The 72,089-nt window shown below is 43.9% G+C and overlaps 2 protein-coding genes across 2 annotated transcripts; both read left to right on the top strand.

Moving 5' to 3' along the window:
* Nucleotides 1–5,950: 5,950 nt before the first annotated feature.
* LOC123404711 lies at nt 5,951–8,625 on the top strand. The gene is made up of 3 exons (XM_045098656.1): nt 5,951–6,411; nt 7,286–7,396; nt 8,153–8,625. Exons 1-3 carry the CDS (start codon nt 6,072–6,074, stop codon nt 8,308–8,310), a joined length of 609 nt encoding a protein of 202 aa, XP_044954591.1. The 5' UTR covers nt 5,951–6,071; the 3' UTR covers nt 8,311–8,625.
* A 5,402-nt stretch (nt 8,626–14,027) lies between these two features.
* Nucleotides 14,028–43,044, top strand: LOC123404710 (mitogen-activated protein kinase 13-like). The gene is made up of 10 exons (XM_045098655.1): nt 14,028–14,643; nt 14,787–14,914; nt 14,998–15,057; nt 40,928–41,077; nt 41,422–41,577; nt 41,672–41,809; nt 41,899–41,972; nt 42,152–42,253; nt 42,365–42,596; nt 42,751–43,044. The coding sequence occupies exons 1-10, from the start codon at nt 14,247–14,249 to the stop codon at nt 42,814–42,816; spliced, it is 1,503 nt and encodes a 500-aa protein (XP_044954590.1). The 5' UTR covers nt 14,028–14,246; the 3' UTR covers nt 42,817–43,044.
* The last annotated feature ends 29,045 nt before the right edge of the window (nt 43,045–72,089 follow it).

Here is a 72,089-nt window from a genome sequence, read left to right as displayed (position 1 = left end):
CTCCATCAGGCACGCTACGCTAGTTACCACTGGGCTACGAAACGGTGTCTGACCGAGAAGGAACATAAGGCAAGGTAAGCTAACGCGAGCACGCGGTACTCTGCACGGCACAGGGAAGCGCCGGCGACAGGGAGGCCGCCGTGGCTCCTTTGTTGCTGCTGCTGCGCTTCGACGGGGACACGAAACTCTAAACTCCAGCCTTATGAGCGCCTAAACCTGCCGCATAGCACCTCCCGAGCACCATAACGACACCACCAGGCACACAGCCATACCGCGCTCGTTCTCCTCTTGGAACCCAGCACGCAACATCCGCCGGCCGGACCTGAACCTGCTACTACCCGACGGCTATGCGGGGAGGGAGCCGTGCTACGTGCAAAGCCAAAACCACCACGACACACGAAAGCTCATGCATCTCCTACCACTAACGTCAACCTGCTACTGCTGGTGCTCGAGCAACGAGAATGCTCACGCCCTCGTCGGATCCGGGCTGGCCACGGAGGAGGAAGGAAGGGGGAGGACGACCTCACCTTGGGGAAGGAAGGAGGGGACCCCACGGCAATGAGATGATGGAGAGGAAGGAGACGAACTGTTGCTGTCGAACCGAAGAAGAGGAAGAAGAGCTCCTGGACCGAGGCGATGACGAGGTCCTGGCCGTCGTTGAGGTCGCTCCTCGACCTCAGCGATGGCGGGAATGGAGCGCGGGGTGACCTCCCGTGCCCCTGGACATGGCCACCGGTGCCGGAGACGACGGGAGGACGGCGTTCGACGACGAAGGGTTCTCTCTCTCTCTGCTCCTACTCTACAGAGAGCTTACCAGGGAGAGGGAAGAGAAAAGGAGGGAGGTGGCGGCGGCGCTGGAGGAAGGAGGGGGAACCCTAGGGAAGGAGGAAGGTTCCCTCCACCTTATATCACCTCGGGGGAGGCGCTAGGGCCACAGGATCGAAGGGGAGGCGATCGGGAGGTTGAGCTGCGGTCGTACAGAGATGACGTCGAGAGGAGGAAGAGAGGTTCGCTCTTGTGGGCTCTGTGCACGTGAGGGAGAGTAGATGGGCCGGCCAGGAGGGAGAGAGCCCACCTGTGGCGGCAGATAAGGGAAAACCATTCCTATTGATTTCCTATTTATAGAAATAATAATAGGGAAGAAAGAAATGCACATGGGTATATACAAGTGATAAAAATATAACAAGCACATCCCTGGACTTGGAAAATCAACTCCTAATTAATAAAATAAGACCAAGGATATAGGAGCAAGTAGATATTTTACAAAACAGCATTAGTTTGATCTGTTTTGTAATTTCATATGCACCTTTAACACCCAATCAAAACCAGCAATTCACATCTCTCATCCATCACAATTTTAGCTAAAACATGGGCATTATTTTAAAAGGGAAAGGAAGAGGTGGAATTTTACATAGGGGGAAAATAAAGAGGAGGAGAAGGTGGTTGGTTTTGAAAACTAAGCACTTGCTAACACATGCACCACTCCACTCAAGCCACACAAGCATGAAATCACAAGATCGCATAAATCACACCTAGCAATATCACATGCAATCATATCAAGACATAGCATCATAAGGTATGGCAAGGATGGTATGACATGGATGCATGCATGCAAAAGAAGAACACAAGGTGACACATGAAATCATACATGCATAGATAACTCTCATGACAAAGTCTAGGTGGTCCAACATGGAAGGTCCAAATAGGGTAGGTTTCACACTTGGGGCATTACACTAACCATAGCATTAAACTAGTGGATCCAAATCAGCCCCTCACGAAGCAACGCATAGACTGGGGTTTAAGCTTCTGTCACTCCAGCAACCCATCATCTACTTACTACTTCCCAATGCCTTCCTCTAGGCCCAAATATGGTGAAGTGTTATGTAGTCGACGTTCACATAACACCACCAGAGGAAAAGACAACATACAACATATCAAAATACCGAACGAATATCAAATTCACATGACTATTATTAGCATGACTTATCCTATGTCCTCAGGAACAAAAGTAACTGCTCACAACACAGAATCATAATCATGACCAGAGGTGTAATGAATAGCATCAAGGATCTGAACATAAACTCTTCCACCAAGTAATCCAACTAGCATCAACTACAAAGAGTAATCAACACTACTAGCAACCTTACAAGTACCAATCGGAGTTGCGAGACGAAGATTGGTTACAAGAGATGAACTAGGGATTGGAGAGGAGATGGTGCTAATGAAGATGCCTCCCCTCCGCCGAGAGGAGTGTTGGTGATGATGATGGCTACGATTCCCCACTCCGGAAGGGAAGTTTCCCCGGCACGATCGTCCTGCCGGAGCTCTAGATTGGATCTGCTCAAGTTCCGCCTCGTGGCGGCGGCAAAACCACGAAAAATCTCCCTCTTGATTTTTTTCCAGACCAGGACGCTTCATATAGCAAAAGAGGGGAGCTAGTGGGCCTTCAGGCAGCCCACAAGCCTGCCCTGCGCCACTAGGGGTGGTGGTGGCGGTGGGCGAGCTTGTGGGGCCCTGGTGGCCCCCCTCCGGTAGTTCTTTCACCCAGTATTTTTAATATATTCCAGAAAAAATCCACGTAAATTTTCAGGGCATTTGGAGATGTGTAGAATAGTGGACTAGGATTTGCTCCTTTTCCAGTCCAGAATTCCAGCTGCCTGAATTCTCCCTCTTCAAATAAACCTTGCAAAATAAGAGAGAAAAGGCATAAATATGGTACCACAAGTAATATAGCAGCCCAAAAAGCAATAAATATCAACATGAAAGCATGATGCAAAATGGACGTATCAATGCACATATTCATAATATTGTTGCCAAGGGATACAAAGTAGTAATGATAGTACCACTTACTTGTGGCACTGCTGCTTGAGTCATATTGGTATAAAATGCATGAAGAAGCTCCATGCTGATGGATCTTTGTACTCACTCATTTTTGAAACGTTTGAGACATGCAAACCATGCATGTTGGTATAAACGCATGAAGAAACTCCATGTTGATGGATCGTTTGGACTCACTTGATTTTTGAATCACTTGAGACATGCAAATCATACCACATGGGCAAGATGACTAAAAACCTCGTCTTCCAGTGAGATGGAACAGAAAGTAACTTGTTGGAAGTAATACATTTTGATGTGGGAAGTCCAATGAGTGCTGAGGCACGCAGTGGATATCATTATGTTTTTACTTCATAAATGATTTAAGTAGATACTGGTGTATTTACTTGATGAAACACAATTATGAATTATTGAAAGGTTTAAGTAATTTCAGAGTGAAGTTGAAGATCATCGTGACAAGAGGATAATATGTGTACGATGTAATCGTGGAGGTAAACATATATATCTGAGTTACGAGTTTGGTAAACATTTAAGACAATGTGAAAATTGTTTCACGTGAAAATTGTTTCACAACTCATGCCACCTCGAACACCATGGTCTGATGGTGTGTCTGTATGTCATAGTCGTTTCCTATTAGATATGGTGCATACTATGATGTCTCTTATCAAATTACCACTATCGTTTATGGGTTAGGCATTAGAGACAACCGCATTCACTTTACATAGGGCACCACATAATTTCGTTGAGATGACACCGTATGAACTATGGTTTGGAGAAACCTTAGCTGTTGTTTATTAAAAGTTTGGGGCTGCGATGCTTATATGAAAGAGTTTCAGACTGATAAGCTCAAACCCAAAGCTGATAAATACATCTTCATAGGACACCCAAAACAGTTGGGTATACCTCCTATCTCAGATCTTGGTGTCGTCAAAGAAACCTCTTTATGTGGGTGCAAAACTCTCTCAGTTGGATGCCATCTCGCAACTCGTGGCAGTCAAGGCTCAGTACGGCATTAGCCGAGCTTGCTTTGAAGCATTTCTGGGAGTACGGGCTAATAGCCTCCCTGAGGGTCATCAACTGCCGAAAAGCATGTACGCCACGAAGAAACTCATGAAGGCACTCTCTATGGATTATGAGGAAATACATGTTTGTTTGTAGAATTGCCTTTTATTTAGGCACGAATATGCGGATGACAAGTACTGTAGGGAGTGTGGGTCCTCTCGGTACCTTGAGGTGGTATGTAAGGATGGTGAGAAGAAGCAGCTAGGCATCCCCGTAGAGGTTCTTTGGTATCTTCGTTTCATAGAAAGACTGCAACGCTTTTTCATCATGAAGGAGTCTGCCAAAATGATGAAGTGGCACAAGAAAGGTAAAAGATACCATCCAAATAAAATTGTACATCCACGTGACAGCGAAGCATGGAAGTCGTTCGATAAAGAATACCCCGAGGAAGCAGACAAGGTTGGGAGTATCAGACTTGCCTTATTAGGTAATGGGTTGAATCCATATTGTTGATACTTGTGATCAGTGTTGGGTTTTTAGTGAAGAGGAACGGGTTATCACATCACAATGTGGGTAAGTATTCTCCTTAGTTATGAAACCAAGGTTTATCGAACAATAAGAATATCAACCAAACCGTCTTCAGCAACTGCAACAAAAGAACGAACAACTTGCACCCAACGCGGGAAAGAGGGTTGTCAATCCCCTTGACCTTGTTATTTGCAAGCGAGCGAGGTGTGTAGATAACTGTAAATTGCAAAATAAAATAAAAGCAAGTAAATGACAACAATATATGGAAGGTTTTACAAATATATGGTGAATAGACCCCGGGGCATAGTTTTCCCTAATGGCATCTCTCATGAAAAATAGCATACGTTGGATAAACAAATTACTATTGGGCAATTGATAGAAAAGGGGATAATTATGTGATATTCACGGCAATGATCATGTGTATATAGGCATCACGTCCATAAACAAATAGGCTAACTCCTGCCTTCACCTATTACTATACTCCACTCATCGACCACTATCCAGCATGCATCTATAGTATTAAGTAAAACAGAGTAATGCATGGAGAACGATGACATGATGTAGACAAAGTAAACTCAAGCAATATGAATAAACCCCATCGTGTTATCCTTAGCAGCAACAACACAAAGACACATCTTATCCCCTTCTGTCCACGTTGAACCTACTACAACACACCTCTCTCAACGAAGAAATATCAATCTAATTGGCCAAACTATTTCAATCGGAGAGAATTACGAAGCTAGCATAATCATGCACATAAGAATCATATTAGTATTCACAGAAGACTCAAATATTTATCATGAATAATCTGAATATAAATCCGTGATTCATCGGATCCCAACAAACGCACCTCACAAAACGAATTGCATCATATGGATCAAAGCAAAGATGCAATGATCATTGTATTGAAGATCAAGAGAGAGAGAGAGAGAGATTGACATCTAGGTACTAGCTATGGACCTGTAGGTCCGTGATGAACTACTCACACATCATCATAAGGGTAACAAGGTTGATGAAGAGGCTCTCCATGATCGATCCCCCCTCTGGGAGGGTGCCGGAACGGAGCTCCAGATGTCCTTCTGCCAGAACAGAGACTTGCGGCAGCGTAAAAAGTGTCGGGACTGCCTCAAAGGTTTTTAGGTTATTTGAGAATTTATAAGCCACATAACGGCGTCGAGAGGGCCTCGAGGGGCCGACAACACAACATGTCGCCCCCAAGGCGCACCGCGTTGGCTTTTGGGGCCCTCATGTGGCCCAGCCATCTTTCGATGCTCGTTGGTCTTTCTTTGGTCCCAAAAAAATCTCTAAAAAGTTTCAGACCAATTGAACTTCGTTTGGTATGGTAAACCTGAAAAGTAAAAAACATGCACAAAACAGCAAGTGACACTCGAAACTGAGTCAATAGGTTAGTGCTAAAAACAATATAAATTAATAAATAAATACCCAAAAAAGTATATTCTAGAATAATAATATATCAGCAAGGAATAATAAAAAATTATAGATACTGTCACGTGTGCCGACACGACACAACCCATTTTTTTATTTATATACAGCCGAAAAGACTGAATCTAAGCCCAAAACAACCAATAGGCTGAATCCTACTCTGGCCAGCGGGCTGAACGTGCCGCCTGACGGCTTGTTTAGGGCATGCCTGGGCTGGGGAGTTCAGCACGTGGGTCGGCACGGCGCGGTCCGTGTATCGACCCATGTCCCCTCCGCCCCTCCTTCTCGGCGGCAGTGACCGCAGCGACCTCGGGGCTCTGCGACTCGTCGGAGAGAAAGTCGAATCGGAATCCCCCGCGGAAGGAGAGCGCCGCCTCGGAGAGGAACGAGCGAGGGCGGCGGCGGCAGCCCAATGCCGCTCGGCGTCGCCGGAGGGGCACCACACAAGGCAGGGGAAGGTGGAAGCACCCGCGGCGGCGGCGGCTCCGCCCCGGCGACGTCGCGAGCTCGTCGCCCTCCTCCTCACTGGCTTCCTAGCCTCCACCCGCGTCCCCAACGCCAGGCCGCCGCAGCCGCTCGACGCGGTCCACCTCATGAACGCTGGTGAGTCCCTCCGAACATCTCTGTCGTCGCCGTCGATCTCAGTAAGCTCGCCTGTTTCCTGTGGAAACGTCTGGATTTGGCTTGTCGAGTCGTGCTCGTTGATTCTTCCGTGCGAGAACCCCGATGCCGCCTACTGGTTGAACACGGCGTGTAAGCTCGCCCGAATTTGACTTGTCCAAAGCCCCCGCCGGCTTTTCACCGGAAACTTCGGTAGAAATTTTCCATACGAAATTTCGTACAAGTAACGGCTGCATTGCTCGATTTACTCCTGCCCATTTTGACTTGCGTGAACCCGTGGAATAGATATGGCCGCGTTTGGATCAGCGTTTCTGCTCCGTTTCTCGCCGGTTTAGGATACGGACCTCGTCCCGGCGTTTTCATTTCAGGCAGGAAACAAGAGATGACCGGTAATTTACAAATGTAAAATAAATACAGGTGTAAAAATTTGCAACCATTCCAAGCAGGGAAAGCCTTTTCCTGTGCCGTCTTTCCTTTGGTTTGTCTAGGAGGCCTCGCACCCAGTAATTTATTCCGGGCTAAAGCATTACCTCTTGATTATATACTCGTTAGCACCTCCATGTCCATAGCCCATCACTGCAACGAGCAATAGAGGCTTTTCCTTCTGTAAAGCTCACGCAATTGATAGATGGATGAGGTAGTGGCGATGTGTGCTTCAAGGGGTTCAGGTTCATGTTCCAAGAACCTGCAACCTGTGCGCTTATAACCCAAACTAATCTTTTATTTCTGCATCCAGGATCATGGTTGGATGTCTTCTCTTATCCACAGTTTTCTGTTCCCTTTGTCATATCTGGAGTACAAGTTGATTTTCTGATGCTTTATTCTAATCTGGCCACGTGGTGGTGCTATTCCTTAGGTGGCTTCTGGTGTTGGCAATGCGAATCATACGGCTTAGGTTGCTGCTCTGCCCATGTGCTGGAATCTGTTTTCGCCGTAGTCACCTGTGGCATCACAATTATTATTCTATGTAAGCAACAATTGTTATAGCTGTTCACATCTGACTATGCAACATGAAACGAATTAGACTGTTTTGCAGTTTGCTTGCACCACCAAGGCACATTCTTTTTCTTCCATTTTCTGTCTATATTATATGTCTCAGGGGTCAAACACTTATTTGGTGCCGGGTGATTTCCCTCCGTACTGGTGAGATTTAGACTTATTTCTTGGATAGTCTTGTGGAAGCTCCCGTGCCCTTGTCCTTTTCATGTTGTCGGCAGGGCCTAATTCCACCATTATCATGTCTTGGTTGCATTATGGAACCGGATTCTTTTCAAATCTGACCTTCATAAGGGGATCACATTGTTATTAGTCTGGATAGGGATGCTAGTTCATTGGTCATGATATTTATAGGGAAATTACTTTAGCTGGCGGTCAGTGTTGGTATACCATAAGGCTTTATTTCCTGCTCTGCTCTGCTGGCCATGTGCATGAAACTATTCCTGCTGTAGTCATGTTTTCCATGAGGATTATTCTGTAGAGTGACAATTATTTTAGCTTTTCATATCTGACTATGCAAATTCAAGCGGATTAGTTCGTGGCAGCTGCTTGCTTCAGGAAGTTCCAGTTCTCCCATTTTTCCGGTAGAGCTTGTGGTCTTGTTTTCCCCTGCACGAGGTCAAATTTATTTGATAGTGCCTAACTTTCCCCAGTAGTCTGTACTAGTTATATTTATGATATTCTCGCAAAAACTCTGGTGTCCTTATCACTTTGATGTTGTCTGCAGGGACTAGTTCCACCGATAAGAACTCTCGGTTCCACCATGATCCATGGAGCCAGATCCTTTTAAAATTGATTAAGTTTGACATTCAGAAAGGGACAGCGCTTTTGTCTGGAAGTGGGTGTTGGTTCCTGGCCACGATGGTTGCAGGGACAAGAGCATAGGCGTGTAGCTATTAGCTTTCTGTTATCTTACTCGCTTCCTTGTTGATTTCTCTGGTGACTCCATGAGCATTTAGTAGGCTCTCTCTTAAACAAGGTACTATGCTTGAGCATCTTGCTGCAAACTTTTGTGTGGTTGTGTGGCTTTTCTGTTGCAACCTATCGAGTTCCCTTGTTTGATGGCAACATTTTGCTACGTGTCGGTACCCAATGGATGCAGTTCAAAACTCTAAATACTTATTTTATTTTTCTCTATTGGTCTTTTACATCGGACTCATTTGTTAGTGAACAAGTTTTATTATGAGTCATTCTTGATTATTCTTGCATCCATTCTATTTTGACATGCTTCGACAATTGGGTTTCCATTCTTTAATTTTTGTGTGTAGCTTTAGTGTCTCTGAATTGTTTTTTCAAATGTTTTTAGATGCTCAATTTTTTCTCTCTTTTGAGCTGTGGAGCTTTACATGATAGATACTGGGGACTCAAATCCTTTGCTTCCAGTGGAAGAGGAACGCTTCATCTTTCACTTTATCTTAGCTATCCATTTTAAACGAGTGGGTGCAATCGAATCTTGATAGATTGCAGCTCAGGTGACAGTTTAGGGAGGACAATGAACCTCATGGGAAATAGTCTACGAATTTGGGCAGCTACTGTACTCTTACTACATGAAGTGCAAACTACCATGACAAGAGCATCTTGTTGTGCAGGTGCTATTGCAGCAAATCACATGTTGCATGGCAGCAAAGACAAATAGTTGGTAACTCTATGCTGCAACTTTAATGTGTGACTGTTGCTCTGTTATTGCCAAGGATGTCATGATCTCTGGTCATCAACATTTGCAGCGCTGTCGCCGCATAATGTGAAGGTGTTAGGATGATGAAAGGGAGGGTTGCTAAGGTAGCTGACATATGTACAGATGATAATGGCATACATTTACATAGTTGGATGATAAATAGGAAAAATGGGATCTTGAGCGGAACACAGATTGTCTCTTGTTTGGAGAGACAGGAACACATTGCCTATGTTGCTTTGGACCAAGATCTAACATTCTTACTCAAGTTGTGGCAAACTTTGGTATAGGACCAAACACCCCTTGTATCTTGGCCCTTAGTTCGTTATGAATATCTTAGATAAATGGAAAGGCATAACATGCCTATTTTATCTAGAGATAGTTGCTACGCTTACTAGATAATAAAATGCCGCACTTAGCAAAATGAACCATGTGGATTTATTATGAATAAATCTATATCTATATCTACTAGTAAGTTGGCATGTGAGGAGAAATTTGTTCTCCCACTCGAGGGGAGCAATTTGTTGTATAGGAGTATCAATTTTTTATATATATTCACTTCAATTTTGCCGTACTTTTTTTTTAGTTTTTACCAGTCCAACAGTTAACCTGTACTAGCAAAAGAGCCCGTGCATTGCAACGGGAGAAGAAAATCTTACACGTCCTAATTTGTATTTTCACTTGAATGGCACATATTATGACTGAAATTTGTTTGCAGATCAAAAAGAGAGTAATTTACTTTAGTATCAACTTTCACGTTGCACATTTTTTTCAATACATTATAGCTTTTCATCTGTAACTGGAGCACCAGAGTACATTATAGCTTTCCATCTTTAACTGGAGCACCAGAATACATTATAGCTTTCCATCTTTAACTGGAGCACCAAAATATACACAATCAAGCTTTGGTTTTTATCCCACATAAGACCTTTTTTTAACCTACAAAAGAGAAATCTAGTCCGTATGGGCCTCATCCTTTTGCACATATTGTCTGAATGTCGTTCAAAGAAATAGCTAGCATGTACCTGAAAGAGATAGAAACATACATTTTTCTGAATATTACTACACTACATACTCCTGGGTACCATTTTCTTTCTCAATCATCATGATTACCGGGCAAGATCACTAATTAGTGTTGCTGAAATTTCATGACAACAGAGAGATGCATATAAACATATTTGAGAATATAGATTCATTTATTTTACTTCCTATGTAATTTATAGTAAAATCCCTAAAAGGTCTTATATTTAGTAACAGATGGAGTAGTTTGGAGTTTGGAGGTGATTGTAGGAAAATATCTCTTCTTACAGGCTCACTACACACATTGTATTCGATCACCGTTGATTCGGGAAATTGACACGAGCGCTGCCTTTTCATTTTCCATTAGAGAATAAAATGCAAGTGCGCGCTGTGATTTGAACGAAGATGAAAAATATTGATTGATTCTGCCATGTATGCACCATGAACAGTTTTGAACATAAACAAGGTAGCTAGCGATGCATTGTTCATCCTGGCCGCTGGAAAAACAAACTAAATAAATCAAGTTTAAGCTAGTTTCTTCTACTTGAGTAGCACAACCGAATAATTAATTAAGCCTGGGGGGTTGATGCCACGGGTGAAAAATTCTGACACCGATCTCAAAGGTAATAGATATATACTCCATGAAGATGGAGGCATGCCAGCTGCACACCTGCACCTGCACCTGCCATTGTACTCCATGGGTGCGCTACCACAGACAGCCGCAGCAAGCAACGGCGATGGCAGGCCAAGGCCACGCGTGCTCGTCGTGCCGTACCCAGCCCAGGGCCACCTGCTGCCGCTCCTCGACCTGGTGGTCCTTCTCGCCCGACGGGGCCTCGCCCTCACCGTCGCCGTCACGCCAGCCAACGTCCGGTTCCTTGCCGCATTGCCGTCGTCGGTCGCCACCGTCGTGCTGCCGTTCCCGTCCACACCCTTGCTGCCGGCCGGATGCGGCGAGAACACCAATCACCTCCCGGCGGACCTCTTCCGGCCGCTCATGGCGTCTCTGGTGGCCCTCTCCGCACCGCTCCTCTCCTGGTGCAGATCCTGGGAGGCAATAGGGAGAGAGATAATAGGAGGAATTAGTAGAGAAAGGGAGCGATGGAGGGAGAGAGAGAGAGTAATAAGGGCAAACACAGTGCACCGCAGCTCCTCTTGTCTCAAGGCCACGGCCGCCTCGATTGTCCTTGGACGTTACCCCAGCTCTCGTCCCCGGGCCGGTGCCCGGTGCACCCTCATCATGGAAGGCTCACACACCCACCAGTCACCACCACTTGCCTATATCGGCCGCCGTCGAGCGCAAGATGAAGGATGAGAGAATGGAAAATAATCTTCCTTTGTCGCTTCCTCCATTGCCCTAGATCCAGCAACCTGCATGTGTGAAAGATGAGAGATGGTGAGTAACGGCGAGTAAAACCAGAGAGGATCTTGAAGACGGTGAGGAAGCGGGTGGAAGGCGTTTCTCGAGAAAAAGGAGTTGAAGAAGGAGGTGGATGCGCATCTCACACGGGCACGAACCAGCGGCGAGTGAGATGATATGGGGAGAGCACTCGTCGCCATGGCCAAATCTAGCGACAAAAGAGGATGGGACAGGGAACGAGGAGTTGGGGTTTGGCCGTTTGGTGGAGATTGGCGTGGGTGTGGGACGTGTGTACGTGGGTCGCTGGGATTTCCCTTTTCTCCAGGTTCGTGATTTTCCACTTTTTCACCATACCTGAGAGAGGGGTACAGGAGAGGGCCACGACGTGAAAAAGGGGGCGAACGAGGCGGGATGAGGATGCATCTATCGATAATAGGAGGTCGACCGGTTCAGGTTAAGCATGAGACGTTTTTTTCATTTAATCCATCGGTTTATGGAGGGATGGAAAAAAATCGGTGGAACTGGCAGTGCTAGCGAGGGGATCTGTCGTGGTTGAACCATCGCTCTGGTCGAATCATCACGACGGCAGATCCCTTTTAATAGTAAAGAATATTCACTTCAATTTTGCCGTACTTTTTTTTGTTTTTACCAGTCCTACAGTTAACCTGTATTAGCTTGGTCTTTCTAGACATTTCCAGTGTCTTCTTTGTTCCCAGAACTTCTTCCTTGCTACTCCCTCTGTTCCTAAATATAAGACCTCTTATAAATTACATACGGATGTACATAGACATATTTTAGAGTATAGATTCACTCATTTTGCTCCGTATGTAGTCTTCTAGTGAAATCTCTAAAAGGTTTTATATTTTGGAACGGAGGGAGTATATTACAAGTGAGCCTTGTCAGCTCACTGCCACTTTGTTCCTCAATGCTGGGTGTTGTCATCTATTTTCCTTGTGCCACACACTCGTTTTCTGTCCGGCTCCAGCGTGCAAGCCACCTCACCACAGCAGAGTGGAGGTGCACACACGAAGACATCAGAGTGCAGCTGGACACCAGCGTGAGATTTCACCAGCGCGACGTGGAGCAAAGTCCACGTCTGGCAGCAGGGAATCGACCAAACCATCAAGGAGCGAAGAAGCACGAGCAGCTTCCCTATACTCTAATTTTAGGACTCAGGAAATAACGTATTTCTCTTAGGATTTGAATCTCACCTGCAAGTAGATAGCGTTCCTCTCCCCAGTAAATGTCCGGCAAACCTTGCTATTGAAATTCTTGCCACAAAAGATATGTTTCCATCTGTGGTGTAAAAATGGCGTTTTCCGCCAAAAAGTTAAAAAACATCAGTTATTGGTGTTGTACCAGATGTAGCATCCGCGTGGAGAAGATGAACTCTCCACTAGAGCCACACTTGGCGTTGCAAACGTGAGCCCATGAATTTTACTACGTTAGTCCTCCTTTCCCTTTCCCCTACCTCTATCCCACCCTCCCAGTCCCTAGCACATCTTCTTTGTTCTTCTTCACTCCTCCCGTCCTCCATTGCTCTCCATCTTGCCTCCGTCTTGTACCGAATCAGCACAAACGCCTGATTGCTTCCTATCTGTTTAATTTATATCTTGTGACTGCAGAGACCACTTTTTGGCCTTGGCCCGCAAACTTCGGACCTAATCCCGATTAGCTTTTCACACCCTCGCTAATTGGTAACTTGGTGTGAACTCATTAATTTCCAAGCAATCATGTGCTGTGGAGTATTCTTTTTATGTAGTTCAGCAAATATTTATTGAATAATTCTCGAATCTAGCATGCCTCATACATGTATGTCTAGTTTGAACTTAATAGTGCTTCATTCAGATCTACTCCCTCCGTTCCTAAATATTAGTCTTTTTAGAGTTTTCACTAGGAGACTACATACGGAACAAAATAGATAAATCTACATTCTAAAGTATGTCTATATACATCCGTATGTAGTCTTCTAGTGGAACCTCTTAAAAGACTTATATTTAGGAACGGAGTGATAGTTATTTGGATCGATATTTTCTAGGTGGCTTTGAAAGTTGAGACGGAGCTCATTTCCTCCCATTCCGAACAATGATTATGATGGTCATTTGCTTCAAGCTATGTTGCCATATTGTTGTGTCTTGTGTGTGATGGTAGTAATAGAAACTAATTCATTCAATTATTCCATTTCTATTACTTGAACTTTATTAGTTTCGCTGTGCTGCTTGCTCAAAGTTTGTTTGCCGATCTAATGTTTTTTTCTCAATCTTCTGTTAGACTTGTCCATTATCAGAAGAAAAAAAATAATCTTCCCCTTTACTGTGGTTTAGCTCTTGGGAATTGCTTAAGTTCTGCTGTGACAATTCTTCTTGACCTTTTCTGCTCCAGTAGTTTGCGGAGGCCATTCCGTTGTAAATTTGCTTCTTCAGGGTAACATATACTGGCTTAATTATTTATGTATTTGCTTTTTGATTTATTTGTTTTTACTAGATTATCATTTGGTATTCCCTCTTAGGTACATCTGCCCTCCAACTTTTACATTGCTTTTATAATGCGCCTGGTTTTAACAAATTTGGCGATACATGAATTAGTGTTATTTCTCTTTGCTTATCTTTTTTTTTTTGTGTAATTGACTACCCTTAGAGTGTTCCCTCACACATGCTCTACATTGTGTTTTTGCTTCAGATGTTTATAGAATTGAAGATTCTACCTACATTGTTGTTCGTCATTCTGTTTATGCGCTCTGAAATTGTGATCTCTTAGGTAACATTGGGCATGGAGTTCTTCACAGAATATGGGGAGGCAAGCCAGTATCAGATCAAAGAGATCATTGGCAAGGGAAGCTTCGGAGTAGTTGCTGCTGCAGTAGATACCCAAACTGGGGAGTGGGTTGCGATCAAGAAGATACATGATATGTTTGAGCATGCCTCAGATGGCACCCGCATTCTGCGGGAAATCAAGCTTCTTCGGCTTCTCCGCCACCCAAACATAGTTGAGATCAAACACATCCTGCTTCCCCCTGCCCGAAGGGAATTTAGAGATATTTATGTTGTTTTTGAGCTCATGGAGTCAGACCTACAAAAAGTGATCCAAGTAAATGACAACCTCACTAAAGGGCATCACCGGTTTTTCTTGTATCAACTTCTTCATGCCCTCAAGTACATCCACACAGGTTAGTTCAGAAACCGTCGGCATATCATTCACCTTATCATCAACATTCACGTCTTATCAAGTGTGAATCCTCCGTACAAGTCTTATTTTGAAACCTCATGAAACCCTGTCTTACTTTTCTACGTACAATTTATCTTCTCGCAGCTAATGTATTTCATCGTGACTTAAAACCGAGCAACATACTTGCCAATTCGAACTGCAAGCTAAAGATCTGTGACTTCGGGCTTGCACGCGCATCGCGTGATGATGTTCCCTCAGCTATATTTTGGACTGTAAGGCATTTGTCACTGTATTAAATAATTATTTTCTATTTCTCTCCTCAAGTTACTTACCTAGTGCACTTTGCAATTTGAAGGACTATGTGGCTACAAGATGGTACCGTGCTCCGGAATTATGTGGCTCATTTTTCTCCAAAGTAAGTTAGTGTCTGTTTGTTTGAGGCTAAGTTTGCCTATGGTTGACACACATCATGCACCTAAGGTTGGGAAAGTTTGATTGGCGTAGGTAGGTCTTTGGTTCAAGCCACGCCTTCGGCAGGATTCTTTGTCCACCAATAAGGTCCCACATGCCATACACTTACAAAGTGTGGCAAGATTCCTTTAGGTTTGCGACGTGTGGCTCCAAATTCGTTGAACAAATCTTACGCTAGTTTAGCAAAAAGAATGTGCAAAGCGTGGCATTGTTAGTCCTCGAACCAAACATCCCCTCAGTCTTCAATTCCGAGCTCACTATAGTCAATAGTACAGAAAGGAAGCCTCTTGCAAATAAATCTGTACACTGGTGTTGCTTGTTATTGCAAACTATTCTAGGGCACGGCGACCGTCGCTCAACATGACCTTACTCGCTGCATGAAGGAGACCGTCGACGTGCCTTCCATCTTAATAGGGAGCGAGCCCATGGCTTGGGTGGGTCAATGCTTGGAGCCAAGGCCACTTCCTCGTATCTGCAATACCCAAACTGCCGAGCTTGACTAGACGGCACACGTTTCGCCAAGCCATGGAGTAGTTGTGGTGTGGTATTTCCGCGACAGATGCCAGGGGGTGACTTAGATCGTGGTTTGGGGCCGACAGGCGCCAGCGGCGTCTGGGAACGGGTATAGCACTACAGGAATCATCTTCTTTGCCGTCTGCCATCACAGACGGCAAAGACAATATCCCTGACGGCAAAGACAATACCACAGACGGCAAAGATTGTCACGGCCAGCAAAATTTCTGCGTCAGCCTACGACGGCATAGGACCTTCTTTGCCGTCTGCCCGCGCAAGGCGGACGGCAAAGCTCTTTGCCGTCAGCTTTCCTTAGGAGCTGTCGGCAAAGCTCTTGAGACGGCAGCCGACACGCGTCGCCTCCGTTAGGGGTTAACGGAGCCTTTGCCATCTGCCTCCCCGTCAATCTTTGTCGTCTGCCTCCCCGTCCATCTTTGCCGTCTGCCTTCTCCTCCCCTCCCCTCCCCCTCCATCTTTGCCGTCTGCCTCCACGTCCATCTTTGCCGTCTGCCGGGTCCTCCCCTCCCCCCTCTCTCCACTCTTTGCCGTCTGCCTCCTCCTCTGTTCCCTCTTCTTTGTCGTCTGCCCCCTGGAGGCTGACGGCAAAGAGACTATATGGCCAGCTGCTACTGCCCAGGTTGCACAGCTGGGCGCCACGTGGCACCTTTGCCGTCAGCTGGCAGACGGCAAAGAGCCTATATTGTCACATTTTTGTTTATTTTTTCTATTTCACAACACATATACATATAATTCATAGCACATATATGATAAATAGGTCACAACACATATATGATATACATATAAAGCTCATCAATGCCATTTGTTCATCAACATACATCCCATATATCAAAAGAACCAACACATACAAAGTTTCATCCATATATACATACATATAGTTGCACATATATTGTTCATCCATATATACATATACATATAGTTCCACATTGTTCATCAACTCAAATAAAAACAGAAACTAAAGCACTCCAACGCCAGCTTCCATGCATGTAGTACATCCAATCTGCAAAATGGGAATAAGAAAGTCAGAAGAAGAAGAACAACAACATATATATGACAAATAAGCTAAATTGAAGAAGAAAGAGAAGAAGCAAGAAGAGAACAAGGAGAAGAAAAACAAGAAGGAGGAGGAGGACGAGGAGGAGGAGGGGAAGGGGAAGGAGAAGGAGAAGGAGGAGGAGAAGAAAAAAGAAGAGAAGAAGAAGGAGAAGAAGGAGGAGAAGAAGGAGAGAAGAAGGAGAAGAAGGAGGTCTCCTTCTTCTTCTCCTCCTTCTCCTTCTTATTATCTTCTTCTCCTCCTCCTTCTTCTTCTCCTTCTCCTTCTCTTCTTCTTCTTCTTCTTCTTCTTCTTCTTCTTCTTCCTTCTCCTTCTTTTTGAGCTAAATGGGCTAATTATGTCATTTTAGAGGAAAACAAGCTAAGTATATAATATTCATGAGCTAACCAAGGTTCTTATGCCATTTTGAGCTTATTATAGTATTTTGGAGGTAAATGGGCTAATTATGTCATTGTTGGGTTAATTAAAGCAAGGATAATATGAAAGAGGAGAAGAAAGAGGAGGAGGAGGAGAAGAAGAAGAAATCAAGAAGAAGGAGGAGGAGGAGAAGGTCCTTGGCCTTCTCCTCCTCCTCCTCCTCCTCCTTCTCCTTCTTCTCTTCTTCTTCTTCTCTTCTTCTTCTTCTATCTTTTCATTTTGCCTATTTCTTCTCCTCTTCTCCTCTTGTTGGAGCTAAATTACCTAATTATGTCTTTTTTGAGCTAAATGTTCCAATTATGTCATTTTAGAGGAAAACAAGCTAAGTATATAATATTCATGAGCTAACCAAGGTTCTTGTGCCATTTTGAGCTTATTATGGTATTTTGGAGCTAAATGGGCTAATTATGTCATTGTTGGGTTAATTAAATCAAGGATAATATGAAAGAGGAGAAGAAAGAGGAGGAGGAGGAGAAGGATAGAAGGTCCTTGGCCTTCTCCTCCTCCTCCTCCTCCTTCTCCTTCTTCTCTTCTTCTTCTTCTTCTTCTTTCTTTTCATTTTGCCTATTTCTTCTCCTCTTCTCCTCTTGTTGGAGCTAAATTACCTAATTATGTCTTTTTTGAGCTAAATGGGCTAATTATCCCATTTTAGAGGAAAACAAGCTAAGTATATAATATTAATGAGCTAACCAAGGTTCTTATGCCATTTTGAGCTTATTATGGTATTTTGGAGCTAAATGGACTAATTATGTCATTGTTGGGGAAATTAAAGCAAGGATAATATGAAAGAGGAGAAGAAATAGGAGGAGGAGGAGAAGAAGAAGAAATCAAGGAGGAGAAGGAGGAGGAGGATAAGGACTAGAAGGTCCTTGGCCTTCTCCTCCTTCTCCTCCTCTTCCTCCTCCTCCTCCTCCTTCTCCTCCTTCTCCTTCTCTTCTTCTTCTTCTTCTTTCTTTTCATTTTTCCTATTTCTTCTCCTCTTGTTGGAGCTAAATTACCTAATTATGTCTTCTTGGAGCTAAATGGGCTAATTATCTCATTTTAGAGGAAAACAAGCTAAGTTTGGAGGAGAAACTTACCGTAGTGGTCATCAAGGAGGAGAAACACCACGGTTGCTCGCGTCGGCTTCGTTTGGAGACGGTTGCTCTGGAGAAGGGTCGTGCGATGCCGCTCGGGAGTTATTCTGCAGAAAAGATATTTTGCAATGTCTCAGTTAGCATGATGACACTCAATTATTAATACTAGTTTATAATGAAACTCACCGTGCCAATCGAAGAGAAGACGAGCATCGTCGGAGGGACTTGACCGCTCTTCTCGCACAGACCCTGAAGAGTGGGTCGTATTAGTTAGTATTGAAACAGACATTACACACATGATTTGGCTAATGTGAAAAAAAACATACCACAAAAGCTCGTACAGGGCCCGTTGACCCGCCTCATTCCGGGCCCTCTCCTTAAGCAATCGTGTCGTGGTCTCGTCCCTCTCATCAAGAGCAGCCTCAAGAGCAGCCTGGCTTGCCAATCTCTCTTTCTCAAGAGCAGCCTGGTTTGCCGCTCTCTCTTTCTGAAGAGCAGCTTGAAAAACCATTCCTCGTTACCACAGTAATGATCTATGGTGACACACATAATGAAATGGATGAAAGTGTTCTTAGTCCGTACAACTAACCTCGATGGCAAGTTCGACTGGCCGTGGATGAGGCGTTATCTCAGGACATCTGCTCGACTGGCGCGCCTTGATCTCTGGAAGAGTGAGTGGACAACGTATTATCCCATCTCCAATGGCTATCGAGCCATGGGGCCTCCCGCCACCAGATATCATCACCAGCTCTGGATCCAAAGGTTCCTGGCTAGGGTTAAAGTCATCCCCTTTCGTAGCCTTCCCCGCGTCCCTGTATGCCACGAGCTTCTGGTGGGATGATATGTTGGTGAAGTTACTGGGATCATCCAGGTCAGACTCAGAGAATGCCTTCGCCTTCTTGTACGAGGCAGTATGGGCCATGCCATAAAGGTCGTACAAGTGTGGCATCTCAGTCTTATTGTGATGCGCCTAAAAGAGAGGAACAAAATATTAGCATCAAGAATGAATTGCATGAATCATGAAGCAAATCACATACCCAGTTTCGTCCAAACTGAAGTAAGTTGGCGCTGCCTTGATGGTGTGGCACACCAACCATTTGGCTACGCCGATCCTTCGCATTCTCGTGGACGGCTCGCCAGCTTCCTGTGCACCACTCATCAACCAACGCCTCCCAACAATCCATCTTATCCGCACACCATCTCGAGGGCACCTGTAAGTTATTAGAAAGAATTTTCAGCGCTACGCCTATGAATGAAATCAAGAAAACTACGTAGAAGGACTTAAGAATAGGTAATTACCTTCATGTATTGCTCCTTCTTCAAAAACTTTCCGCGGCAATCCTTCTTCTCCTTCTTAATACCACGCGTGGCGTAGTAATCTCGAATAGCCTGCGGCCGAGCCTCGTGGCGCAAGTTCTGTAGTAACCGCCTACACTCGACCTCGAGAACCCTGGCCGCCTCCTCCTCATATCCATCCTCACACCTATAGAAGGTCTGCAATCAAACGTGAAAACACCGATTAGTACAATAATTAGGTATATTGTTAATTTTAGATTCTGTGAAAGGATAATTTACCCAAAAGCTCTTGATCACCATCTCGGCCCTCGTGTGGCACAAGACACCATCTATAACCTCCTCCGACGGGGCCTGCGCAGCCTGGTAGTGCTCCCAGGTAAATCCTAGTGTAGGAACCTGACCCTCACCAGGCAACGTGACAAACCCCGGGAAATTTGTCCGGCAAAGCACACCAAGGACGGAGTTCGGCCTGCGGACTCCAAGAGGGTGTACCCATCCCCTGCAGTATGATAAGGTCAGGGCATTAGATATTTGAACAAACTTGAAGGCAAAAGCTAAAAAAAGGTAAATGTACTTACCTATCTCCTTCAGGTTTAATCACCGGCCTCTGCTCGCGGGTAGCCGGGGCGGCCGGGAGATGTGTACTACCACGCTTGTACACGGTGGCCCCGTCCACCTGCACATCGCCCTCACTATCCGTAAGCTCATCCCTGCCATCCCCGCCCCCTGAGCCACCCGGACCCTCGGTCCAATCCGGCAACTCGGTACGATCCGGCCAAGGCTCCCATCCGGGCCTCTCCACGTCAGGTGAAGCCTCCGGAACCTTAGTCTCCTCCGGCTGCTCCTGGGCCGAATGCACCTCGACCCGAGGCTGCTCCTGGACCGGAGTCTCATGGGACGAATGCCCGTGAACACCAGGCTCCTGGACCGGAGTCCCCGTAGCCTCCTCCGCAAACGGGTCGACCATACTAGTCCTATGCTCGGGTGAATGAGCTGGTGGTGGTGGCGAGGACGGCTCAACAGTCCTCCTGGATCTTCTGCGGCCACCACCTCTCCCTGTACCCTTCCCCTTCCTCCCTACCCGACCAGCACCTCTCCCAGTGGGCAATGCCGCCGACGAAGAAGAACCCCCGGCTGGTGTCGAAAGACTGTCTGCCAAGGCTCTACGGAGAGATAGGGTGGAAGGGAAGTACCACCCCTCGTGCGGGGCGCCTGGGAAGAACCCGTCGAGCGCTCTGGACCCGCGCCCACCATCTTTCAACACCTGCCATGATAAAGATTAAAAGAAATTAGTACAACATAAAAAAATTGAATGACTGACATGAATAATAATATGTACATGAATAATAAAGATTAAAATATATATAATTTAAGTTGTGAATCTTACAAACTAATAATCATCATCAATAAATGCATCATCATCATCACTATCACGCATGTCTTCATGAATGACGTGCTCATCGGGTTTAACGACGTGAAGTTGTGAAAGGCCTTCCTTTAATCGTTGAAGCATTGACAGGTCATCCGCATCAGTAACCTCTACGAGTTCTAGGTCTTCTGGTTCCGGCTAAGGGCTGGAGTCGGATTCATTGTCGCTGTCTACTTCCATGTTCTTGGATGAAGCACGGCGGTTCTTGAAACGTTTCTTGGAAAGACGCGCTTCTTGGAAGAATTCTCCATCATATGTGTCTGGGTTAATGTGAGGTTCATAATCCTGTTCATTTGGGAGAGGTGGTCTGACATGTGGCGGCACTTCATAAACAACATACCAACCTTCCAGATTCTTATCCGTTTGGCATGCCCACGATAGATAGAAAACTTGGGTCGCCTGTTGAGCCGTAATATAGACATCGGGAACATCTAAATGGGTGTTTGGATTGATTTCGACTAGTCCTATATGTTCATGAGTCCTTCTAGTCTTTTTCGGCTGGAACCAATAACATTTGAAGACTACGACGTTCGGTGGGTTTTCACCATAGAATTGAAGTTCATAAAATGCTTCAACTCTTTCATAATACTCGATAACACCTTCACCGATAGCAGAGACACCACAATTTGTAGATTTCCGGTCGGGCATAGATAGCTCTTTGCCAAAGGTACGAAAGAGATACCCGTTGATGTTGTATTTCTCAAATTAACGGACCTTATAGTCAAAACCATTAGCGACTTGTCTCAATTCGGCGTCCATAGACTCTGAATTAGCCTACAAGTTTAATACGAAACGGTTGTTGCATTAGCCGCAAGTTAGACCAAGAATGAAATGGTCCATTATTGATAATTACCGTTTGTTTGAACCAAGAGATGAAACCGGGATAGCCGCCTCCTGTCTTTGACAGAAGCTCATACTCTTCGACGGAATCATTTTCGATCACCGCTCCATCCGAGAATTTGACGACGTAACGGCTGTTTGAAATATCCGGGAATAAGAGCAGTTCAAATGAATTGGAAGTTACGGGAAAATGTGCCGAGAACTCACTCGATGTACGGCCGCACTTCTGTTAGGTTGTTGAAGATATACAACGAAATGTTCCGCCATTCTTCGATATCCAACGTTATTGGTTTCGAAGCACCGGCTGGTGCGAGCTTCCCTTTGAATAGGCTGAGGTTGGACCCACCTTTTTTAGGGTCTCCATCATTGTGCCGAGGCTTCGGATTATGCAAATGATGATTTTTGGCTTCGTAGTGTGCTGTCACAAAGTTTGCCACCTCCTCAGTAATGAATGCCTCAGCCATCGATGCTTTAATTCTACGCTTATTTTTACATTTAGCTCGAAGGGTCTTCTGCATCCTCTCAGTTGCATAGCACCAACGATCTTGCACGGGCCCACCCAATCTTGCCTCGGTCGGTAGATGTAAAATCAAATGCTGCATTGGATTAAAGAAGCCCGGTGGAAAGATCTTCTCTAACTTGCACAACAACTCCGGTGCAAACTCCTCCATGTCTTCTACCACGCCAGGCGACAATTCTTTCGCACAAAGAACACGGAAGAAATAGCTCAGCTCCGCCAGTACTAGCCATTCATCCTCAGGAATAAAGCCGCGTAACATCACCGGCATTACCCGCTCTAGCCATATGTGCCAATCATGACTCTTGAGACCAAAGATTTTTAATTTTTCAAGACTCGCTCCCCTCTTTAGATTCGCTGCATACCCATCGGGGAACATCAAGTGCATTTTGACCCACAAGATAATTTCCCTCATAGCTGGCCTTCCAAGATTGAACCAGGCCTTTGGCTTCGACCACTTCTGCTTTCCTTTGCCTTCTCGCATGTTTTGTAACGGTCTATGACATAGTGTCTCTTGATCGACTCTAGCCTTAATATTATCCTTTGTCTTCCCATCTATGTCGAACAATGTACCAAAAATAGCCTCTCCGATATTCTTTTCAGTGTGCATCATGTCGATATTGTGTGGAAGAAGGAGGTCTTTGAAGTAAGGCAGATCCCAGAAGCATGGCTTGTGAGTCCAGGCATGTTTTCAATTATACCCCTTGAAATACCCTGGACGCTCCGGATCAGGCTCGAGGGCGTTTAACTGATCCAGGATCTGTTGGCCTGTGAACGCAGGTGGTGCCAAGTTTTTGACAACTTTACCTTTGGTAAAGTTCTTCTTGTCTTTTCTGAACTGATGGTCAGGATCCAAGAACTGTCTATGCAAGTCAAAGCAAGAATACTTCCGACCCTCCTGCAACCAATGAAACTGAAGAGCTGCCTTGCATTGGGGGCACGGGAACCTTCCATGCACACACCATCCAGAGAATAGCGCATACGCTGGCAAGTCATGCATAGAGTACATGTACCACACATGCATTTTGAAGTTTTCTTTTCTAGCGGCATCGTATGTCTTGACCCCATTTTCCCAAGCTTCTTCCAATTCATCCTTAAGCGGTTGCAGGTACACATTCATATTCTTCCCCGGATAATTGGGCCCTAGAATTATCAACGTCAGAAATATGTTCTTTCTTTGCATAATCTGTCCGGGGGGGAGATTGAGTGGAATGACAAATACAGGCCAACAACTGTATTGGGTTGTCGTCATGCCGAAAGGATTAAAACCATCCGTGGCGGCGCAGACTCGAGGATTCCTTGGATCTGCCGCTTTATCCTGATGCAATCCATCGAAATGTTTCCACGCTTCCCCATCCGATGTGTGTACCATCATCTTATTCCCATCCGCATCTAGTTCGGTTCTTTTGCCCAATTTGTGCCATGTCATCTGTCTGGCTGTCTCTTCGACCATGAAAAGACGTTGAAGTCTTGGTACGATTGGCATATACCGAAGAACACTAACTGCGATTTTGGTCTGCCTCTTCTCACCCATACCGTTGTCTACCACAAGATACCTGCAAGACTCGCAATTGGGACAATAATCCAAGTGTGCATACTCCTTCCTAAATAAGACACATCCTTTCTCACATGCATCTATCTTCTCATAGGCATCTTAAGTACACGAAGTATTTTGTCCGACTGGTACAGGTTTGCAGGCATGACATGGCCTTTGGGTAGGAAATGTCCAAATAGTGTCATCATCGCGTCGTAGCATTCTCTTCCCAAGTTGAACTGAGCCTTCAGAGCCATTACTTGTGCAATTGCATCCAGCTGACAGAGCTCAGTGTGCTCATGGAGAGGACGTTTTGAAGACTCCAACATTTCATAAAAGGCCTTTACAGATTCCTCCATCTCATCTTCCGAATCCCGAGCATCATCAAAGTCTTGCACCATGTCTTCGATCCCAGTACCATGCTCGTCCGTGCGACGACGGACCACCTCAGCTCTTGTGCGTTGTATAGACTCACCATGAAATGTCCACACCGTATAATTAGGCTTCAAACCCCTCCTCTGCAGGTGTTTAATCATTACAGCCTCTGTCGTCTTTTTATAGTTGTCGCATCCAGGACAGGGGCAATAGTTTCTTTCCTGGCCATTTGCGAATGCGGCTTTCACAAATTCCTTTGTTTTTAAAAACCATTATTTCGTCATCTCTTTCTGACTAGGGTGACCGGTATACATCCACGCACGATCACTCATCTTGCGTAGCTACTAAAGACAGAATAAATATATTTATATATAATTTAGCATTTATATTCATCAATTAATCAGGTTCACCATTTTTATTACGTCCAGGCAACCTACACGCTAATAGGTAAAGATAGGTCCTAATCCCACCTGAGTATGTGTAGATTGGGTTCGTTTTCCCATGCTCTGCTCCGGATCCAACGCAAAATTTCGGCAGCACCTCCCCGCTGTTCTCCTGATACACGTCTCCGCAATAAACAGAGGGGATGTGCATCCGGAGAACAACAGGGAGGCACTGACGAAATTCCGCATCGGATCCAGAGCACAGCATACGGGAAAACGAACCCAATCTACACATACTCGGGCTGTCCATGGATAATGTTGGACAATTCGAAAGGATGGCGGTTATAAATATGCAAAGACATGCATATTTATAGATGTCGCCCTTTCGAACGGGAGACGCATACTGGTCACGCATACTGATAAATTAATTGAATTACCTAAATCTAGAAAGTTTCATCCGGAAACAGAGCCACAGTAAATGAAGGGGCGGGGAGGAGATGAAATTTGTACTGACCCACGAATGCAGGGGCGGAGCTCGTACAACGCACTGGCAGGTCTTCACACAACAGACCTCACAGCGACGAGACAACTATCACATGTAAATCCACCCGATCAACACAAATATTCCAATTCTGTCATTTTAGAGGAAAACAAGCTAAGTACATAATATTCGTGAGCTAACCAAGGTTCTTATGCCATTTTGAGGTTATTATGGCATTTTGGAGCTAAATGGGCTAATTATGTCATTGTTGCGGAAATTAAAGCAAGGATAATATGAAAGAGGAGAAGAAAGAGGAGGAGGAGGAGAAGAAGAAGAAATCAAGAAGGAGGAGAAGGAGGAGAAGGAGGAGGAGGAGAAGGACTAGAAGGTCCTTGGCCTTCTCCTCCTCCTCCTCCTCCTCCTTCTCCTTCTTCTCTTCTTCTTCTTCTCTTCTTCTTCTTCTTCTTTCTTTTCATTTTGCCTATTTCTTCTCCTCTTCTCCTCTTGTTGGAGCTAAATTACCTAAGTATGTCTTTTTTGAGCTAAATGGGCTAATTATCCCATTTTAGAGGAAAACTAGCTAAGTATATAATATTACTGAGCTAACCAAGGTTCTTATGCCATTTTGAGCTTATTATGGTATTTTGGAGCTAAATGGGCTAATTATGTCATTGTTGGGTTAATTAAAGCAAGGATAATATGAAAGAGGAGAAGAAAGAGGAGGAGGAGAAGAAGAAGAAATCAAGACGGAGGAGGAGAAGGAGGAGGAGGAGGAGGATAGAAGGTCGTTGGCCTTCTCCTCCTCGTCCTCGTCCTCGTCCTCCTTCTCCTTCTTCTCTTCTTCTTCTCTTCTTCTTCTTCTTCTTCTTTCTTTTCATTTTTCCTATTTCTTCTCCTCTTCTCCTCTTGTTGGAGCTAAATTACCTAATTATTCCTTCTCCTTCTTCTCTTCTTCTCTTCTTCTCTTCTTCATCTCTTCTTCTTTTCTTCTTCTCCTTCTTATTTTTGTCTTCTCCTCCTCCTCCTCCTCTTCTTCTTATTCTTTTTCTCCTCCTCCTCCTCTTCTCCTCTTCTCCTCCTCCTCCTCCTCTTCTTCTTCTTCCTATTCTTTCTATTAAGCTAACTAACTAACTAACCTAACTAAACCTATCGCTAAACCTAGATAGCACTAAACAGCAAAAAAATAACAAAAACAGAATCTACCACTAAGTAACTAAAAAATAATCTAGCTACCACTAAATAACAAAACAAAATCTACCACTAAACTACCTACTAAATCTACTAATTAACTAACTAAATCTACCAACTAACTAAACTACCACTAAAACTACTAATTAACTAACCTACCAACTAAACTATATATGCCACAACAACTAAAATAACAACAACAACTACAATAACAACAACAACTACTACAACAACAATAAAAAATCATGCCGGTAGTTATAATCTAATTCCAGAAAACTAAATACCAAAGAATAAAAAATCAAGGGGGCGGGGGTGGATGGGCTTACCGGCAGTGGGGCTGCGGGGGCGGCGCCGAGGCCAGCGGGGCAGTGGCTGGGCTGGCGGCGCCGGCGGTGGGGCTGCGGGGGCGGCACCAGGGGCGCCGGGGGTGGGGCAGTGGGGGCGCACCAGGGGCACCACGGGGCGCCGGCGGTGGGGCTTCAGGGGCGGCACCAGGGGGCGCCGGGGGGGTTGTGGGGCTTCGGGGCGGCACCAGGGGCACCGGGGCGGCGCCCGGGGGTGGCCGGGCGACAGTGGTAGCGGCGTTGGGCGTCGGGGGAGGAGAGAGAGAGGGAGGGGCCGTTTGAGAGAGAGAGAGGGCCGCGGTGGGGGCGGGACAGCCGTTACTAGATTCAAGACCTTTGTCGTCTGCTGGCACACGACAAAGGGGTCTATACTCTTTGCCGTCTGCCTCTGGCATCTTTGCCGTCAGCCAGCAGACGGCAAAGAAGGGAGTAGTTTGACCTAAGGTTCCCCCGGCCAGATGAGCTTCTTTGCCGTCTGCTGGCCCCTTCTTTGCCGTCTGCGGCAGACGGCAAAGAGTTGACTGCTGGCAAAGACCTTCTTTCCCATCAGCCAGTTCTTTGCCGTCAGTTTTGCTGAAGCTGATGGCAAAGAGTGTCTTTGCCGTCAGCTAGCAGACGGCAAAGACTAGGCAGACGGCAAAATCTCTAATTCCAGTAGTGTAGGTGCAAGACACATGACACCGATCTACCCAGGGTCAGGGACCTCCGATGAGGTAAAACCCCTAGTCCTGCCGGTGTGACTATAGGTGATCACACTACAATGGTGCTCCTCGAGCTGTTCGTGAGGGAGGAGACGGAGCTCTCGCTGTCGGCCTTGCTACCTTTCTGGTGTGCTACGTGAGGGGTGTTGTGGATCGAGTGTTCACCAACCCCTCTCTCGGGGGGTTGGGGTTTGGCTTTATAGTCCAGCCAGAAGTGTACAGTAGTGGGGGAAAGAGGGGGCGAGGCCTGGTTGTCAGCCTCTCCGGCTGGCCAGGGGCCGGCTCTATCTTATCCTCCGCGGGGCTCACCGGCCGAGTACGATAATGGTTGGCACGCCGGCTGTTAGTGAGTAGGTAGGGGTAAGCATGACTACAGGGCTGCTTCGCCCGGTCAGCCTCGGGAGCGACGGGTGGCCCTGTAGCCTCGCTGACCCTTGCATCATCACGCCCGTGGCCACGTCGGGCCTGTCAGCGCGCACTGTTGCCACGAGCGCCTCTGCGTCAGGCGTCTGGTCTTGTCATCGGACGCCACTACGGATGGGTGGGACGGGCGCTGACCCGCCGATTGCCGTTGGGGCCAGCCGGACGGGCTGACTGTTGCCAGTCGGCTGGCAGCAAGCATGATGACCAGACGGGCTGGCTGCCGCCAGCTGGGGGCCAGCCGCCCTCCAAAATGTCTTGGAGAAGGGTTTCCTCCGTTTTGGTAAGGTCCATTACCCCATCAAGTTTCCAGCTTTCGCCTCGCAATGAACTCACCAAAGGAAATTGCATGTTTCTTGCCGAATTGCTCGCGCACACACTTTTGCAACCCCACAGCTGTAGTAGCGTGTGTATGATGTTATCTTACCATATTATTAAAACAAGTTAACATGAGCCACCACATATCGCTTTCAAGGGGGTTAGAAATTCCCACATTAATCAGAGAGGTAAGCGATATTTCAACGCCATTTATTTCGGTGGTCTCATATTATAACTTCGTTGGTCTCATATTATAACGGTGCAGATTAATGTGGTAAATATTAAAGCTATAAGAGTTGTATCACTAGTGGGGATAGGGCCTATAGCCCCAGCCCGTAAGGGGCTTTAGTCCCGGTTCACCAACCGGGACTAAAGGGGCGGGACTAAAGGCTTAACATTTTCGTCCCGGTCCTCTTACAAGCCGGGACTAAAGGTGCTCCACGTGGGCGCCTCGTAGCGCCCCAGGGGCAGGCCCTTTAGTCCCGGTTCGTTACACGGTCCGGGACTAAAGATTTTCATATTTTGCTGGCTTTTGGGTTTTTTTTTGAATGAAATTATTTTTGGGTTTTAGGGTTTTAGGGTTTAGGTGTTCAGGAGATTAACGTGATGCCTCGTTTTGTGTTCGGGAATTAGTTTTCATATAATTTAAAATAGAAATAATTATGCATATATGTATATAAGATTAACTTATCTTACAAGCGATCATATATATACAATTATATGGAGATCTGAATTATCGGGACTAGAGCCCGTCTATTCGATTACATGGACGAACATCACTAATGGCCCTTAGCTACACTAAATCGTCCTTTGTCTTCTATAGCTTCCGTCCTCAGAAATCCCGCAAGCTCCTCTGCAAAAGCAATCGCGCGTTGCTCTGGTAGGACCTTCGTCCTCATGGCCGTGTGCTATATAAGAAGAGGAGATGAATATGAATATCAATCATGATAACAAAGAATGACGGGTAAAAATAGAGGTGTGACTGTTCATTGCTTACGTCGAATCTGTGCTCCTTGAACTCAGAAGTAAACGTGCGAATGGTCTCGCAAACATAGTATCCGCATAGATGCGTTCCCCGTGGCTGCTGGTCGCACTTTACGAGAATGGAATATATATAATCAAAATAATAATCTAGCATCATAAATGTATTGAAAATTAATAGAAGTATATCATACTACTACTTACCTGAGCCGCTCTAAAGGTCAGCTTCTCAGGAAAGTTACCGGGAGTCACGCACTTGAACCGATTCCAAACCCTGCCCGACAAGGATAATGATTTGCTAAGTTTTTCATTAATTGATATATCAGAAAATCATCGAAAGAGACCGATAGAGAGCAAGAATGATTAAAATTACCCTTGGAGCATGTCCTGCAGGCTTTGGAACTGTTCCAAGGGTCTCGATAATGGGTCGAAGGCATCAACTATTCCCTTATCAATTTGAATGTCCAACAGAATCCAATGGAAGCTGCACATGTATATATATATATGTGTGTGTGTGTGTGTGTGTGTGAGTAACTTATCAATTACACTTATAAGTGAATGGACACAACAGAGTAAAGACCCTCACCTGAAGTTGTATGGAAACAGTATGTGGTCACAGAAATTTTGATCTCTTAGAAACCTTAGAAGGTTTTCCTCCGTCTCCTTGGGATAATTAGTTAGCGTCGCTATATGTATTTTATCTGGATCAATAAACCCAATATTTATGATGCTCTTACTTTTACACTCCAGAATCTTCATTCTGCATAATAGAGTACAAGTTATATATAGACAATGAATTGAAATAACTAAACAAGTTATATGTAGACAACGAATTGAAAAACTTACAGACAATAGCAACTCATAAGCGATTTGTCGAGGGCGTCGCCATTGTACATCTCGAAGAGTTCATCAAAGTCGATATGGATTTCTTCGGAGCGGCCGTAGTACTCCTGTGGGACACTCAGCACGATCATCGTTCTCCCATTCTTTGATTCACTTAAGTACCATTTATGCAAGTAACGCATATTTGTTGGGAGATCATCTTTGTTGACCAAAGGCTCTCCCATGACAAACTGTGGCTTAGGGGCTACCACAGCCTTGGGTATCCTGTCGTCTTGGGAAGTCAGCAAATTTTCAACCGAGATACCACATTCATCCGCCAACTCCTTTGCGTTTTCAAAAGCTTGCCCCTGCACCGGAGGGGGAACATTCTCGGTTAACACCTTGAGGGGTGGGATCGACTGTTTGGCCTGTTGTCCAAGCTGAGGAACGTCTGATTTTTTCTTGCTTGTAGTTGAACTTGATTTGCTCCCACTTGCACTTGCATGTGACTTGCTCTTTTTCACTTCCTTCTGCAATGTGCGTGTATAGTCATCAGGCTTATAGTGTAAGTCATACTGTGATGGAGTGGTTATGAAGTCTTTTGCCCATGCTATGTTCTTCTCGGTGTATTTCGGGGGGGGGGGGGGGCTCGGGTTCCTTCCTTTTCATCTACGCCTCATGTTGTTCCTTTGCTATCCTGGCATTTTCCTCGGGGGTATGATCATAAGGTCTGATAGGAAGATTAGCATGAGGTACCTTTGGGAGGGGCGACAGTTTGCGCTTTGGGGAGCTCCGTCCCTTAGAAATCATCGACGAAGCGTTCTTGCTGGCACGCTTCCGCTTAGTATCATGTGCGGGCGGCGGCGGAGACGGACGACCCAAGTCCGGCGGCGGTGATCGAGATGGACTCGTGTTGTGCTGGCCGACGTCATGTGGAGGGCTTGGAGGTAATGGAGGTGTAGGTGACCTGCGGCGACTCGGAGGCGGTGTTGTCCTTGGGGCCGAGCCTGGAAGCTTGATGTAGTTCTTGTCCCATAGGATGACTCCACCCAGTACTTCTCCGAGTGTCCTCTCATCTTCGGGTCCAGCTATGTCGAGCTCCATATCATTAAACCCCGTCATGATTTCATCCACCCCGACTTTAGCAAAGCCAGCTGGAATCTCACGGCCATGCCAGCGTGCATTAGGGCCAGAAGGTAAAGCTTGTCCGACGGCCACCTTCATGGATATGTTCTTGAATTTCTGATGGAGTTCACATGATGTTGACTCCTTGATTCCATCCACGGGGTAGTCGGGACCGCCCTCTATCATTATTCGTTCATCCTCGGGCGGGGCCTCAGATTCAGCCACGCTGCTTTTCCGCTTAGATGGGGCGCCGGTAATATCAACTGCAGGATCTTCCTGGCGCGGTACTCCTCTAAGCTCATCAATCTGCTTCTGTTGCTCGTTAATCCTGGCAAGCAACTAGTTGAACTTGTCATTCTCCTCATCCTGCTGCCGCTTCTTTGCTCTCTCTCGGCTTCTGTAAGTGTCTTGGTCTCTGGCAAACCCAAGCCACCACGGGTAAGAAGGACCAAAGCCTCGCGTTCGTCCTCCATGTTCGTCATTGCCGAGGACCAGTGTGAGAAAATCTTTCTCTCTATCTGCAGTGAACTTTCTTCTTCCCTCCTTAATTTCTTTCACTATCCTTTTCCAATTCTCCCTGGGTATCCTAAGATTGTCATTGCAGATGAGGTCCCCTGTTGTTTCGTCGTACGACCCATCATGCGCAAGGAACCAATTTCTTGCTCTCAATTCCCACTCATCACGGAGTGGTTCAGGTGCGACGCCTTTATCTATCAGATCTTGCTCTTTCTTATCCCACTTTGGGATGGCAGTCTCATAGCCCCCTGGCCCCAGCTTGTGGTGATATATCTTCTTGTCGGCATTTATCTTGTTCTTTTCTGATAATGCCTGGGCATCTTCTGACTCCTTGTACTCTTGAAATGCCTTCCAGTGATTCGCCTGCTTGGCTAGATACCCCTCGAATACAGGCACTTTCTGTGTCTTCAGATAGTTTTTCCATAGCTTCTTCTTCTAGCTACGGAACAGTTCGGCCATCTTCTTCAGAGTCCACTACTTGACTTTGGCCCTCAGTTTGTCTGCGGCGTCTTCATTCTCACATTCTGGCAGGTTGAAATGTGACATGAGATCATTCCAAAGATTATCTTTGTACCTTTCGGCGACATAGTCACTATCGGCTGCCCCTTTGCGCTTGTTCCACTCCCGAACGCTGATCGGGACGTGATCCCTAACGAGAACTCCGCATTGCTTCTTGAATGTGTCAGCAGCATTCTTAGGAAGCTTGGGTTCGCCCGTAGGAAATATCACCTCAAATGTGTAATGCGTCCGTGCATCCAACTTCCTAGTCGGGCCTCGTTTCGTAGTTTTGCTCGATGTGGAGGCCTAAGAGGGAGAAACATTTGTCAAATGAATGTATATGTATACAATATAGAGCTATCTCCAATATTTTTCACATATTACAAGTGATTGTCGAACTTCATATGTATACCTCGCCGGACTTCTCCTCTTCACCGGCTTCTCCATCACTGGAACTATCACCTTCTCCGTCATTAGACCTATCTCCTGCCCCATCGTCTTCATCTTCGTGTCGCTCGACCTCCATTCCAACGTCCTGGTTTAGATACAACGACGGAGATTCAGCTGGTTCAACGTCGGGGCCGTCTTTGATTATATCTTCCAGAAGTTCTTCCTCTTCGAGGTTCTTGATATGTGGATCCATAGTTCTGCAAAAAATGGATTCTCTTAACCTTTGTACCAAAAACCAAAGTAGGATTACTTTTCCAATTTGAGACTCCTAGATTTCTGCATAGTATTCAAAGTAGGAGTAATTTTCCAATTTGAGCATTCACTAAGCAAAACCAAATCATAAAATAAAGTAGTATTCAAATTAGCATGCATTCAATTATAAGCTAATACATCATCACTTTTGTCCGTACATCGTCGAATATTATCATTAATACTCCTCGAATACTATCATACATATAGCATCACTAATACATCTAGAACCGTAGCGCCCGACGGGTATCGGCGCGGGCGTTGGACACCCAAAGAGAAGGAACCATCACAGGATCATAGCTCCAGTGAGATCCCCGAAGAACCTGCCAGGTATGCTCGAACCTGCCCTCCAACGCAACCATGTAGCGACGGACGTGCTCATCCTCCTCGCTGACACGGTGACGTACCACCTCCGCGGTGTCCGGAAGCCTCGGCACCCTCACTGGCCCACGCGACCGCCACCAAACAAGGATCGGGTCAACGTCGGGCTCGCTCCTCACCAACCTACGCCCCCCGAAAGGTAGCACCTCCCAATACCAGCCGGGCGGAGCCCAGTCCCGGACAGGGCCCCTCTGATCAAGCAGGTGTCCTCCACCGAGTCGACGACGAGGATGCGGGATAGGCATCGTAAAATGAACTAAAAAAATAAACTAGTTCTATTAATTTTCTTGCTAAAAATAAACTATTAACACTTAAGCATATACAATAGCAAAATTAAACTATTAACACTTATTTTCATTTTTCTTCTCCTCCTCTTCTTTCTTCTCTTCTCCTCCTCTTCTTTTCTTCTCTTCTCCTCCTCTTCTTTTCTTCTTTTCTTATACACTATACACTATATACACTATAGCAAAATTCCTCCTCTCCTTATACACTATACACTATATACACTATACACTTAAGCATATACACTATACAATATACACTTTTTCTTGTTTTCTTCTCCTCTTCTTATTTTCATTTTTCCTAATCTTATTTTCTTATTTTTGTTCATATTTCTTCTTCTTGTAACCCTAACCTAATTCTAAATATTACTAACCCTAATAATCTAGCACAAACCTAATAACAATAGGAATTAAATGACAAAAAAATCTTTTCTTTTTCTTCTTTTCTTCTCCTTTTTCTTCTTTTCTTCTCCTTTTTCTTCCTTTCTTCTCCTTTTTCTTCTTTTCTTCTATACTGGCCGGAGTGTTGGGGAGGAGGGGGCGGGGGGCTTACTGGCCGGAGTGTTGGCGAGGAGGACGGCGCGGAGGACGACGCGACGGCGAGGAGCACGGCGCGACGGCTAGGAGGACGGTGCGACGGCGAGGAGGACGGCGAGGAGGACGACGCGGCGGCGAGGAGGACGACGCGGCGGCGAGGAGGACGGCGCGGCGGCGAGGAGGACGACCGACGGCGAGCAGGACGGCGGGCAGCCTGACGGCGTCGGTTACGTTCGTCGCTGTGCCGCGTCGGGCAGGAGAACGAGAGGAAGAAGAAGAGAAATGGACGAATTGGGTTGGAAATTTTTGAAGTCCCGCTTATATAGGTGGATCTATAGTCCCGGTGCGTGGCTCGGGTCGGGACTAAAGACCCCCTTTAGTCCCGGGTGGAGCCATGACCCGGGACTAAAGGCCTCTTTTCGGGCAGACCAAGAGGCGGTAAGCAGGGGGTCTTTAGTCCCGGTGCGTGGCTCCAGCCGGGACTAAAGGGGGTGTTTAGTCCCGGGGCGTGGCACCAACCGGGACTAAAGACCCTCCTCGGCTGTATGATAAGTTTAGTCCCACCTCGCCCAGCGAGGGGGACTAACATTTGTTTATAAGCCCCGTCGCAGCTTCTCCATCGAGCTCCTCTCTAAAGCAGGCTTACGGGCCTAAACTCACTGAAAATTGTAACTATATTAGAAATTATAGGTAAAATTCAATCTAAATATAAAATGAGAATTTAGGTTGAATTTTCTCTATGATCTCGAATATAGTTTCAATTTTTTTTATTTTCATAATTAATAATTTTGACTATCCAAACTATTATCTATTTTTTTTATTTTCAATTAAAAACTATGTTTATTAAAAAATCTTTTTGCATATTTGAGAATTTGACAAAATTATGATAATGAAAAGTGTTTCAAATTGAATAAATAATGCAAAACTATTTTTTATTTTCATAATTAATAATTTTGACTACCCAAACTATTATCTATTTTGTTATTTTCAATTAAAAACTATGTTTATTAAAAATTCTTTTTGCATATTTGAGAATTTGACAAAACTATGATAAGAAAAGTGCTTCAAATTGAATAAATAATGCAAAACTATTTTTATTTTCAAAATTAATAATTTTGACTATCCAAACTATTATCTATTTTGTTATTTTCAATTAAAAACTATGTTTATTAAAAATTCTTTTTGCATATTTGAGAATTTGACAAAACTATGATAATGAAAAGTGTTTCAAATTGAATAAATAATGCAAAACTACTTTTTATTTTCATAATTAATAATTTTGACTATCCAAACTATTATCTATTTTGTTATTTTGACTTAATTTGGTATATTTCGTGCATTTACTTATTTTTTTTGAGCTAGTTGATCCTGAAATTGAAAAGCACTACAAATGAACTCTGAAAATGTTGAAAGTTGGCATGCTATCATCATTTCACCCACATAGCATGTGTTAAAAAGTTGAGAGGGCTACGACAAAGACTGGATGCACTTCGTGTACAAAACTGAGAATCTCTCTCGAAGTAGCACGGTTTCGAACGAGAACTCATCTCTTACAAAGGGATTTCATTTTTTTAAACTTATTTGAACTCCATACTTTTTGTGTGTTCAAAATGCACCATTCAAAGGCACATCACAAAATTTCAACAATTTCTGACTTCATTTGGTATATTTCGTGCATTTACTTATTTTTTTGAGCTAGTTGACCCTGAAATTGAAAAGCACTACAAATGAACTCTGAAAATGTTGAAAGTTGGCATGCTATCATCATTTCTAAAAAGTTGAGAGGGCTACGACAAAGACTGGATGCAGTTCGTGTACAAAACTGACAATCTCTCTCGAAGTAGCAGGGTTTCGAACGAGAACTCATCTCTTATAAAGGGATTTCTTTTTTAAAAAAAACTTATTTGAACTCCATACTTTTTGTGTGTTCAAAATGCACCATTCAAAGGCACATCATAAAATTTCAACAATTTCTGACTTCATTTGTTATATTTCGTGCATTTACTTAATTGTTTTTTGAGCTAGTTGACCCTGAAATTGAAAAACACTACAAATAAACTCTGAAAATGTTGAAAGTTGGCATGCTATCATTATTTCACCCACATAGCATGTGTTAAAAAGTTGAGAGGGCTACGACAAAGATTGGATGCAGTTCGTGTACAAAACTGACAATCTCTCTCGAAGTAGCAGGGTTTCGAACGAGAACTCATCTCTTACAAAGGGATTTCATTTTTTTAAACTTATTTGAACTCCATACTTTTTGTGTGTTCAAAATGCACCATTCAAAGGCACATCACAAAATTTCAACAATTTCTGACTTCATTTGTTATATTTCGTGCATTTACTTTTTTTTTTGAGCTAGTTGACCCTGAAATTGAAAATCACTACAAATGAACTCTGAAAATGTTGAAAGTTGGCATGCTATCATCATTTCACCCACATAGCATGTGTTAAAAAGTTGAGAGGGCTACGACAAAGACTGGATGCAGTTCGTGTACAAAACTGACAATCTCTCTCGAAGTAGCAGGGTTTCGAACGAGAACTCATCTCTTACAAAGGGATTTCATTTTTTTATACTTATTTGACCTCCATACTTTTTGTGTGTTCAAAATGCACCATTCAAAGGCACATCACAAAATTTCAACAATTTCTGACTTCATTTGGTATATTTCGTGCATTCACTTATTTTTTTTGAGCTAGTTGACCCTGAAATTGAAAAGCACTACAAATGAACTCTGAAAAAGTTGAAAGTTGGCATGCTATCATCATTTCAACCACATAGCATGTGTTAAAAATTCTTTTTGCATATTTGAGAATTTGACAAAACTATGATAATGAAAAGTGTTTCAAATTGAATAAATAATGCAAAACTATTTTTTATTTTCATAATTAATAATTTTGACTACCCAAACTATTATCTATTTTGATATTTTCAATTAAAAACTATGTTTATTAAAAATTCTTTTTGCATATTTGAGAATTTGACAAAACTATGATAATGAAAAGTGTTTCAAATTGAATAAATAATGCAAAACTATTTTTATTTTCGTAATTAATAATTTTGACTATCCAAACTATTATCTATTTTGTTATTTTCAATTAAAAACTATGTTTATTAAAAATTCTTTTTGCATATTTGAGAATTTGACAAAACTATGATAATGAAAAGTGTTTCAAATTGAATAAATAATGCAAAACTATTTTTTATTTACATAATTAATAATTTTGACTATCCAAACTATTATCTATTTTGCTATTTTGACTTAATTTGGTATATTTCGTGCATTTACTTATTTTTTTGAGCTAGTTGACCCTGAAATTGAAAAGCACTACAAATGAACTCTGAAAATGTTGAAAGTTGGCATGCTATCATCATTTCATCCACATAGCATGTGTTAAAAAGTTGAGAGGGCTACGACAAAGACTGGATGCACTTCATGTACAAAACTGAGAATCTCTCTCGAAGTAGCAGGGTTTCGAACGAGAACTCATCTCTTACAAAGGGATTTCATTTTTTTGTACTTATTTGAACTCCATACTTTTTGTGTGTTCAAAATGCACCATTCAAAGGCACATCACAAAATTTCAACAATTTCTGACTCATTTGGTATATTTCATGAATTTACTTATTTTTTTTGAGCTAGTTGATCCTGAAATTGAAAAGCACTACAAATGAACTCTGAAAATGTTGAAAGTTGGCATGCTATCATCATTTCTAAAAAGTTGAGAGGGCTACGACAAAGACTGGATGCAGTTCGTGTACAAAACTGACAATCTCTCTCGAAGTAGCAGGGTTTCGAACGAGAACTCATCTCTTACAAAGGGATTTCATTTTTTTAAACTTATTTGAACTCCATACTTTTTGTGTGTTCAAAATGCACCATTCAAAGGCACATCACAAAATTTCAACAATTTCTGACTTCATTTGTTATATTTCGTGCATTTACTTTTTTTTTTGAGCTAGTTGACCCTGAAATTGAAAAGCACTACAAATGAACTCTGAAAATGTTGAAAGTTGGCATGCTATCATCATTTCACCCACATAGCATGTGTTAAAAAGTTGAGAGGGCTACGACAAAGACTTGATGCAGTTCGTGTACAAAACTGACAATCTCTCTCGAAGTAGCAGGGTTTCGAACGAGAACTCATCTCTTACAAAGGGATTTCATTTTTTTTAAACTTATTTGAGCTCCATACTTTTTGTGTGTTCAAAATGCACCATTCAAAGGCACATCACAAAATTTGAACAATTTCTGACTTCATTTGTTATATTTCGTGCATTTACTTATTTTTTTTGAGCTAGTTGACCCTGAAATTGAAAAGCACTGAACTTGTTTGAACTTATTTGAATTGAAGACTTTTTGTATATATATGTGGTCGAAATGCATGATACCATGAAGTTAGAAAGGGATAAACCATTCAAAAGTAGCAAATGAAGTTAGAAAGGGCTAAACCATTCAAATTTGGAAACTATAAATGGCACAAACAGAAACTAGACATATATAAATTGGTTCAAGAAGTACATGATACTAGCCCAAACAGTACATAATAATAGCTACCATAGATATATATATACAAGCGTTAGACGTTCAGAACACTACTCGTCTGAATCGTCTAAATCAGAATGTCCAAGTTCCTCGAGGTGACGCTGGCCATAGTTGACTCGAATCTTGCGATACAACTCGTATGAAAAGTATGCATCTTTTGCTGCATACTGAATGTTGATATCATCACGTGGGCCCTTCTCCCAAAGTTTGTGCTGATACTTTGGGAAACTGGTCTTCATATCACCATATGACTCGTCGATCAAGGCAACTGCCATATGAGCCATCGAAGTCCTGTCATGTCGAAGCCTGAATATCGTTTGGAGATCAATGTGGCAACCAGCTGGTATCTCAATACCGAAGCTGTGCCTCATCTTCAGCCTGTCGTTCCTTATGTCAACGGAAGCAAAAGTGACGCCGCTGCGAAGGAACTCCATGAGTTCAGGACAATGCTTGTCACTCCTGCAACAGAAACAAATTAGAATGGAACAAATGTTACATACTGGTGCAATAAGGAAACATGTTTCACTACAACTAAAGAGAAACTTATCTTTAGGATTCAAATAGAACATATGCAATGGAACCTAGATAGATCACTACAACTATTTGAAGCGAACCAACTATGATTCCAATGGAACATATTAAACACTAGTTCATTCTAATACGATTTTTCAGATTATGGAACACTATTCCAATCAGATTGTGTTCCCCTTCAACTAATCAAAATTGTTTCACTACAACTATTTGAAGCGAACCAACTATGATTCCAATGGAACATATTAAACACTAGTTGATTCTAATACGAATTTTCAGATTATGGAACACTATTCCAATCAGATTGTGTTCCCCTTCAACTAATCAAAATTGTTTCACTACAACTATTTGAAGGGAACCAACTATGATTCCAATGAAACATATTAAACACTAGTTGATTCTAATACGGTTTTCCAGATTATGGAAGACTATTCCAATCAGATTGTGCTCCCCTTCAAGTAATCAAAATTGTTTCACTACAACTATTTGAAGGAAACCAACTATGATTCCAATGGAACATATTAAACACTAGTTGATTCTAATACGATTTTTCAGATTATGGAACACTATTCCAATTAGATTGTGCTCTCCTTCAACTAATCAAAATTGTTTCACTACAACTATTTGAAGGGAACCAACTATGATTCCAATGGAACATATTAAACACTAGTTGATTCTAATACGATTTTTCAGATTATGGAACACTATTCCAATTAGATTGTGCTCCCCTTCAACTAATCAAAATTGTTTCACTACAACTATTTGAAGGGAACCAACTATGATAGAAACAAATAAACTTATACAATGTCATTATCTTGGATCAAAGAAAGCCTCAAAACTTACTTCGCCCAATGGAAGATCAAGACATGGCCTGCGAAGCATATTTGGATGACGGCAACACCGCGTTGATCGGCCGTGTACTCCAGATCAAGCCCGAAGAACTTCTCATGATCCGGTGCGTGGTTAAACCATCGTTCCTTCAACTGTTGAAGGAAAAACGGCACCTCCGTGCTCAGGTTCGTGTACACGACACAGAGCTTCATCGCGCCATGCGCGACCACCTCACGAAAGATAGTTGGCATGGTGGAAGAAGAGAAGGGAAGAAGAGAGGAGAAGAACAGAGAGGGCGACGCGAGAGAGAAGAAGAACAGAGAGGGCGATGCGAGAGAGAAGAAGAACAGAGAAATGGCGACTGTACGCTTCGGTTCGTGCTTTTCATCGCCCGAAACGACGCGGGATGTAAACCGTTTGGGCCATTAATCCCGGGTTGAGCCACCAACCAGGACTAAAGAGGTATACCAAACGGTTGCCACCACTACGGCAGGCCACGTGTTAGGCTTTTAGTCCCGGGTTCAACCACCAACCGGGACTAAAGAGGTATGTCAACGGTCGCCCCACTACGGAAGGCCACGTGTTAGTCCTTTAGTCCCGGGTTGAGCCACCAACCAGGACTAAAGGGGGATACGAACGGTTGCCACCACCACTGCCCGCCGCGTAGCCCTTTAGTCCCGGTTTGCGACACGAACCGGGACTAAAGGCTCCTTACGGGCCGGGACTAAAGCCTCGAGGGAGGCATTGAGAATTGGGGCGACGTGGCCGGGCCTTTAGTCCCGGCCCAGAGGCACTCCGGGACTAAATGGTCCAGGCCAAAGGCCCGTTTTCTACTAGTGTATAAGGACTACAACTACATTCGTACTAACCAGTGTTAGAATTATGCAGACAATACAGCTGTACTTTCAAATGTGAAGATGTGTTTTTAGTATGTAGCCACTCAGGAAATATCTTTGAAAAAAACCTTTAGAAAATATCCAAATGCAGCAGATTATGGCGAAAACTGTACAGTGCCACCGATTTTCCTTTGTAAACATGCAAATTTTGCTGAACTTACCTTCTTGCAGTGGACACTTGTAGAATCACTGTTTGCAAAGCTCTTGAGATCCCCCCCCCTAATTTCCTACATCACCATGAATGCTGCTGATTTTCTCTGTACAGTACACCCCTGCGATTGATATTTGGAGCATAGGGTGCATATTTGCTGAAGTTCTCACTCGAAACCCATTATTTCCTGGGACGAATGTCACACACCAACTAGATCTGATAACAGATGTCCTTGGAACTCCATCACATGAAACCCTATCCCAGGTATGTGTACATATTACCCATTCACCAATGGATAAATATTTCACTGTTTTCCTGTTTTTTGTTAGTACCATACTTGGTTGCTTTTTACTGGTGGTTTCTTTAAAATGAAGCATATATAGACTTGGCCACAGATAGAAATCTGACTTTCTGTAAAATGCAATACAATGTGTCAGAACTACTTCCCCGACCTGGCTCACAAACACATGACTTCTGTGTGGTTGGTTCTCTAAGTAAATCGTTTCCTAGATACTAACCTGTTTGAGAATTTTTGCTACTTCTAGCACATGCCATTGCACAGTAGGGCTCAGGCAATGAATTTCTTAACATGGCTATGACAACTGCAGATTCGCAATGAGAAGGCCAGGAGATATTTGACTGGCATGAAGAGGAAACATCCTATCCCCTTTCCTCGTATGTTTTGTAGTGCTGATCCTCAGGCTGTCCGTCTCCTAGAACGCTTACTCGCATTTGATCCTAAAGATCGACCTACTGCTGAAGAGGTATATTTTTGACAATAAAGAGTCCTTGCTTTTATGATAACTGATTCCGACATTGATGAGTACATGAGTGTAATATTTTGTATTTGTATTCTAGGCTTTAGCCGATCCATATTTTGAAGGACTTCCTAAGTTGGAACATGAGCCTTCACCATACCCCTTTTCAAAACTTGATTTTGAGTTTGAGAGATGGAAGCTATCAAAGGATGGTATAAGAGATCTGATATATCAGGAGGTAGAAAACCATCACTTCAGTGTATGTATTAGGCTGACTATATTTGACTAACTTAAAATTTGATTTTTCCTTCCCTTGAAAGCAAACAGATTTTGGAGTACCATCCGCAGATGCTTCAGGATTACATCAGAGGTGGAGGACAGACTAGTTTCGTCTATCCAAGGTTAGGTCGTGTTGCCATCTGCTGCCAGCACACCAGCACTAGCGTAGATGCTTAGCATACATATGAAATTGCATGATTTGTATGCCCATGTCACATTTTGGTTTCACACTGAAAACCTAGTTTAATACCCCTTATCAGCAGTATAATATTGTTCATAATCTAATACTATCACGTTGCAGTGGGGTTGATGGTATGAGACTGCAGTTTGCACATGCTGAGGATAAGTACCTCAGAGGAGAAAGAGGTACTCCACTGCGGAGGCGACATGCATCTTTGCCAAGGTACATGGGTCGTTATTAGCCGCTAGCAGCTTGAACTTATTGTAACTGCACAAATTCTTGTACAGTTCTGATTGCGCTTAGCTTGCTTCTGCACTCTTCTTCATGTGACAGGGAAAGATTCCGTGCGCCAATGGGTAGTGATAATCAAGACTGTAACAATGAGAATAGGAGGACAGCATCTTCTGCTGGACAAATTATCATAAGACCACAACAAGTGGGGATGACGCATGCATATGTTTATCAAAATGGCACAGGCATTCCGGACTTCTGCTCAGGGTATTACTTGCAGAATGGTGGTACCAGTGATTCCAGTTGTGCTATCGGGGAGAATGAAGGCCCCAAGGTACCTCCCGGCACTAATACAACGACACTGCCTAAATTCTACCCAGGATCTTATAATTATCAGTGCACAGTCACTCTTCTCGTGAGGACTCGTGTTTATGCGAGAGACTAACCAATAGCCAATCTGTTTTCTGTTGTTGTTTTCCACTCTTCAGGAGAATGGCGTCTCCGAGGAGGAGAAGGTGGCCTATGAACCGTCAGAACTGCTTGCCAAGATTTAGCCAGGATGCACCTCCTAAGGCAGCTATGAATCTATGATCCCGACAAAGCTCCAAATTTCAAGGCAGCAGTTCCACCATGGCTCGCGGAAGCACAGAATAAACCCCATCAGGGCATGTGGAGGTGCTGCGAACTTCACAACAACCATTTGGATTATCAGAAAACATGTAATAAATCTAAGTTGAAAAATGTTGCTTCGATCTGCATGAGGATTCATCCGGTGTAAATGGTGCGGGTACCGTAAGAGTCTAGACTCAAAGAACATCGTGTGCAATGTCATAAATCATAACAGCAATTGCAGACATTCAGTTTGTGAACTGGTCAACTGCATGCGCGCATGCGTAGAGCGTACTGCTGGTGGATGAATCTGTTGCAAGCATGGCAAGCTGTTTGGCCAGTGACGGCATCTCTGCATATCTATCTGTAGCTCTAGCAACTGCAGGATATGTAGAATCATCAGCACAGCATGACTGCAAGGGAGAGACCCAGTCAGTCTAGCCGCAGCTTCCTAGCTGTGCTACTCGAATGGGTGTAACTGAACAACCACTTCTACTATCATTCAAACAAATGCATTTTGTTTCAGATATACTCCCTCCTCCGCCGTATGTAGTCCATAACGGAACCTCTAAAAAAAACTTACATTTAGGAAAGGAGGGAGTAACAGGTAATAGTCAGTCCCATATCAAATGGAGCAAGATACAAATAAATACATACTGTACATGTAACGTAAATTGCTAGTCTGGTTGGGTGGCTCGAACTCTTCCTGTTGCCGCTGAAATTCCAGTGACCCAAATGAGGATTCAGTTACCAGGACGAAGATTTTGAAACAGCGAATATCTACTCCCTCCGTCCCATGTAGTGTCAAAAACGTTCTTATATTATGGAACGGAGGTTATATTTATTCTTTGATTCTTTCTGAGTACATACAGACAGTGACTAAATTATTTGACCCGTACGGGACTGACTGATACTAGCATTACCACTCTCATACCAATAAGATTAGCTGCAGCGCGTACTAGCACAAAATAAGTCACACACCAAACCGCACTGAAAGGAAAAGACAATCCCACCGGTTACATTGTATGGGCATGCCTCCATGCCGGCCGGCCGTCGTCGGCGGTCAGGGTGACGCCTGCGCCTCCAAACTCTGGCCGCGGCGCCCGTCGGGGTCGTTGGCATCTGTCCACACGTTGTGGCGCTCTGACGGGCCGGACGGCGTGACACGGGTGCCGCGCGGCGAGAAGCCCGGCGTGCTACGTACGCCGTCGCTGGACGGCACCGTGCTCCCCCGGCGGTGACCGCGCCGAGCTCGCCCGCCCCTGTCCGCGAGCACTGGCACCGGCATGGCATTGAAGCCGCCGCATGGTCGCCGTCCAGAGATCAGCACGAGAAGGAGGAGAACGCTGACGGCGAGCCGCGGCAGTGAGACGCGTGGAGCCATGGCGGTCGGATCGACCGAGGCAGATGCCGGTCGACGAGGAAAGAAATAGCTTTGCAGTTTGTTTGTTTGTTTGTTTGCTCTCTCTTCCTGGCTGCGATAAGAATTGCAAGAAGCGTATGGGGTTGTGTTTATATAGCAAAGTAGGCCGAGCAAGCTTGGAGAGCCTACGTCCGTTGTATGGAATTTGCCTTTTGAAAAGTAGGCCGCGCAGCTCAGCTGGTTCCTCAATCGCACGCACGTGTTGAGTTTGTCTTTGGAAAAGTATAGGGCAGTGATCTGGGCCGGCCCGCCGGCCCTAACTTTCGGCCGGCCGCGTCCGAGCCGCAGGATCCACCAACCCCGCGTCGTCCGCACTGTTGGATCCGCATGCAATATTTTTTTTCCCTATGCAGCAAAATTTCGATGCGATGAAACAATTTTTTCAACGGTTGCAATAAAAATAAAATTTGTAGCAAAAAAAACATCTACGTGATCGTAGCAAAAAAACGAAGCTGATGGTGCGTGGTAGCAAATGTCAAACGCCGGTTGTAGCAAATATTTACGTGACGTGTATGCAACTTTTTTAGTGAACGGTTACAGCAAAACATTATGCCGGTTGTAGCAAAAATTAACACGGTTGTAGTAAAAAGTAAAAAACATCGATTGTAACGAAAATTTTGAAGAACTGGGATTGTAACCAACGTATGTGCATCAAATATGACGCTGGTTGCAACAAATTTACATGAGAAAAAAAGCTGCATGGAAAAACGTTTGTATCAAAGAAACATATGGTTGCAGCAAATTTAACGAAAAAAAGTTGCCAGCATCTGCCAGCGAGCACGCGGCCCGCACGCGACTGGCCGAACGGTTCGGCCGGTGCGTCGGGTGGAAACTATTCCCAAAAGTATATATAGTAGGAAAAAGGATCCTAAAGGGAACATGTAGTATTTGAGCTTGAGGTCAAATGCACCCGCTTGATCAGTAAAATATAAAAACATTTAAATATTTTTTAATTTTTTTTATAAACTTTGACAAAAGTTATAAGTGGTTACTAATTTTTATCATGAGATCACATTCTAGCAAGGCGTGACAATAAAAACAAAAACAATGCTCTGAAAATGCTTTTTTTTAAAGTATTTTGAAACACTAATTTTGTTTCTTTTGCCATGCCTTATATGAATGTGATCTCGTGATGAAAATTTGCAAGCACTTAGAATATTTGTCAAAGTTCATCACAAAAAAATTCATAACTTTTTGAAATGTTTTTTTTTTTTGATTTTACTGTTCATCTGAATGCATTTGAGCTCGAGCTTAAAATGGTATTTTCCTCCTAATACTGGCTTAGTTGGAAAAGTATATAGTAGGAAAAAGTACGAAAATGTCGTTTGTGCCGATCTGCCATTGTCTTGATGAGCGCCACACAGTCAACCCGCTGCCGTATTTCATCGTTGCACCCTTTATAGTATCCCGTATTGCTAGTAAATAAATAGACAACTGCTCACGTAGACAAATCGGGACAGCAGGGCCGGCACAGTCCAAAGGGAAGGAGTCACGGGGAAGTACATGAGATTGACTCGGTCGTCATGTTCCTCCGTGTGAGAAGTGGAGAGCCAGTTCTTCTATAGTGCTCCCTCTGTTCGGAATTATTTGTTGCATAAATGAATAAAAAAAGATGTATATAAAACTAGAATACATCTAGATACATCCATTCTTTTGACAAGTATTTTCGAGCGGAGGGAGTATATAGCAGACATCCTATCTATAATAGCCACAACCATTCTCAACTCAAACCCAGTTCCATTCATGGCGTCTTCCTCAATTGGTCCGATCCAGCGACATGCGTCATCTGCCCCTCATCATGTGCCCAAATTGCGGAGAAGCTCACGCCAAGACCAACGTCGGTGGCAACAAAATTGTCGTGCAAACTGAAGATGCAAACAATAGATGTTGTTTTCGTCTGTGCAAATGAAGATCACAATATTCAGAAAGCAATAACGACAACCTGATTCACAAATAAGGAGTTGAAATATTTTGCAAACACAAAGGGTTAAACTAGGGGACAGCTGCTCACAGCAATACCACATTTTAGTGTATTTTGTGGATTCAGAAGAATCCGATGACAATATGATTCAAAAACAAGGGCCGGAAGATTTCCAAACTGAAAAAGTTAAACTGCTTATGAGCCCGGCTTCTTCAAATGACGACGGCGGCGTCGGCGGGCAGTGGCTGGCTCCGAGGACGACAACAACCATAATGATCGATCAGTTGTGACGGTCGGACGGGCCGGCGGGCGGAAGAGGGGCGCTGCTCTTGAGCACCCTGCGTCCGGAGGGCGGAGGAGGGGCGCCGCTGCTGATGAGCGCCGTACCAGGCAGGTCGGCCGGCGCCGCCCGCCACTTGGACTTGGCCCGCGCGGCCGCGGCACCGTTGTGTCGATCCGACGGGCCGGCGGGTGGAAGAGGGTTGCTGCCCATGAGCACCGTGCGGCCGGTGGGCGGAGGAGGGGCGATGCTACTGAGCGCCATGCGCATGAACCTCGCACCGTCGACGCCGCCGCACAGCATGAGGAGGAAACCCACGAAGGCGAGCCGCGGCACAGACGACGACGCGATCGACATTGGCAATGTGAGCGGATCAGCTGCATGCACACATGGGAAGAGGCGGGAGAGACGGAGAAGGAGTCGTCTCCGGCCCTATGCTCGAAACATGCATGCACGCATGCACGCGACCAGATGGTTAGCCACTAGCCATAATACCGTTTCAAGTCTCCATAGCTAGTTAGTACTCCCTCTGTTCCATAGTATAAAAACGTAGTATAATATAAAAGACGCTCTTATGTTATGAAACGAGTATAGTCCTATACTATACTTTCAGTTAGCAAAATAAACGGAGTGCTCCATGCATTTTGGTATGTTGCTTCCTGTCAGACCTGATCTAGGAGGAAGGGCCGCCGCTGAGTTGTTTCTTTTCTCCCATACTTATGTTTTTTTTGTTAATTGTTACTTCTTTCGCTTCTAAATCTAAATATAAGTCTTTTTGAAGATTTCAATACAAACTAGAATTGATTTAATTGTATAGACATACTTTTAAGTATAGATTTACTTATTTCGTTTTGTATATGTTTCTCTCGTTCATAAATTTTATCTACCACCGATGATAATTATCACCACCTGCGTTTTGTATGTTGTATGTAAAATCTATTAAATCGGAGAGTATGTACGCGTAGTATGTTTTGTTCTTTCCTCCGCTAGTTACATGATTTTGGTTAAACATGCTTCCATGCATCCTCCGTAGTGTGCCCGGCCTCACCGCTGATCTCTCTGTCCCACGATTTATTTTACAGTTTTGCTTCGATACATCCTCTAATAAAACGTAGAAGAAAAAACATATACCCACCTCGTATTGTATACTATTATACACTACATGAAGACATAGGTAAACTCATCTCGTATTGCATACGTACGGCGGCCTGTAGTATACAATACGAGGTGGGTATACGTTTTTTTTTATACGTTTTGTGGGGGTGTACCGAAGCACACCTCTTTTACAGTTTTATTCAAGTACTCTCCGTCCCACCTTAATCCACTAAAAGTGGCAAAGATGATTGTGTAATAAAATGTACACCCTTCATTTCATAATGTAAGATGTTTTTAAAAACTAGACTAGTCTTTAAAAACGAAAGTGGTGTTTTAGCTCGGGGGTCAAAGTAATCCTCGTATCTGTGCCGTCCATGTCAGCGTTGTGATCTGTCTGGTGGACTATTACTATTGATATATGAAAGAGAAGAAATCAGGAATACGCACACTAGTAGAAAATAGTGCTTTGGTCCAACCGATGAAAGGGCTTTAATCCTGGTTCGGTTACGAATTGGGACCAATGGGTGAATCAGTCCCGGTTCATGAGGCCAGGGCGCCGGCCGGGTGAGGGTCCCGGTTCGTGTGACCCCTTTGGTCCCGGTTTCAGACACGAACCGGGACCAATGGTCCTCGCTCCTGGCGCAGAACCGTTAGTCCCGGTTGGTGGTTGGAACCGGGACTAAAGATCAGTCTTCTGTCCCGGTTCTGGCCACCAACCGGGACCCAAGAGATGCCTATATATACTCGCCCCTGCCCACCCCCCCTTCGTTTTTTGGCCGTGTGAGGTGGGAGGTGTGTGTGCTACTCTGTTATGCCTTCCTATGAACATGAGGTGTTCGATGAAATGCCCGAGCCACACTTAAGCTTTTTCCTCTCCAAGCTCGACCTCCAAGCTCCATTTTCTTCAAGATTTGTTTAGGTTTGGATGCACCAACTACACAAGTGTTTTAAAAGGTTAGCTACTTCATCCTTTCATTTCTCACTACTAGTTTAACTCATTTCAAGTGCTCTAGAAGTAGAGTGGTTTGTGGATTTTAGTGTAGGAGTGCATTGCACAATTTGAGCTCAAATTAACTTCTTAGGGTGTGCACATGTGTAGGGTGTCGTCCCGTCCCCGTCCTTACCGTCGTCAATCGCCCGCGCCGGTCTCGTCGCCGTCGCCACCGTGGTGAGCCTCTTGTTCTCATCTTCTTTTTAAAAGAAAAAAAATCCTTACTTGTATGATTTAGATAAATAGTTGTATAAATTTCTTACTTTTATATTGTTTGTTATTATATAGTGCGATGGTTTATATTGTTTGTTATTATATAGTGCGATGGTTTTGGTATCCGCCCTCGTTGGCCCTCGTCCGGCCTATGATTCGGACGTGGTATATTTTCTTTTATAACTATTTGTTTCATTTAGTGTTTATGAATATTATGCCGACCAACGTGACATGGATGTTTTTATCTACGAGGTATGTGAACCAGAAACTTCAATTGAACCTCTTGTCGAGAGGTTAAATTTAGTTGAAAAAGAAAAAAATTACTTGAAGAAAAAATTGAAAATAATTGAGGAGAAGAATATGGAATTGGAGTTGCATGTTGCCGATGTAGTCGATGATCACAAGATCAAGATGGATGCAATGCGGTTGAAGATGGATGCAATGCGCTTGAAGATTAGGAATATTAGAAAATATGACATTGATAAAGAGGCTTGGTATTATTATGCTGTTGGGGTCAATTGTTACCTTAGTTGCGATTTTGATCACAATTGTTGTTGCATTTAAATGTTTTACATAGTTGTATGTTGTTTTATGAGAACTATATATGAACTTTATGAATTTATTTTTGCAGTAATATCATTTGATCATTACTATACTTTGGTTTTATTGTGATGATGAACTTGTATGAATTTGGTCATTTCTCTATTCATGATGTTCTGCAATGGTTTTTGATATACTTAATTTCAATATACAGATGAACCGCCAATGGATGTACGGTCACCGATGAACTTCGGAGTACATTACGGGTCTGCGTAATTTTCTTGGTGTGGCCGAGGCAACAAGGAGAATGGTTTTATGTAGTGTCCATGTGTTAACTGTGAGAATACGAAGGATTACTCTTTCGTGAAAACCCTTCACGGCCACTTGCTTGAGAACGGTTTCATGCCCCACTATTATGTTTGGACCAAGCACGGAGAAAGAGGGGTTATGATGGAAGACAATGAAGAAGAAGAGGATGATGACAACTATCCGGATCCTATGTTCCCTGAATACGGTGATACTGCAACAGGGGAAGCTGAAGATCAAGAGGCACCAGATGATGTGCCCGGTGATGATCTTTCCCGGGTCATTGTCGATGCACAAAGAGAATGTGAAAGTGAAATGCAGAAGTTGAGTTCGAGCGCATGTTAGAGGATCACAAAAAGGGTTGTAACCAAATTGCGAAGATGACAACACAAATCTCGGTACCACACTAGAATTGCTGCAATGGAAGGCAAAGAATGGTGTATCTGACAATGGATTTGGGAAGCTACTGAAAATAATGAAGACAAAGCTTCCAACGGATAACGAATTACCTGATAGTACGTACTAAGCAAAGAAGGTTCTCTACCCTCTTGGATTGGAGGTGCAGAAGAGACATGCATGCCCTAATGACTGCATCGTCTACCGCTGTGAGTATGAGGATTTGAACGCATGCTCGGTATGCGGTGCATTTTGGTATAAGATTAGACGAGATGAACCTCGTGATGTTGAGGGCGAGCGTCCTAGGAAGAGGGTTCCTGCAAAGGTGATGTGGTATGGTCCTATAATACCACGCTTGAAACATTTGTTCAGAAACAAAGAGCATGCCAAGTTGGTGCGATGGCACAAGGAAGACTGTAAGAAAGACGGGAAGTTGGGAGCACCCGATGATGGGTTGCAGTGGAGAAAACTCGAGAGAAGGTGGGGGACTTTGCATGTGACGCAAGGAACGTATGGTTTGGTTTAAGTGTAGATGGCATTAATACTTTTGGGGAGCAGAGCAGCAATCATAGCACCTGGCCCGTGACTCTATGTATTTATAAGTTTCCTCCTTGGTTGTGCATGAAGCGGCGGTTCATTATGATGCCAGTCCTCATCCAAGGCCCTAGGCAACCCGGCAACGACATTGATGTGTACCTAAGGCCATTAGTTGAAGAACTTTTACAGTTGTGGAATGGAAAAGGTGTACGTGTGTGGGATGAGCACAAACAGCAGAAATTTGACCTACATGCATTGCTGTTTGTAACCATCAATGATTGGCCTGCTCTTAGTAACCATTTAGGACAAACAAAAAAGGCATACCATGCATGCACGCACTGTTTAGATGACACCGAAAGTATATATTTGGACAAATGCAGGAAGAATGTGTACGTGGGACATCGTCGATTTCTTCCGACCAACCATCAATGTCGAAAGAAAGGCAAGCATTTCAAAGGTGAAGTAGATAGCCGGAAGAAGCTCGCCCTCCATACTGGTGATCACATACTTGATATGGTCAATGATTTATAAGTAATCTTTAGAAAGGGTCCTGGCGGACAATCTATTCCGACTGACGTTGAGGGATGCACACCCATGTGGAAGAAAAAATCTATATTTTGGTACCTACCTTATTGTAAAGACCTAGAGGTCCGCTCTGCAATCAACGTGATGCACGTGACAAAGAATGTTTGCGTGAACCTTCTAGGCTTCTTGGGCGTGTATGGGAAGACAAAAGATACACCGAAGGTGCGGGAGGACAAACAACGTGTGCACATGTGTTAGAGCATATATCTCCATATGTGGTTTTGGTAATTGATGACAATTCCTATGGACTAATGGTTGCCTTAAGTTATATTTATAGGATTTGTCCATAGTAACTTCTTGAAGTCCATCTGTTGGGTTCAAGGAGTTTATATGATGACCAAGATGGTATTCAAGGTATTATCCAAAGAATGGTCATAGAGACACAAGGTTGATCAAGATCTCACACAAAGAGTAAACCAAGATTATCAACACACAAAGCGTACAAGATGTACCAAGAGGGATCAAGTGATCCCATGGTATGGTAAGCATTGTCCATTACGTGTTTGTGTACTAACCCATGGTCTTCGTGAGAGTTCTATGTGAGGGTTAGGTGTGTTTCCATGGGCTTGCATAAAAAGGAAGATCTGATACAACCCATGAAGGATGACGTCAAGTGGTGATCGTCATCAAGATTGCGGTGTGCAAGTTCAAGTGGATCAGCACGAATATATCATGCTTGAAGCTTTTGGTCCATTGTGGTGGCAATGGGCTTGTGAAGATATGCTGAAGAGTGGCTCACCCATAGTGAGTATGGGGGAGCAATCAACTAGTCTTCATCAAGCCAACACAATCAAGAAAGGTGGCCCATCTTGAGGAAGCCAAGATCATCATCATCTAGCTCAAGAGGTCGAGGTGCAAGGTATAGGTTTGCCCTTGATAGGTTTTCTGTTTTAGGACAGAATGTCGTACTGTCAAGGGGGGTTATCAAGTGAGTAGCTTGATCGTATCGTTCATTGAGAGCTCAAACCATTTGCATCCTTGCATCATACTTCTTGGTTTTTATTTGGTGTTTCTCTTTGTGAGTTTTAGAGCTTATGGTCATCTTCATGACAAGCTCGAGTTCATCGAAAACGGAGTCCATATGCGTCTACTATGATGTTTTCGATGTCGGAGTTTTTGCCGGTTCTTCATTCATAGAGGTCTCACATCTCTATATCATTGGCATTTTCATATCTGCATGGTATTAAGATTTCCAACAAGTTGTTTGGATATCTCACATCGCTGTTTGGATAGCTCTTGTCGTCCCGAATCCAACAAGCTTGGGTTTGCTCGATTCGGAGCTCGTATGCGAAAGTTATGGCTGTTTCAGTGGCGAGCGGTAGTACCGCTAGAGCTGGCGGTAGTACCGCTGTCCCAGGGTAGTACCGCCCCTGGTCAGCAGTAATACCGCTCTAGGACTTTAGTACCATCATCTTTGCGGCTGTACTGCGTCGAACTTTTTGCAAAGACTTTCTTGGCGGTGGTTGGCCCGGTAGTATCTTTGCGCTACCATGGGCTCAGCGGTAGTACCGCTGCAGCCAGCGGTAGCACCGCTGGAGGGTCAACGGTAGTACCGCTGCAGCCAGCGGTAGTACAGCTGGGCTCGGGCCGTAAGTGGGGGTAACGGTTTGATTCCTTCCCCCACTATATAATGGGGGTCTTCTTCCCCTTACTCTTATCCATCTGTTGAGCTCGTGTTCTTCCCCCATTGTTGACCTTCTTAGAGCTTTCTAACTCTCAATCCCTCCAATGATTCTTGCTTGTTCTTGAGGGAAAAGAGAGAGGAGATCTAGATCCACATCTCCACCAATCACTTTCTCCTCTATGTGAGGGGAACCCCTTGGATCTAGATCTTGGAGTTCTTTGTGGGCTCCTTGTTCTTCCTCTCATATTTCTCCATAGTTTTTGTTGTTGTGGAGGGATTTGAGTGTGAGGGACTTGACCACTTCGTGTGTTCTTGCCATTGCATTAGTTGCATCGGTTTGAGTTCTCCACCGTGATACGTGGAAGTGAGAAGTTGAGAAGCTTATTACCTTTGGTACTTAGTACCCTAGATATTGTTCTTCGTGGATGCTTTGGCGTCCTAGAAGCTTGGTGGTGTCTCGGAGCTCAATCATTATGGTGTAAAGCTCCGGGCAAGCGTCGGGGTCTCCAATTAGGTTGTGGAGATTGCTCCGAGCAATTTGTACGGGTATCAGTGACCGCCCTCAAGGTTTGCCATTTGTACGGGTTCGGTGACTACCCTCAAGGGTCCCTTAGTGGAATCACGGCATCTTGCATTGTGCGAGGGCTTGAGGAGATTACGGTGGCCTTAGTGGCATCTTGGGGAGCATTATGCCTCCACACCGCTCCAACGGAGATTAGCATCCGCAAGGGTGTGAACTTCGGGATACATCATCGCCTCCGCGTGCCTCGGTTATCTCTTACCCAAACCCTTTACTTATGCACTTTACTTTGTGATAGCCATATTGTTTATTGTCATATATCTTGCTATCACTTAGTTGTTTATCTTGCTTAGCATAACTTGTTGGTGCACATAGGTGAGCCTAGTTGTTTGTAGGTTTTGTGCTTGACCAATTAAACGGTAGTTTTATTCTGCATTTGTTCAAGCCTAAACCGTAATTATTTTAAAGCGCCTATTCACCCCCCCTCTAGGCGACATCCACATCCTTTCAACATGGAAATTCAATGTTCGAAATATACGATCCTTAAAGAATGTTTACCCCCCATTAATTTTCTCATATTAGGATGGCATGGCTCCGTCTTCGCCACATAAATACGAATGTCAAGCACCACGGTGTTAAGCAAGAAAATTGGATCTTACATTTTAATACGCTTCAGCTTTTTATTAATCACTCAATACATGAGCGTGAAACATGGACATAGGATATAGGTGGAATAAAATATGGTGGTATGTTTCAAAGGGGTAAAAGTGAAAAAGAAAGTCTCGCGTCAACTCGGCGTATCAATGGGCTATGGAGATGCCCATCAATAGATATCAATGCGATGAGTAAGGCTCGCCATGCAATAGATACACTAGAGCTATAAGTGTATGAAAGCTCAACTGAAGCTAAATGGGTGTGCAACCAACTTGCTTGCTCCTGAAGACCTCGAGTATTTAAGGAAGCCCGTCATTGGAATATACAAGCAAAGTTCTATAATGAAAAATTCCCACTAGCATATGGAAGTGACAAAACAGGAGACTCTCTATATGAAAAATATGGTGCCACTTTGAGGCACAAGTGTGGAAAAAGAGGTAGTAGCACTCTCCCTTCTCTCTTTTCTCTCATTTTTTCTTTTTCCTTTTCTTTTTTCGTTTGTTTTTTTCTTTTTCTTTTATTTTTATCTATCTTTTTTTTGTCCGGAGTCTCATCCCGACTTGTGGGGGAATCATTGTCTCCATCATCATTTTCTCATTGAGACAGTGCCCTAAATAATGTATTGCATCATACTTTTATTTACTTACAACTCAATATGAAAAATTACTAAATAATATGACTCTATATGAATGCATCTGGTAGTGTACCAGGATGTGCAATGATCTAGCATAACATGTATGATAATGATGACTACTTGCTTTTACACAAATACTATGCCAGCTACATGATCATGCAAAGCAATATGATAATGAAGGTACTAGTCATATGATGTGACCGTGGAAGTTGCATGTAAATATATCGCGTAATGGCTATGGAAATGCCATGATAGGTAGGTATGATGGATGTTTTGAGGAAGATGTGAGGTGGCTTATGTGCAACAGAGTGCATCATGTCGCGGTGGTTTGGATGCACTAGCGAAGTTCGCACCGATCCTCAAGGTGAGAATGGGCAATGCACGGTACCAAAGAGGCTAGAAAATATAAGGTGGTGAGAGTGCACACATCCATGGATTCACATTAGTTATAAAGAATTCACATACTTATCAGAAGGTTTTATTAGCTATCTCGAAGCAAAGTACTACTCGCATTCCCCTAGGGGGAGGTTGGTAGGATTTAACCATCGCGTGCACCCGATCTAAGCAGCATAGGATTTCAATGAGGAATAAGAATGATCACACACCATCACCATGCCATAACCAAATTTAGATGACAACAAATTAACATCCTTTAACTATCGATATTTTTACTAACCAACAACCATGCACTCATACCCTTTCATATTACCACATCAATATCATTAACCCATGATAACCCACAAGTATAGGGGATCGCAACAGTTTTCGAGGGTAGAGTATTCAACCCAAATTTGTTGATTCGACACAAGGGGAAGCCAAAGAATATTCTCGAGTATTAGCAGTTGAGTTGTCAATTCAACCACACCTGAAAGACTTAGTATCTGCAGCAAGCCAACGAAGTATCACTAGCAAGGTAGTGTGATAGCAACAGTAGCAACAGTAACAGTAGCAGCAGTGACAGCAGTAGCGACAGAGTAACAGTAGCAGCAGCGACATCAATAGTGACAGAGTAACAGTAGCAGCAGTGACAGCAGTAGAGGCAAAGTAACGTAGCAAGGACCAGTAGGAAAAACTCGTAGGCATTGGATCGGTGATGGATAATTATGCCGGATGATATTCATCATGCAACAGTTATAACACAGAGAGATATGTAACTAGCTCCAGTTCGTCAATGTAATGTAGGCATGTATTCCGTATATAGTCATACGTGCTTAGGGAAAAGAACTTGCATGACATCTATTGTCCATCCCTCCCATGGCAGCGGGGTCCTAATGGAAACAACGAGATATTAAGGTTCTCCCTTTAATAGAGAACCGGAACAAAGCATTAGCACATAGTGAATACATGAAGTCCTCATACTATGGTCATCTCCGGGAGTGGTTCCGGCTATTGTCACTCCGGGGTTGCCGGGTCAGAACACATAGTAGGTGACTACAACTTGCAAGATTCGATCAAGAACACACATATATTGGTGAGAACATAATAGGTTCAGATCTGAAATCATGGCACTCGGGCCCTAGTGACAAGCATTAAGCATGGCAAAGCAGTAGCAACATCAATCTCAGAACATAGTGGATACTAGCACTACTAGAAAAAGGCCTATAGCTAATATGGACATTAATGGCGCACCATGCATGTGGTGCGCCACTGCTATATAGCAGTGGCGTACCACATATTGGTGCGCCATTAATGTCCATATTACTAATGGCGCACCATGTGTCTGGTGCGCCATTACTATCTTTGTCCTGGCCCCAGACCCTTTCCTACACTTATCAGTGGCGCACTGATACGTCTCAAATATAGCAGTGGCGCACCACATGCATGGTGCGCCATTAATGTCCATATTACTAATGGCGCACCATGTGTCTGGTGCGCCATTACTATCTTTGTCCTGGCCCCAGACCCATTCCTACACTTATCAGTGGCGCACTGATACGTCTCAAACGTATCTATAATTTTTATGGTTTCACGCTGTTATCTTGCCTTCTTTGTATGTTTTATGTACCTTTTTATATCTTTTTGGGACTAACTTATTAATTCAGTGCCAAGTGCCAGTTCCTGTTTTTGACTCTTTTCAGATCTGATTTTGGAACGGAGTCCAAACGGAATGAAAACCCCGAAATGATTTTTTCCCGAACGAAAGAAGACCATGGAGCCTTTGGGCCAAGCCAGGTGGGCCGCCCACAAGCTCCCACCACGCCACCAGGGGGGAGGCGGCGGTGGGCAAGCTTGTGGCCACCCTGACCGCCCCCTGACCTAGATCTGGCGCCTATATATTCCCAAATATTCCGCAAAAAATCAGGGGAGCCTCGAAAATACTTTTCCGCCGCCGCAAGCTTCCGTTTCCGCGATATCTCATCTGGAGACCCTTCCCGGCACCCTGCCGGAGGGGACTTTGGAGCTGGAGGGCTTCTTCATCATCATCAGCACCCCTCCAATGACTCGTGAGTAGTTCACTTCAGACCTACGGGTCCGTTGTTAGTAGCTAGATGGCTTCTTCTCTCTTTTGGATCTTCAATACAAAGTTCTCCATGATCTTCATGGAGATCTATCCGATGTAATCTTCTTTGGCGGTGTGTTTGTCGAGATCCGATGAATTGTGGACTTGTGATCAGATTATCTATGATATATATTTGAGTCTTTGCTGATTTTTTATATGCATGATTTGATATCCTTGTAAGTCTCTCCGAGTCTTGGGTTTCATTTGGCCAACTAGATCTATGATTCTTGCAATGGGAGAAGTGCTTGGTTTTGGGTTCTGCCATGTGGTGACCTTTCCCAGTGACAGTAGGGGCAGCAAGGCACACATCAAGCAGTTGCCATCAAGGGTAAAAAGATGGGGTTTTATCATTGGTTTGAGATTACCCCTCTACATCATGTCATCTTGCTTAAGGCATTACTTTGTTCTTATGGACTTAATACACTAGATGCATGCTGGATAGCGGTCGACGTGTGGAGTAATAGTAGTATATGCAGAAAGTATCGGTCTACTTGTTTCGGACGTAATGCCTATAGAAATAATCATTGCATAGATATCGTCACGACTCTGCACAGTTTTGTCAATTCCACGACAATAATTTGTTCACCCACCGTCTACTTGCTTTCATGAGAGAAGCCACTAGTAAACACTACGGCCCCCGGGTCTATTCACATCCATCGTTTACATCTCCGCTTTTAATTTGCTTTGTTACTTTGTTGCTTTCAGTTCTCACTTGGCAAACAATCTATAAGGGATTGACAACCCCTTCATAGCATTGGGTGCAAGCTTTTGTGTTTGTGCAGGATCTTGAGATACTCTTCCGCCGCATTGATACCTTGGTTCTCAAACTGAGGGAAATACTTACCATCGCTGTGCTACATCACCCTTTCCGCTTCGAGGGAACACCAACGCAAGGCTCCAAGGCCACGGGGGAAATCCTTTGCATACTTGCCTAGGAAGTCCCTTAAGGTGTAGCCGTAGCTGAAGGATTCCTGGTGCCGTCGACACAACTACTTCCTGGCGCCATTGCAAGGGATACACAGCAGAACAATCAGAAGTATTTCCGGCACCTTTGCCGGGGATCTTTTTGAGGTAGCAAAAGTATTTCTGGCGCTGTTGCCGGGGAGGAGGATCGTCAAGAATATTCTCCCGATGACGTGCCTATTTCTGGCGCCGTTGCCGGGGAGGGGAAATCAAGATCTATCCAAGTAGGTCTCACAAACTCTTCTCTTGCACTTACTTTTGTTGCCAGTTGCCTCTCGTTTTCCTCTCCCCCACTTCACATTTGCCATTTTTATTTGCCTTTTTCCGTTCGCCCTTCTTCCGCTCGCTTTCTATTTGCTTGTGTTACCATGTGCCTTCTTTTAGCTTGCATCTTTGCTTGCTAAAAATCCATTGATATGGATCATCATCCACTAGCTAATCTCTTTAAGAGACCCACTCGTATGGAACAAATTGCTAGTGAGTTGAGGGCAATTGACTATTTCTTTGGAGTTTTGTGTAAGATGCATGAATCTGAAAATTGTGAGGAAGAAATTCATGAAGTGATTCACGAGGGCTCCTTGAATGAAAAGCATGATTGCAATGGTTTCACTATAAATCCTATTAGTGACAATCATGCTAAAATTATGCAAAACCCTAAGCTTGGGGATGCTAGTTTTGCTTTGACAACTACTTATTGCAATAATCATGATTGGGGTGATGATCTTTCTTATGATCTTGAAAATTTGTTCAAACCTCATGATGAATATGATATTTGCAACAATACTGAAAGTGGGATTGGAGAAGTCATGACTTTATTTGATGATAATCCCACTATTTTTGAAGAGCGTCAACTTTGCATGCATGTGGGTCATGAAAAGAATATCCTATGGGTTAGCTATATTGTTGAATTTGAATATGATCCCACATGTAATTGCTATGAGAGAGGAAAATATTTTGGTAGAAACTTTCATGTTACCAAATCACCTCTCGTGATGTTGAGATTGCTATTGTCTATTTCTTCTTCCTTGCATATGGCAGCTATTGGTTGTCTTGCCAATTTGTTTCCCTATAAAATGCCTATGCATAGGAAGTATGTTAGACTTAGATTCCATCACTTTTTGCCTAGCTAAGGGCGTTAAACAAAAGCGCTTGTTGGGAGGCAGCCCAACGAATCTATCCTTTTTCTTTCTGTTTTGTGTTTTCCACACTTTCATAATTCTGTTATGATTGTGTTTTTTGTGTTCCTTTTTGCGTTTGTGCCAAGCAAAACCGTTATGATTAGTCTTGAGGATGATCGTTTGGTCATGTTGGGAAAGACAGAAACTTTCTGCTCACGAAAATAATTTTCAATTTTTTTTCTGTAAGAGCGTTTGAGTTGATTCTTTTTGTTGCTGATTGCTACGCAAATTCTTCAGACTGTCGTAATGTTTCAGAATTATTTAAGTACCAGAGGTATACGAAACATACAGATTGCTACAGACTGGTCTGCTGTTAACAGATTCTGTTTTTGTTGTGTTGGTTGCTTATTTTGATGAAACTATGGATAGTATCGGGGGGTATTAGCCATGGAAGATTGAAATTACAGTAACCTAACATCAGCAAAAGTAGAATTTGAGTTTTCTACAGTACCTAAGGAAGTGGTGGTTTGCTTTCTTGTACTAATGTTATCACGAGTTTCTGTTTAAGTTTCGTGTTGTGAAGTTTTCAAGTTTTGGGTGAAGTTCTTATGGACAAAAAGATAAAGAGTGGCAAGAGCTCAAGCTTGGGGATTCCCAAGGAACCTCAAGAGATTCAAGGATCCATAAAAGCCTAAGCTTGGGGATGCCCCGGGAATGCATCCCCTCTCTCGTCTTCAATCCATCGGTAACGTTACTTGGGGCTATATTTTTATTCACCACATGTTATGTGTTTTTGCTTGGAGCGTCTTGTATCGTAGGAGTCTTTTATTTTTTTTGTGACACAATCATCCTTGCTGCACACCTAGAGAGAGAGAGACATGCACACATCGTGATTTTGTCGAGCTTCACTTATATCTTTTGGTAGACAATTCAGCTCACATGTGCTTCACTTATATCTTTTGAGTTAGATACTTTTGCTCTATGTGCTTCACTTATATCTTTTAGAGCGCAGCGGTGCGTGGCTTGGTAGTTGATCTATGCTTTTAAAGTAGTCTCAAAAGGGGTAGTTATCCAAAGGGATACGAAAACTTCCACCTTCATGTGCATTGAATAGTTAGAGAAGTTTGATTCATCTCAATAAGTTTTGAGTTGTGGTTATGGTAATATTGAAGTCATGCTAGTAAGGTGTTGTGGATCTAGAAATACTTGTGTTGAAGTTAGTGATTCCCGTAGCATGCACGTATGGTGAACCGCTATGTGATGAAGTCTGAGCATGATTAGTATATTGATTGTCATCCTTTGCGTGGCGGTGGGGATCGCGCGATGGTTTATACCTACCAACCCTTCCCCTAGGAGTATGCGTTGAATGCTTTGTTTCGATTACTAATAAAACTTTTGCAACAAGTATATGAGTTCTTCATGACTAATGTTGAGTCCATGGTTTAGATGCACTTTCACCTTCCACCATCACTATCTTCTTAGTGCCACGCAACTTTCGCCGGTGCAGAAAACCTACCATTAGCCTCCCTCAAAACAGCCACCATACCTACCTACTATGGCTTTTTCAAATTCATTCCGAGATATATTGCCATGAAACTACCACCATGATATGTGCCACCACGTCTACCTTGCCTTTGCATGATCATAAGATAGCTAGCATGATGTTTCCATTGATGTCTATGCCATGCTAGATCGTTGCCACGGTATACTACCGAAGGCATTCCATATAGAGTCATAATTGCTCTAAGTTTTGAGTTGAAAGTGTGATGATCATAATTATTGGAGCATTGTCCCATGTGAGGAAATAAAAGAGGCCAAAGAAGCCCATAAAAAAGAGGCCAAAGAGCCCACCAAAATAAAAAAATAAAAAAAATGAGAGAAAAAGAGAGAAGGGACAATGCTACCACTTTTTCCACACTTGTGCATATTGAGCACCATGATCTTCATGATTGAGAGTCTCTCGTTTTGTCACCACCATATAGCTAGTGGGAAATTCTCATTATATAACTTGGCTTGTATATTCCAATGATAGGCTTCCTCAAAATTGCCTTAGGTCTTCGTGAGCAAGCATGTTGGATGCACACCCACTAGTTTTCTTTAAGAGCTTTCACATACTTGTAGCTCTAGTGCATCAATTGTATGGCAATCCCTACTCATTCACATTGATATCTATTGATGAGCATCTCCACAGCTCATTGATATGCCTAGTTAATGTGACTATCTTCTCCTTTTTGTCTTGCAACCTCCACCACATTCCACACCATCTATAGTGCTATAACCATGGCTCACGCTCATGTATTGCGGGAGAGTTGAAAATGTTTGAGAAAGTAAAGGTGTGAAACAATTACTTGGCCAATACCGGGGTTGTGCATGATTTAAATTCGTTCTGCAATGATGATAGAGCATAGCCAGACTATATGCTTTTGTAGGGATAACTTTCTTTTGGCCTTGTTATTTTGGAAGTTCATGATTACCTTGCTAGTTTGCTTGAATTATTATTGTTTCCACGTCAATAGCAAACTATTGTTTTGAATCTAATGGATCTGAACATTCATGTCACATAAGAGGAATTACAAAGGACACCTACGCTAGGTAGCATGAAAGCATAAAAAATTCATTCTTATCACTTCCCTACTCAAGGACGAGCAGGAGTTAAGCTTGGGGATGCTTGATACGTCTCAAACGCATCTATAATTTTTGATGGTTTCACGCTGTTATCTTGCCTTCTTTGTATGTTTTATGTAACTTTTAAAATCTTTTTGGGACTAACTTATTAATTCAGTGCCAAGTGCCAGTTCCTGTTTTTTTGGTGTTTTTGACTCTTTTCAAATCTGATTTTGGAACGGAGTCCAAACGGAATAAAAACCCCAAAATGATTTTTTCCCGAACGAAAGAAGACCAGGGAGCCTTTGGGCCAAGCCAGGTGGGCCCCAGGGAGCCCACAAGCTCCCACCACGCCACCAGGGGGCAGGCGGCAGTGGGCAAGCTTGTGGCCACCCTCGCCGCCCCCTAACCTAGATCTTGCGCCTATATATTCCCAAATATTCCGCAAAAAATTAGGGGAGCCTCGAAAATACTTTTCCGCCGCCGCAAGCTTCCGTTTCTGCGATATCTCATCTGGAGACCCTTCCCGGCATCCTGCCGGAGGGGACTTTGAAGGTGTAGGGCTTCTTCATCATCATCATCGCCCCTCCAATGACTCGTGAGTAGTTCACTTTAGACCTACGGGTCCGTAGTTAGTAGCTAGATGGCTTCTTCTCTATTTTGGATCTTCAATACAAAGTTGTCCATGATCTTCATGGAGATCTATCCAATGTAATCTTCTTTGGCGGTGTGTTTGTTGAGATCCGATGAATTGTGGACTTGTGATCAGATTATCTATGATATATATTTGAGTCTTTGCTGATTTCTTATATGCATGATTTGGTATCCTTGTAAGTCTCTCCGAGTCTTGGGTTTTGTTTGGCCAACTAGATCTATGATTCTTGGAATGGGATAAGTGCTTGGTATAGGGTTCTGCCATGTGGTGACCTTTCCCAGTGACCGTAGGGGCAGCAAGGCACACATCAAGCAGTTGCCATCAAGGGTAAAAAGATGGGGTTTTTATCATTGGTTTGAGATTATCCCTCTACATCATGTCATCTTGCTTAAGGCGTTACTCTTTTCTTATGGACTTAATACACTAGATGCATGCTGGATAGCGGTGGACATGTGGAGTAATAGTAGTAGATGCAGAAAGTATTGGTCTACTTGTTTCGGACGTGATGCCTATAGAAATAATCATTGCATAGATATCGTCATGACTCTGCACAGTTCTGTCAATTGCTCGACAGTAATTTGTTCACCCATCGTCTACTTGCTTTCATGAGAGAAGCCACTAGTAAACACTACGGCCCCGTGTCTATTCACATCCATCGTTTACATCTCCGCTTTTACTTTTCTTTGTTACTTTTTTGCTTTCAGTTCTCACTTGGCAAACAATCTATAAGGGATTGACAACCCCTTCATAGCGTTGGGTGCTAGCTTTTGTGTTTGTGCAGGATCTTGAGATACTCTTCTGCCAGATTGATACCTTGGTTCTCAAACTGAGGGAAATACTTACCATCGTTGTGCTACATCACCCTTTCCGCTTCGAGGGAACACCAACGCAAGGCTCTAAGGCCACGGGGGAAATCCTTTGCATACTTGCCTAGGAAGTCCCTTAAGGCGTAGCCGTAGCTGAAGGATTCCTGGTCCCGTCGATAGAACTACTTCCTGGCGCCGTTGCAAGGGATACACAACAGAACAATCAGAAGTATTTTCGGCACCTTTGTCGGGGATCTTTTTGAGGTAGCACGCACCATGGAAAGTGCGCCATTTCTAGTTTTAACTAGTAATGGCGCACCACATCCATGGTGCGCCACTACTAACATTTTTTATTCAGTTTTTTTAAACTAATAATGGCGCATTCTTACCAAGTGCGCCATTAGTAACCCCGGTTACTAATGGTGCATTCTTTCTGGGTGCGCCATTGGTAACCTGGGAGGAGTAGATATTTTTGACAGCCCACTTCACACTCACTTCCCCCCCACTTCATTCTCTCCACCACTTCACACTCACTAGTCTCGGCTGCCTCCTCCTCCTCACGTATTTGCACCATATATTCACCCAAATTAAGTGGTTAAATTTCCTTTTTTTGATAGGTAAGCAAGGGGAAAGCTTTCTTGATGTTCTAGATCTACTTTTTTCTCCCTCCAACACGTGTACACACTTTTTATGGCCTAGATCTACGTATGTTTGTGGTGTTGCATATGTTTGTGTTTGCAGGTACCGGTATTTGAAATATGATAGTTGCCAATATTTTGCCGGAATGTTGATTCATTTCCGTTTCAGCGAGAATTTGGCACTATGCATTCTTTTTGGTCTTATTTTTAGGCAAAGTCATGCCAATTTTTTTTTGGTTCCAACATATCGTTTTGCTCTACCCCGCAGGCGACCATGGTCCACATGATGACCGAAGGCATCGTGAATAGGTTTTTGAGCTCCACGAAGGCTGAGATGCTTCAAAAGAACGAGACGGAGATAAGATGTCCGTGTCAAAGTTGCAAGCTGAACAGCCTTATGGACCCGGATTCCAGACAGGTGCGAGATCACCTGCTAGTGCGTGGTTTCATGGATGGCTATCCGTGGCAAGGTGATGAAGATGATTATGAAGTCGTCCATGGGGGCCGGGCAAGAAAAAAGGAAGGGCTGCAAGACAATAGCGGTGAGGGTGGGCGAGAAGACGAAGAATCTCGAGGACATGATCACGAAGTAGATGCAGGACACAGTCATCATGTAGAAGATACCGGACATGATGATGAGGAATATCAAGACAAAGGGCATGATCATGAAGGTGAAGATGCCGGAGCAGACAACGATGGACCATCGATGGGCTGGGTGCAGGACCCTCATATTCAAGAGCTGCTTCTCAAGCAGACAGGTAACACAAGAGCTGCGCCTGAGAGAAAGCCAAGATGGATCAATTGGAGATAGACGCGGTTACTCCATTGTATGAAGGATGTAGGCCCGAGGATGTTGGGGAACGTCGCATGGGAAACAAAAATTTTCCTACGCGCACGAAGACCTATCATGGTGATGTCCATCTACGAGAGGGGATGAGTGATCTACGTACCCTTGTAGATCGTACAGCAGAAGCGTTAGTGAACGCGGTTGATGTAGTGGAACGTCCTCACGTCCCTCGGTCCGCCCCACGAACAATCCCGCGATCAGTCCCACGATCTAGTACCGAACGGACGGCACCTCCGCGTTCAGCACACGTACAGCTCGACGATGATCTCGGCCTTCTTGATCCAGCAAGAGAGACGGAGAGGTAGAAGAGTTCTCCGGCAGCGTGACGGCGCTCCGGAGGTTGGTGATGACCTTGTCTCAGCAGGGCTCCGCCCGAGCTCCGCAGAAACGCGATCTAGAGGAAAAACCGTGGAGGTATGTGGTCGGGCTGCCATGGAAAAGTCGTCTCAAATCAGCCCTAAAACCTCCGTATATATAGGTGGGAGGGAGGGGAGGAGGCAGCCTCAAAACCTAAAGGTTTGGCCGAAATTGGAGGTGGAGGAGTCCTACTCCAATCCTACTTGGAGTAGGATTCCACCTTCCCACCTGGAAACTCTTTCCACCTTGTGTTTTTTCCTTCTCAAACCTTATGGGCCTTAGTGGGAACTTATTCCAGCCCACTAGGGGCTGGTTTATCTCTTCCCATAGCCCATGAGACCCCTTGGGGCGTGACACCCCTCCCGATGGTCCCCGGCACCCCTCCCGGCACTCCCGGTACACTACCGATGAGCCCGAAACTTTTCCGGTAATGCACGAAAACCTTCCGGTAACCAAATGAGGTCATCCTATATATCAATCTTCGTTTCTGGACCATTCCGGAAACCCTCGTGACGTCCGTGATCTCATTCGGGACTCCGAACAACATTCGGTAACCAACCATATAACTCAAATACGCATAAAACAACGTCGAACCTTAAGTGTGCAGACCCTGCGGGTTCGAGAACTATGTAGACATGACCCGAGAGACTCCTCGGTCAATATCCAATAGCGGGACCTGGATGCCCATATTGGATCCTACATATTCTACGAAGATCTTATCATTTGAACCTCAGTGCCAAGGATTCATATAATCCCGTATGTCATTCCCTTTGTCCTTCGGTATGTTACTTGCCCGAGATTCGATCGTTAGTATCCGCATACCTATTTCAATCTCGTTTACCGGCAAGTCTCTTTACTCGTTCCGTAATACAAGATCCCGCAACTTACATTAAGTTACATTGCTTGCAAGGCTTCTGTGTGATGTTGTATTACCGAGTGGGCCCCGAGATACCTCTCCGTCACACGGAGTGACAAATCCCAGTCTCGATCTATACTAACTCAACGAACACCTTCGGAGATACCTGTAGAGCATCTTTATAGTCACCCAGTTACGTTGCGACGTTTGATACACACAAAGCATTCCTCCGGTGTCCGTGAGTTATATGATCTCATGGTCATAGGAACAAATACTTGACACGCAGAAAACAGTAGCAACAAAATGACACGATCAACATGCTACGTCTATTAGTTTGGGTCTAGTCCATCACATGATTCTCCTAATGATGTGATCCCGTTATCAAGTGACAACACTTGCCTATGGCCAGGAAACCTTGACCATCTTTGATCAACGAGCTAGTCAACTAGAGGCTTACTAGGGACAGTGTTTTGTCTATGTATCCACACAAGTATTGTGTTTCCAATCAATACAATTATAGCATGGATAATAAACGATTATCATGAACTAAGAAATATAATAATAACTAATTTATTATTGCCTCTAGGGCATATTTCCAACAGTCTCCCACTTGCACTAGAGTCAATAATCTAGTTCACATCACCATGTGATTCCAACGAATGCAACACCCATATAGTTATGGGGTCTGATCACGTCTTGCTCGTGAGACAGGTTTTAGTCAACGGTTCTGAAACTTTCAGATTCGTGCGTTCTTTACACTTTATGTCATCTTATAAATGCTGCTACTACGTGCTATTCGGAAATGCTCCAAATATCTACTCTACTATACGAATCCGTTTCACTACTCATAGTTATCCGGATTAGTGTCAAAGCTTGCATTGACGTAACCCTTTACGACAAACTCTTTAACCACCTCCATAATCGAGAAAAATTCCTTAGTCCATTAGTTACTAAGGATAAATTTCGACCGCTGCTAGTGATTCAATCATGGATCACTCTCTGTACCTCTCAACATACTTTGAGTCAAGGCACACTTCAGGTGCGGTACACAACATGGCATACTTTAGATTATACGGCTAAGGCATAGAAGACGACCTTCGTCTATTCTCTTTATTCTGTCGTGGTCGGGTTTTGAGTCTTACTCAAATTCACACCTCACAACACAACCAAGAACTCCTTCTTTGCTGGTCTATTTTGAACTCTTTCAAAAACTTGTCAAGGCATGCATCTTGTTGAAACTTCTATTAAGCGCTTTCGATCTATCTCCATAGATCTTTGATGCTCAACGTTCAAGTAGCGTAATCCAGGTACTCCTTTGAAAACTTCTTTCAAACAACCTTGTATGCTTTACAGAAATTCTACATTACTTCTGATCCACAATATGTCAACCACATATACCTATCAGAAATTCTATAGTGCTCCCACTCACTTCTTTGGAAATACAAGTTTCTCATAAACCTTGTACAAACCCAAAATCTTTGATCATCTCATCAAAGTGTATATTCCAACTCCGAGATGCTTGCACCAGTCCATTGAAGGATCACTGGAGCTTGCGTACTTGCTAGTATCTTTAGGATTGACAAAACCTTCTGGTTGTATCACATACAATGTTTGCTCAAGGAAACCGTCGAGAAAACAATGTTTTGACATCCTACGTGCAATATTTCATAAATAATGCATCAACAACTAACATAATTCTAACAGACTTTTAGCATCGCTACGAGAGAGAAAGTCTCATCATAGTCAACTGTTTGATCTTATCGAAAACATCTTTGCGACAAGTCGAGCTTTTCTTAATAGTGACTTATCACCATCATCGTCTGTCTTCTTTTAAAGATCCATTTTTACTCAATAGTCCTATGACCATCAAGTAGTTCTACCAAAGTCTACACTTTGTTTTCACACATGGATCCTCTCTCGGATTTCATGGCTTCCAGCCATTTGTCGGAATCTGGGCCCACCATCGCTTTCTCCATAACTCGTAGGTTCACTGTTGCTCAACAACATGACCTCCAAGACAGGGTTACCGTACCACTCTGTAGTAGTACGCAACCTTGTCAACCTACGAGGCTTGTAGTAACTTGATCCGATGCTCGATGATCACCATCATCAGCTTTCACTTCAATTGGTCTAGGCGCCACAGGAACAACTTCTTGCGCCCTGCTACACACTGGTCGAAGTGATGGTTCAATAACCTCATCAAGTTCTATCACCCTCCCACTCAATTCTTTCGAGAGAAACCTTTCCTCGAGAAAGGATCCATTTCTAGAAACAAACACTTTGCTTTCGAATCTGAGATAGGAGATGTACCCAACTGTTTTGGATATCCTATGAAGATGCATTTATCCGCTTTGGGTTCGAGCTTATCAGACTGAAACTTTTTCACATAAGTGTTGAAACCCCAAACTTTCAAGAAACGGCAGTTTAGATTTCTCTAAACCTCAGTCTATACTGTGTCATCTCAATGGAAATGCGTGGTGCCCTCTTTAAAGTGAATGCGGTTGTCTCTAATGCTTAACCCATAAACGATAGTGGTAATTCGATAAGAGACATCATAGCATGCACCATACCAAATAGTGTGTGGCTATGACGTTCAGACACATCATCACACTATGATGTTCTAGGTGGCATGAACCGCGAAACAATTTCCACATTGTCTTAACTGCGTACCAAAAACTCGTAACTCAGATATTCATTGCTATGATCATATCGTAGACAGTTTATCCTCTTGTTACGACGAACTTCACTCCGAAACAGAATTGAACTTTTCAACATTTTAGACTTGTGATTCATTAAGTAAATACTCCTGTATCTACTCAAATCGTCAGTGAAGTAAGAACATAATGATATCCACTGCGTGCCTCAGCACCCATTGGACTGCATACATCAAAATGTATCACTTCCAACAAGTTACTATCTTATTTCATCTCAATGAAAACAAGGCCTTGCTCATGTGGTATGATTCGCATGTCACTAGTGATTCGAAATCAGGTGAATACAAAGATCCATCAGCATGGAGCCTCTTCATGCAATTTATACTAACATGACTCAAGCGGCAGTGCCACAAGTAAGTGGTACTATCATCATCAACTCGTATCTTTTGGCACCAATATCATGAACATGTGTAACACTACGATCGAGATTCAATAAACCATTGAAGGTGATTATTCAAGAAAATAGAGTAACCATTATTCTCTTTAAATGAATAATCTTATTGCAATAAACACGATCCAATCATGTTCATGCTTAACGCAAGCACCAAATAACAATTATTTAGGTTTAACACCAATCCCGATGGTAGAGGGAGCGTGCGATGTTTGATCATATCAATCTTGGAAATACTTCCAACACGTATCGTCACCTCGCCTTTAGCTAGTCTCCGTTTATGCCGTAGCTTTCATTTCGTGTCACTAATCACTTAGCAACCGAACCGGTATCCAATACCCTCGTGCTACTAGGAGTACTAGTAAAGTACACATCAACATCATGTATATCAAATACACTTCTTTCGACTTTTGCCAGCCTTCTTATCTACCAAGTATCTTGAGTTGCTCCGCCTTAGTGATTGTTCCCCTCATTACAAAAGCACTTAGTCTCGGGTTTGGGTTTAATCTTGGGTCTCTTCATTAATGCAGCAACTGTTTTGCCGTTTCACGAAGTATCCCTTCTAGCCCTTGCCTTTCTTGAAACTTAGTGGTTTTACAAACCATCAACTATTGATGCTCCTTCTTGATTTCTACTTTCGCAGTGTCAAACATCGCGAATCGCTCAAGGATCATTGTATGTATCCTTGATATGTTATAGTTCATCACGAAGCTCTCACAGCTTGGTGGCAGTGACTTTGGAGAACTATCACTATCTCATCTGGAAGATTAACTCCCACTTGAGTCAAGCGATTGTCGTACTCAGACAATCTGAGCACATGCTCAACGATTGAGCCTTTTCTCCTGTGCTTTGTGGACAAAGAATCTTGTCAGAGGTCTCGTACCTCTTAACAAGGGCACAAGCATGAAATCACAATTTCATCTCTTTAGAACATCACTTATGTTCCGTGACGTTTTACAACGTTTTCGGCGCCTTGCTTCTAAGCCATTAAGTATTTTTGTACTGAACTATCGTGTAGTCATCAGAAACGTGTATGTCGGATGTTCACAGCATCCACAGACGACGCTCGAGGTGCAGCACACTGAGTGGTGCATTAAGGACATAAGCCTTCTGTGCAGCAACGAGGACAATCCTCGGTTTTACAGACTCAATCTGCAAAGTTTGCTACTATCAACTTTCAACTAAATTTTCTCTAGGAACATATAAAACAGTAGAGCTATAGCGCAAGCTACATCGTAATTCGCAAAGACCATTAGACTATGTTCATGACAATTAGTTCAATTAATCATATTACTTAAGAACTCCCACTCAAAAAGTACATCTCTCTAGTCATTTGAGTGGTACATGATCCAAATCCACTATCTCAAGTCCGATCATCACGTGAGTCGAGAATAGTTTCAGTGGTAAGCATCTCTATGCTAATCATATCAACTATACGATTCATGCTCGACCTTTCGGTCTCATGTGTTCCGAGGCCATGTCTGCACATGCTAGGCTCGTCAAGCTTAACCCGAGTGTTCCGTGTGCGCAACTGTTTTGCACCCGTTGTATGTGAACGTTGAGTCTATCACACCCGATCATCACGTGGTGTCTCGAAACGATGAACTGTAGCAACGGTGCACAGTCGGGGAGAACACAATTTCGTCTTGAAATTTTAGTGAGAGATCACCTCATAATGCTACCGTCGTTCTAAGCAAAATAAGGTGCATAAAAGGATTAACATCACATGCAATTTATAAGTGACATGATATGGCCATCATCACGTGCTTCTTGATCTCCATCACCAAAGCACCGGCACGATCTTCTTGTCACCGGCGTCACACCATGATCTCCATCATCATGATCTCCATCAACGTGTCGCCATCGGGGTTGTCGTGCTACTCATGCTATTACTACTAAAGCTACGTCCTAGCAAAATAGTAAACGCATCTGCAAGCACAAACGTTAGTTATAAAGACAACCCTATGGCTCCTGCCGGTTGCCGTACCATCGACGTGCAAGTCGATATTATCTACTACAACATGATCATCTCATACATCCAATATATCACATCACATCGTTGGCCATATCACATCACAAGCATACCGTGCAAAAACAAGTTAGACCTCCTCTAATTTTGTTGTTGCATGTTTTACGTGGTGACCATGGGTATCTAGTAGGATCGCATCTTACTTACGCAAACACCACAACGGAGATATATGAGTTGCTATTTAACCTCATCCAAGGACCTCCTCGGTCAAATCCGATTCAACTAAAGTTGGAGAAACCGACACTTGCCAGTCATCTTTGAGCAACGGGGTTACTCGTAGCGATGAAACCAGTCTCTCGTAAGCGTACGAGTAATGTCGGTCCAAGCCGCTTCAATCCAACAATACCGCGGAATCAAGAAAAGACTAAGGAGGGCAGCAAAACGCACATCACCGCCCACAAAAACTTTTGTGTTCTACTCGAGAAGACATCTACGCATGAACCTAGCTCATGATGCCACTGTTGGGGAACGTCGCATGGGAAACAAAAATTTTCCTACGCGCACGAAGACCTATCATGGTGATGTCCATCTACGAGAGGGGATGAGTGATCTACGTACCCTTGTAGATCGTACAGCAGAAGCGTTAGTGAATGCGGTTGATGTAGTGGAACGTCCTCATGTCCCTCGATCCGCCCCGCGAACAATCCCGCGATCAGTCCCACGATCTAGTACCGAACGGACGGCACCTCCGCGTTCAGCACACGTACAGCTCGACGATGATCTCGGCCTTCTTGATCCAGCAAGAGAGACGGAGAGGTAGAAGAGTTCTCCGGCAGCGTGACGGCGCTCCGGAGGTTGGTGATGACCTTGTCTCAGCAGGGCTCCGCCCGAGCTCCGCAGAAACGCAAGCTAGAGGAAAAACCGTGGAGGTATGTGGTCGGGCTGCCGTGGAAAAGTCGTCTCAAATCAGCCCTAAAACCTCCGTATATATAGGTGGGAGGGAGGGGAGGAGGCAGCCTCAAAACCTAAAGGTTTGGCCGAAATTGGAGGTGGAGGAGTCCTACTCCAATCCTACTTGGAG

The sequence above is a fragment of the Hordeum vulgare genome, chromosome 6H, assembly GCF_904849725.1.
Source record: "Hordeum vulgare subsp. vulgare chromosome 6H, MorexV3_pseudomolecules_assembly, whole genome shotgun sequence".
In the NCBI taxonomy this organism is placed as follows: domain Eukaryota; kingdom Viridiplantae; phylum Streptophyta; class Magnoliopsida; order Poales; family Poaceae; genus Hordeum; species Hordeum vulgare.
This window is presented reverse-complemented; position numbering and strand designations above follow the sequence as displayed.

Bases quoted from the DNA above. Each gene is read 5' to 3' on its own strand.
- LOC123404711 (XM_045098656.1), top strand. From the start codon at position 6,072: ATGTCCCCTCCGCCCCTCCTTCTCGGCGGCAGTGACCGCAGCGACCTC. The intron at 6,412-7,285 runs GTGAGTCCCTCC...GCTATTCCTTAG, and splicing joins GGTCCACCTCATGAACGCTG to GTGGCTTCTGGTGTTGGCAA. The intron at 7,397-8,152 runs GTAAGCAACAAT...TGTTGTCTGCAG, and splicing joins CATCACAATTATTATTCTAT to GGACTAGTTCCACCGATAAG.
- LOC123404710 (XM_045098655.1), top strand. From the start codon at position 14,247: ATGGAGTTCTTCACAGAATATGGGGAGGCAAGCCAGTATCAGATCAAA. The intron at 14,915-14,997 runs GTAAGGCATTTG...TGCAATTTGAAG, and splicing joins CCTCAGCTATATTTTGGACT to GACTATGTGGCTACAAGATG. The intron at 41,078-41,421 runs GTATGTGTACAT...TGACAACTGCAG, and splicing joins CACATGAAACCCTATCCCAG to ATTCGCAATGAGAAGGCCAG.